Below are 72,089 nucleotides of genomic sequence, written 5' to 3'. Positions count from 1 at the left end.
TTCAATTAAGTCTGACTCTTTGTGACCCCATTTTGGTGTTTTCTTGGCAAAGATACTAGAATGATTTGTCATTTCCTTCTGTAGTTAACTCAGGCTTGAAGAAGAGACAAAGATAAGGTAAGACCCTGCCTTCAAGAAGCTTCCACTGTAGGGAAAATTGGGAAAATCATACATGTGCAAACAGACTGCTAGGTGACCTTTCTGATTATAAGTTGTTCCTATGATTCACCCTTAGTTCAGGTTAATTAAGGAGGAGCAGTTTGATGAATAAGGAAGTCATCACACCATCTTCTGGGAAGGGAACCAGCAAGAGAAATGCTAGCTTCATAGAATTGGTTTTGCTATTGAGAATGAAAGCCTAAACTAACTCAACAAGTTCCCTATTGGAATTGATGAGTACCTCATGACTCTATATCAAACTGGCAGAGAACCAATATGCCACAATCATCAGTATGTATGGCCTGACTCTGGATACTGCTTTCAAGACAAAGGAGGAATGTTATAGCAGACCAAAGACTCTGTCCTCTCTGATGTTCAGGGGCTGAGGAAAAAGAAGAGGTAGAGGCACAAACCTAGGCATCTGCATGATTTAACGTCAGAGGATGAAGGGATTTGAACCTTTGTAACATGGTCATTAGTAAGGAAGGAGAGGAAAAGTTAATTCCAATGACACATCCTTCTTGACAAATGAACAGATCAAGAATCAATCTCTAAGGTATAGAGGGGGAAAGCACCTCTCTCAGAGCCAGAAACAGTCTGGGTTTGAGTCCTAACTCTGACACTAACTCTGTGACTACATGCATTTCATTTAAATTTTGTTTCTTCATCTGTAAAATATGGATAATAATACAACTGCATAGGCAGCTAGAAGGGAGAGGATAGAGTGTCAGACCTCAAGTGTCAGACCTCAAGAACTCAGAGTGACTTGCTCAAGGCTGTGTCTTTGTCAAGGTCATGAGATAGCAGTAGGAGCAAAGTAATCATGTTCCAGACCTGGGGTTCAAATCTGGCCTTGGAAGGTAACTAGATATATGATCCTGAGTAGGTCACTTAACCCTGTTTAGCTCAGTTTCCTCAGGGAAGGAAATGGCAAACCATTGTACAGAAAATGGGGTTAGGGAGTGTCAGACATGACTGAAATGACCAAACAACAAAAACTTGCTTCATAGAGTTGTTGAGAAGATGAAATTATTTTTTAATGGGGGGGAGGGAGATAGGGTCCAGATCTGTGAATTCTGTTTCAGACACTTAGAAGCCGTGTCACCCTACTCCCTCACCCTCATTCAGTCAACTCCTGTGGTTTCCTATCACTTCTAGGATCAAAAAGATAATCCTCTGATTGGCATTCAAAGTCCTTTGCAACCCAGCACAGTTCTACCTTGCCAATCATCTTACACTTTATCTCTCTCTCTCCTCGCCCCCCCCATCCCCCATCCATGTACTCTATGATCCAGGGACATTGGCCTCTTTTCACTAGTTTCTTGCACAAACAATCCATTTCCAGACTGCAGGCATTTTCATTGGCTATGGTCTGGAATCCTCCCCTTCCTCCTCTCCCTCTCTGACTTCCTTCGAGTTCCAGCTACAATCTCTTCTTATACACGAAGTCTTTTCTGATCCCTCTTAATGCTAGTTCCTTACCTTTATATCTCCAACTTATCCTATTTTTATCTTGTCTCTGCAGTTGTTTAATTGTTGTTTCCCTCATTAGACTATGAGCTCTTTGAGGCTGACTTTTGCCTTTTTTCTATCTACAGCAGGTGCTTAATAAATGCTTACTAACTGACCCTAAGCAAGTCAATTGACATCTGTTTGCCTCAACTTCCTCTTCTGTAAAATGCGGATAATGACAGCATCTACTTCCAAGGTTGCTGTGAAATAAAAAACATACTTTACAAATCTTAAAATTTTAATTACTATTTTCATCATCAGTATCAAGAACTTCCAGTGTGGAAGCTCTTTCCACCAATATAGGTTGACTACTATGCTATAATTTAGTCTTAAAAGATTTTCTTGGGGCACTACGTGATTAAATGACTTTCCTGTGGTCACTCAACCAGTATAGATCTGAGGTCAAATTTGAATCTAGCTCTTCCTGACTTCAAGATAGCTTCTCTATCCATTTTGCCACTCTTCCTTTCTTTGCAAATTTCAGTGTTATCTAAATATCAGATCTTATTAATATTATGCCAAGTAAAAACATCATGAAGCCATTTGTGAGCTAAGCACTGGCATTTGGAATACACTGGACCAGACGTCGAGAGACAAAGTCAGAGTGATGACTACCATGGGGGAGCTAGGATGGGTTGTATTTCCTTTCTGCTGTCCCTTCAACTCATGGTTCTCCACTGGTACAAGTGACAGAGCTCTCCTTTCCCTTTTATTCCTTCTCTTCTAGGGTTTAGGGACCCTCAACTATGTCCAGGGACTTTCTAAGGGCACTGACTACCCTGACCCCTGGCATGTCTACACTCAGAGCAGACTGTCTTCTCACAACCTCCCCCCCACATCTCTCATTCCCTCACTCATCCCCCCACTCCACCTCATATTTTCCTCTGCTAAAAGTCATCTTAGCAAAGGAGCAAAATTATCATGCTGGAATGCCATGGGGATAAGGGCAACAGTTACAAGAAGGCTGTCTGGCACCCAGGAGAGATGGGAGGGATGAGATCCAGCTGCTATAATTAAAACTGAGAAAAAGATCTGGGTTCTGGTCTAAACTCTGCTGCTCACTGGGTATGTGATCTGAAGCAACTGATGCTCTCAGTTTCCTCATATGAAAAATTGGTATAATAACATATACCTTGCCTGACTCTCAGACTTATTATGAGATGAAGAATGATAATCGATGTGGGCAGACTTTGAAAATTGTAAAGTGCCATGCAAATGGAAGGCAATATTATATTAATGTCCATGCCTGGGGTTACAAATATCTCTGTTATATGAGCTATGCCAAGAACCTATATATATATATCATATATATATATATATGATATATATATACATATACACATATATATGTGTATATGTGTATATAAGATATGAGATTAATGACTCATTTGCTTAGTTATGTCTCTTAAAAGGAATCCTAAATGGTAGAGTCAGCTCCTTGCTGCGAGGTGATCTATCCCTGCGTCTATCCTCATAGCACTTTATATTTATCTTAAGCACTTTTCTTATTCTAATTTGTATACAGGTCTGAACTTCCCTACTGGATGGTCAGTGGGGGTAAGGTCTGAGGCTTAGAGGTAGCCTAAGTCCCCCCCCCATATTTAGCACAATGTTCTGCTTATAGTTGGCCCTTAGTAAATGGAATAAATGACCCTGGCAAAAAATTACCATGATTAAAAAGCAGTGTCAAAGGACTTAGGACCTGATTCAAGGCTCAGTCAAGTAAATTCAATCATATAATGGTATGGAAAATCCCCAGTTAAAGGAAGATTCATTTGGGGGGGGCAGAAATGTAGTATATAGGAAAGAGCACTGAATTTGGAATCAGAAAAACCTCAATCAAAATATTGGTCACTTACTAGGCAGTGTGACTCTCGACAAATGACAGATACTCCAAGCCTCAATTTTCTACCTATAAAATGGGGGTAATGTTACCACATAGGACAGCCAATGAAGATCAAATGAAATGATGGTGTGCAAAAATGCAATGTAAACCATAAAACTCCTCAGAAATGTCAACTATCGCCATCAGCATTTGGCAGGTATAGCAGGCAGGAAGAAGGCAATTGGCTTGCTCGCCATTGCGAATCCCTGAAAAATCCGACAGTACAAATCTGGAGACTTTCCCCAGTGACAGTTGCTGTAGCTGTCACTAGCAGATTCCCTGTTGTGAATATAGGGACATGGTACAAATTGAGGAGCAGAAAAGCTACCCTCCTCCCAATCCTGTGCTTTCCCAAAGCTCTTATCTTAAACACAATGTACAACACCACCCTCCTGGCTGCTATTTCACCTGTAGATCTTTGGTCATTACATGGTTTCCTCTACATTGCAGAGGTTTGTACCCATAGTGCTTTGAGATTGGACAAGTATCAGCTGGCATTGAATGGGACTTCTTTCATCAGTGTCTCATTAGAATTAATCAATTTGATTTTTTTTTTCTTAATTTACCAAAGCACTGTCCTGGACAAATCACTTGGATCTGGTCACTCAGCAACCATCTTAGAGCACATGCTTATATAAAACCTTGTAACTTTTACCAATTGCATACTCATATGTTTCTTTTGCACATACTTTCATATCTTCATTATATGTTCATGCTATCTCCCCCATTAGACTATAAGGCATCATGAAGTCAGGAACCCTTATCAACCACATTCTTTTGACTCCTTTAGACTCAAATGACCCTAACTTAGCCAGAAGTACTTTATAAGCTTTAAGACAATGGACAAAATAAGCTATTATTACTATTATCCCTTCATCAAATACTTTGCACATAAAGAATGCTCAATAAATGATGTTGAACTACCTGAACAACTCCATCAAAGCCACCATCATTACTGCCAAGGAAGAGGCTCCTCAGATTCACCACCAAGAAATACCACGACTGGGTTGATAGGAATAACGAAGAGATATCGGAATTTGATTGACCCCAAGGAGAAGGCTTTTAGCACCTGGCAAATTGACATCAACTAAAAGTGAAAGAAATTGAAGACTCTATTAACCAAGGCAGAGGCTCAATGAAAAACTCATAGCATGAACAGGATGACAAAATGCATGGTGATTATAATATACCAATAATACCTCTGACAGCCAAAGATGTAAGTGCCACACTGTCCATGGCCCAAGCCTTAGGGACTGATATCCTTGAGCTACGGTAATGGAGCACTACTAAGGGAAAAGCTGTCACTGAACTGTACATTTCAAAGACCCCTAGTTAAAACTCAATTGTAGAAGTGAGTGTTTTTAATCCTCTTTCTTGTAGACACCCAAGCAAAAGCATTCTCAGAACACCAGAGATTCTTGACAGGGTAAGGAAAGTGATCCAGAAGAGAAAACAAGGACATCTAGGATTATTGACATGTCTAAATCAAGGCAAGGGAAATGCATGTCATTTTTCTGTACCCTCTCAGTTTTCAGGACTTGGAGAGCTAGAGGATTCTGGTACCCTCCTAGATGTGAATCATTTTAAAAGAGAAAAGCACATTTACAGAAGCATGGAAAGGATTATATGAATTGATGCTGAGTGAAGAGAGTAGAACCAAGAACACATTGCCCCACATTAACAACAACATTATGAGTTGAACAACTATGATGGATGCAGCCTCCTCTCTGTAGTTCAGAGATCAAGGATAATTCTGGGAGACCTGTTATGGATAATGCCATCCACATCCAGAGAGGGGTAAAAACACACCACAGAATTTGAAATATACTATGTTCACTTTTTTAAAAATAAACTTCTCATATGTTTTATCTCATGGTTTTCTTTCTTTTCACTTAGTCCTAATTTCTCTTACACAAAATGACTAATACGCAAATATGGTAAACACAAATGTACATATACAACTTTTACCAGACTGTTTGCCAGCAAGGTGAGGGGGGTGGGAAGGGAGGCTGCTAGAAAAAATGTTTAACTTATAAATTTGCAAGTGGATGAATGTTGAAAAACTATCATAGCATATAATTGGAAAAGTAAAATAAAATGAAATGGCAATTAAAAAATAACTATCCAGTATGGAAATTTGAGGTAAGATATTATTTAAAAGTATCCTTAGGATAGCTAGATGGTACCATATGTAGAGTATTGAGTTTGGAGTCAGGCAGACTTGAGTACAGTCCTGCCTCAGATACTTGACAGGTGAATCTTAACTACAAAATAAACAGTTTGTATAGGGAGGGATGAAGTTAATGAGATAGAAGACCTTGTATGAACATTCAGAAACCTCATACATACTCTTGTATGTACCTTTTCCCTCCCTCCCTTGTATGAGCCTCCCAATGAGAGATAAGAAAAGAGAATGTAGATGGAACTAAGAGGAAAAAAATTCTACATTGGACTAAATTTGAATTTGGTCTTTGGGTCTTTTAGAGATAACAATCCGAATAGTAAATTGCTCAACCTCAGGTATAATAATAATAATAATAATAATAATAATAATAATAATAATAATAATAATAATAAGAAGAAGAAGAAGAAGAAGAAGAAGAGTGGTCTCAATGACCTCTGAGATTCCAGTTCTAAATCTATGATCCTATAGGGATTCTCCTTCAGCACTCAGCACCCAGGAGATCTTGTTCCAGATCTTCAGCATAGGACTGACTCCCTTTTACCTCCTGTTAGTTGCAAGAAGAATTAGGCAATAGGAAACCAATTTTGAGTTGACTTTCATTTAATCTAACAAAAATGTTGATTGACATTAATTAGCATAGTTCTGTTGACTATTAGCAGCTCCCCCCTTTACTTCAAGAAAAAACTATGTTAAATGCTTGTTTCATTGCTCTACTCATTCTTCTTATTAGAATATGATGGGGTGGGGATGTCTCACTTTTTTTTTGTCTTCCCAGTTGCTTAGCATAAATTCTTCATAATTGTTTTTTCATTCATTCCTCATTAGTATAGATTCCAACCAAACATGGTGATATGTACATCCTCCATGACTGTCAGTACACAGGATAACCTAGACAATGGGTGCATCTCCAACCCTTTGAGCTTAAAATGAGATTAAAACAAGTTTAGGTTTTTGCTTCAGGACTTTCCTGATATGGTTGAATGCTCTTCCTAAGTGTTCGTACTGTTATGGTCCATTAGCTCACCCACAAAAAAAGGTGAATCCAAATCACTCAATGGATAATAAATCTCAGTTGAATCTGGGTCTAGACAGAATATCAGGTCTAATCAAGTACCCAAGTTCCAGAATCCTGCTGATGCTGTGAAATCCAGGAGCGATTTTTCAGGTAAGTGTTGATATCTTTCCCAAAGACCTATAATAAAATGAAAGGAATCCACTTTGGATATCATGCCCCTCCCCAGTGAATTCTATCCATCCACACTTGACAATTAGACTGAGCAAAACTTTAGGAAATTCAGAAAGTTTCCGTACCATGGAAGCTATCTTCACAAGAAAACAACATCAGCCAGTCAATATGCATTTATTGTGCCAGACACTATATTAAGTGAGAAAGATAACAAATAAAAAAAAGCCAAAAGTAAAAAAACAGTCCCTGCCCTCAAGGAGTTCACAGTCAAATGGGGGTGATAATAGGAAAAATAATGAAATACAAATAAATTATATCTAGGGATATATTGAAGATAATCAACTGAGCGGGTGTCTGTAGCATGAAGGGGAGATCAGTAGAAGGTGTGTTATTAGCTGGATCTTGAAGGAAGCCAAGGAAGACAGGAGGCAGAGATGAGAAGGGAGAGATTTCCAAGAAAGCAACTTGAGTGTATAAATTTAGGTATTGGTTTATCTGAGAAAACAGATGTTCAAAGATCACAATATTCAATTTACAAAAAGGTTATGGTCTCACTTGGCATATTGAATAATGCTGTGACCCAGACAACAGAGGTAAGAGCTGATGGTTCTAGAGAAGTACCACCCACCTTTATCTGCTATAAAAGTCTCCAAAATCATTCATCATGCACTCACTTAAACATTACCATCCTTCTGTGGCTAGGGGGTCATGATCCTGATCAACCAGTGCTAATTCTGTTTGTTACATCATGCTGTTTGCACTCCCTAGTAGATAACTGAAATGAGTTTACTTTACTCAGCTTGATAAATTGAAGAGAATGGCAGAGAAAAGAACTTTAAGAAATAAAAAAAGCAAAAGGTATGGGGCTTATTATTCACCTCCATGAGCAAGGTCACCACCAGAGATTATTTCATTTGGAAGGGAATATATTATGAGGATACTTGCAAGTGCAATTCCCTAGAACAAGAGGAGAGAAACTAAATCTAGAAGAAATGAGATGAAACAATCAAGAACCAACTGTTTCTGATGGAAATTTGTCCCAGATATGGTAGAAACAGCGAGAAGGGGAGTCTAAAAGGTAATGTAAACTGATGTGAGTGCCCAGAACTTATGTATTCAAATGAATGTTCTTTCAAGTACAGCAATGGAAAGAATAATGGTTTGGGAGCCAAAGGACAACAGTGCAAGCTTCAAAACTCATGACTTTCTGTGTAACTTAACCTCCATTTGCCTCAGTTTCCTCATTGTAGAATGAGAAGATTGAACTAGATGGCCTTTGAAGCCTCTTTCAATTACAAAGCTATGAGCCTACACTATTCTTACTCCCATCATTTCTTGAACTTCCTTCTGGGAATAGCCCAATGTTCATTCTTTTAAGTAAGTACAATGGTGGCCAATCTTGTTCTTTTGAGAGTGGATTTGAATTTTGGAAATAAAGTCATTCAGAATTGAGGTAAGTAAAGGCTACCATACCAAGAAACATTGTTTGGGGTTAAAAATAAAATATTGTTATATGTTAATGAGCTGACTTTCTTGGATGGCTTTAAACTAGTTTTGAAGGCAATTCCAAAAGAAATTTTCCCAAAATGCTTTGGGAAATGGCAACATTGGAATAAATGCATGGCTTCACAGATGAATGCCTCACTTGGATATAGAATATTTCAAATGTTTGTTGTTTTTTTTTTTAAAAGATAGGTTTACCTGCAAAATTATGAGACTATATTTAGTTCAACATGGGGAGGGGGAAATCACCCAAAAGACACCATCTTTATCTAATAAGAGTTATTCCATCTTTTTCAGGCATCTCTGATCATCTCTTTGCTGACCCTTCTTTCCATTTCAACATGCAACTAATGATATAAACACATAAGATAAAAACCTATGAAAAGAGAGCTCACTTCTTCATCAATTTCTAACAAGTTGCATCTGGCAGCCCAACTGAATACACACTTTGCCCTAGTCATTGCAGCTAAACGTAGACAGTAATGAGAACATCTTCTGGTATGTTGAGGAATAGATTTAGTTTTGCAGAGTATTCTGCACTCACAGGGATGTCCATCTCCCCAACTCACACACAGAAGTAGATAAAGATATGTTTTTTAATCTTACATTCCTTTCACTCAGCAGCCCGCCAAACCATCCTGGACTATTCTCACCAAATTCAGATAGCATCTTGTATTAGAAAGCTCCAGTATACCCATTCCATCTCTGTACTGGTCACAGATGTGTGGGACTAAAGCACACAGTTGACTGCCTCCCCCTCTATCCTCTCCTGGCAACCTTTCTGAGCCAGCACACCAGAAGAGGGCTATAAAGGTCTGTCTCAGCCAATTAAATTTTTTAATGGCGTCACTGAATGTTCCCACTGCATCACTGCATGGGAGTCAGGGTTGAAGTCTGTAAAGAAAGCCTGAAAATATCCAGGAATGGTGGTCTAATCATAGTTATGAATAATGAATTCTTATATACCAAGCATGACCCTTCAGGGGCCAAGAATGAATAACATTAACATTCATCGAGGACTTTATGGTTACAAGATGCTTTACATTCTCATTTGAGCCTTATGACAACCTTTTGAGATTGGTAGTGTAATGTACACATGTAGGTGCACAGTCCAAACTTCATCCATACCTTGTCTTGGGTGACTTTTCCTTAGTACCCTTATTTTTTTTAAATCTTCATTTTACAGTGAGTAAAATGAAACTCTGAGAGGTTGAAAAATTTATCAAGATCATACAGCTAGGAGCTGGTGGAGATAAGGATCAAACCGAAGTCTTCTGGCTCCAAGTCCAGTGTTATTTTTACTCTATTGTATTCTTCTCAAAGGATAATAAAAACTGATGATGAAGAATAGCAACTAGACCAAAGAAGATATGGAAATGACCACCATGTTTTCAAGCCCTTAAGGGGAACAAAATCTGACAAAGGATACTCTTTATAAAGTATCTCATACATGGAGTACACTTTCTTTTCTTAATTCAGTACTATCCCAATAGTTTTGGGGTCTGTAGTTATCCAGGGAAGACTTTTTACCTTGATTAGAACTTTAGGGATATCTTCTTTCCCCTTTCCCTGAAACAATTTTTCAAACCTAACTGCTTTTGGTGCACATCAAAGTATGCATCTTAGAAATATAAAGTTTTATTTGCTTCTTTCCCTAGGGATAATATGGCACCCCCATAGCTTTTCCTAGTGGTAGAATTTGATGTATGCCTGTGTCTGAAAAGCAGTATAGGTGGCATAGGGGTGATGAGTTAAAAACCTGCCTCAGATATTCAAACTGTGAACCTGGAGAAGCTACTTAACCTCTTAGTTTCAGTTCTCCCATCTGTAAAATGAGGACAAGAATAGAATCTTGGACCTCCCAGGGTTATTGAGATCAAGTGAGATAACATATGCAAAGTGCTTTGTAAACTCTAAGGAGCTACATAGGTGTTTATTGTTGTTGTGGTTATTAAGTAAACACACTGTGCTAGGAATCAGGAGACCTAGTTGTGTGACCTCTGGCAAGTAGATTAGATTCTCTGAATACCAGGTTTCTCATCTGTAAAACAAGGATGATCTCACCTGACCTCCCTCCCTCATGGATTTTTTGGGAGTACCAGATAAATATACTGTATTTGGTATATTTAGCTAGACTTAAGCCGTACATCTTTCACTTGTGTAATGTTATAAGATTAAAAAAATGAGACACTGCCTCTTTCTTTTTTACTTCTCCCCTTCAAAAATAATTCAAACAAACCTTTTCTAAATGCTTATGATCTCAGGCACTGGGGAGACAAAGACAAAAATGAAAGTCACTAGCATCAAGGAATTTTTATGTTAAACATGGGACAAAATGGCTCCTACATTTTTTTCAGAATTGTTGCATTTCCACCTGTTCTTCCCCATCTTTGTACATGCTCAGTTCTTTAATGACATGAGCCTTCATACCTTGTTTTTTGCAGTGAGATCCTAATTATTCAGGTGCTAATTAGCTCCTGGATTATCCAGACCCTTTGCTCTTCTTTTCTTGTCATATTTTCGATCTCTGAATTCCTTGTTATCACTTTCACCAAGGAAGGGCAGCACCAGGAAGAAGTGGTGAATATAGTTGTAGGTTAGCAGCTCTGGTAAAAGGTTTGGTACAAGGGCAGGTGGAAGTTATTAGTAAGAACTAGATTTTCTTTAATAAACTGTGAATTTCAATTATCTAGTTTCCCCCTAAATCCAATTAGCAAAATAATCAAGAATCTACTGTAACTAGTAAGGGCTACAAACAAAAACACAAAAACAAGAAACTCAATAAATTTTGTCTAGGTAGGAGTAACAATCCATCCAAAAAAGGCACAGGTTAAAAAAGAAATTATGTTGAATTTTGGCAGCAACATATAAAAAGGCTCAGTTTATAGCATTTCAAGCAAAAAAAAAATATCCCAGGTAAGATGTAGCTAATAAAAACAAATAGCACAGTGTCTTAAACATAGTAGTAGCTGTTCAGTAAAGCCTTTTTGAATCCAAGTAAAATTGTACTCTGGTTTCATATTATGGACAATTATAGGAGGAAAGGAAGAAAACTATGCATTCTCTTGTGTTGTCAGTTAAAGTTCAAATTAACTCTAGACAGTAAATCTGGACAAGCAGTCAATATCCCTCTATCCTGAAGTGTTTTGCTCACCCACAATTGAGAAACAGACCTTTTGTTCACCAGGAAACAATGTGTCTGCTTTTGTCTTTGAATTTACAAATTTTTAAATTGACTCTTGAAATAAATGTTTCTTGTATCATGCAATTCTTAAGGTATATACTGAAATAGACTAGGTTTTTGAGGTCTGATAACTTAGTTGTTTTCAATAAGATTATTATCATTAGACTGTAAGCTCCTTAAGGACAGGGACTATCTTTTGCTTCTTTTTGTAACCCCAGTGCTTAACACAGAGCCTGTCACATTAGAAAATGCTTAATAACTTATTGACTGATAGATTTATTATTGCCTGAAAGTCCATTTAACATCCATGGATAGATTGTTCTACCTTTATTTGAATGATTTGGGCTACTTCATTATCTAAGTCTGAGGTTACATTTGAAACCAACATTTACAGAGACCTTTATTATCATCAAATCCTATCAAAAGGAAGTTTCTTTATGACAAAAAAAGACCATGTTAAAAATAAACCAGGAATCAAACAAAAGTCTTTACAATTTGTGGAAGCTGGACTTCCTGGGCGTGAAGAGAGGACATTTTAGTCAGCACTGGGTCAGTGGCTTTGGTGCTGTCCATTAGTAAAGTGCTGACAGGCCTTAAAAACCTGGCTGAGGGCCTTCTGGGATCACATAGCCTGGCCCACTAGGAAGGTACTTCAAAAGCTCTGGGCAACCTTAGGATAAATAGGCAAGGAACCATAGTCAAGAATCTTGGAAAACTAGGAACAGAACGAGATTAAAATATCCTGGATAAAAGAGGCAAAAATACAACTCAGCTCAAACATTTATTAAGACAATTTAACCCATTTAAATTCAATAAACATTTATTAATTACCTTCCATATGCAAGTCACTATGATGAGTACTTTGATTGTTAAGGTGAAAAGAGAACAGGGCCTATTCTCAGGCCATAAGGTCCTACAATCTAGTGATGGTGGTGGTGAATATATTATTGGTTTTTTGTGTATGCATATTAAAACATGTTAAAATATTATTTAAAAATAGAAATATTGGAATGGGAAAAACATTGAGCTCTGAATCAGAGAGTCTATGTCTAAGCTCTTGTTCTATCATTTCCCATGCTGTGACCTTGAACAAATCATTTAGTCTCATCCTCAGTTTCTTCATCTCTAAAATGAAGATGCTGCAACTTGCCAGTTTCCATCTCATGGGGTTGTGAGGAAAGCACTCTATTCATTACAAAGCATATAGAAATATGAGAGATGATGATAATGTGTAATAATAAATTGGGGAGATTTAAACAGAATGCCAGAAGGAAGTAATAACTAGCTGGAGAGACTCAAGTAAGACTACAAGGTATCTAACCAAAGATATCTGGTCTTTTTCATTCCTTCTACTTTTTCTCCTCCTTATATCCTCATTTTCTAGGGAGAGATTTTGCTGACTTTTGGAGGGGGGGTATATGTGCCAAAGGAAGCTGATGGTCAGAAATTTGCCAGAAAAATAACCACACTAGAGGTTATACAAGTGACCTTTGGCACATTTGGGAGAATTTTACCTTAGATTCTTAGATCATAAATTGGGAGAATTTTTAGACTTAGATATCTTTCTCTATAAACTGTCTCAATTCATCCTCTTCTTACTATTTATACATCTATCAGTTTAGGTTCAGGGCCCCATCACCTTTCACTTAAAAAGGCCTTCTAATTGTTCTTTTGCCTAAAGTCTCCCCATAATCCAATCTACTTTCTTTACAATTGGGCAAAGTGATTTCCCTTAAGCATACTTCTGACCATGTCACTCTTTACTCCATCTTAAATCCAATGATCCTTATTTTCACTAGAATCAAATATAATCTCTTCTATTTGTTTGTTAAAGCTGTTCACAACCTGGCCCTAGCTTTTCTGCCTATCTTTCTAGTTCCATCATATGTTGCTTCCATCCCTTACCCACAAAACACTCCATCTTTCATCCCCATGCCTTTGAGTTGTCCTTGTACCTGGAATGTTCTACTTCCTATCTCCATCTCATGGAATCCCTTATTTTCTTCAAACTTCAGCTAAAGCTCCATCTTATACATGAAGCTATTCCTAATCCTTCCAATGGTTAGTGCCCTCCCTTACTCTAAACTGCCTTGTGTCTATTTTGAATTTGGTCTATAAATATATATATATTTAGCATCTATTTATATCATCTTCCTCAATAGGACGTAAATTCCTTGAGAATAGGGATTGACTTTATTTTTTTTATTGCCAGTCCCTAGCCCCTAATAGTTGCTTAATAAACTCTTGCTGATTGATCTATTGATTATCTAGCCCAACCCTCATTTTACAGATGGAAAAACTGAGATTCGGGGAAATTAAATGATTTGCTCAAGGTCAGAAGGCTTACTAGCCGTGTCCTGGCTCCTAGGTCAGAACTCTTTCCTTCACATGAATCTGAAGCATTATGCAAGGGGACAGGCAATGCTAGCCAGTCAATAAATGATTATTTAAGTCACATCCAAAAAAGAAGTGAAGCCCTTGCATATAGTAGACACTTGGTAAATATCTGATTAATTGATGACCTCAACATTCAAGGCATTGAATATGTCACATCCTTATTTTAGTAAGTATTTAGTGATTTTTTTGTCCTAGACCCCCTCCTCTTTTAATATCCTGGAGTGCATCCCTATGCTTCCTATATTATTTCTTGTTCTGATGGCAGTAATTCTAACAACAAAATGTTTTGCTAGAGCATGATCTCTTTGTTGGTGGAGTAGCTATTGTATTTCTTTGTTTGAGGCCTTTTTATTTTTCCAAATCCAATCCAGGTTTTGTTCTAGTTTGGGCTTGGCCGGGATAATAGATAGTTTTTCCACACTCAGTGGAATAAATCAGTCAGTAAAATAATGAGTTAAACACTATTCACAGCCTTTATCAAACCTTCAAAGTCTCCTCTCTGAAAGGGATCACCTCGGCAGGGGGTGGGGAAGAGGAATTGTGGTCCAGCCTGCAATACTCTGGCTAGAATATGATCAACTTGCAGGGCAGCAATGGGGAGAAACTGCAAGGGAAGAGATTTGAACTTAATCTAAGGGAAAGCTTTCCTCAAAATCAAAACAGTTCAAAAGTGGTGTTGGGTGGTCTCAGGTGGTCATAGGTTCCTCCTCCCCCATAAGAGTGAGCAAAGGCTAAGTGATCACTAGTTATACATGTTGCAGGAGGGATTCAGGGCCAGGAATGGGTTGAACTAGATGATCTCTCCAGCTCAATTTTTGTGATAAGATCCTTGCTTTAGCTGGCTAAATGACTATAATTTTAAATTGGCCACCCCCTAGAAATAAAAGGTCTTTTAAAATGCTTGATGGTCATAATTGATAGTAAGTAAACCCAATAGGCATCCCAGTGACTGGAATATTTTAGACCAGCTCCTGATCTCATCACAGACATTGAGGAGCTAAGCACATGATTTGCCTCATGTACCAATAAAGACATAACCATGCTGAATCTTAGAATACCATTACCTCCTCAGCTCTAAAATTTCTTTTCAGGGCACTAAGTCTCAATTTTTTACATTTGAAACAGGGACAACTTCGGTACAAAAGGATTCTGAAGAATGCTCTGCTTCTGACATGGTCTTATGAGGTTAGTGCTTATAAAACATGTTTTTACCCCAATCCAATCTGTCCTCCACAAGGCTGCCATAGTGATTTTCCTAAAGTACGCATCTGACCATGACACTGATCTCCTTGGCACAGCCAAGTCAATAAACTCCAGTTGATTTCTATTACCTCCAAACTTGAATATAAACTTCTCTATTTGGCATTTAAGGTCCTTTACAACCTGACCCTAACCTACCTTTCCAGTTTTATTAAATATCACTCCCCTTCAAGCAGTCTATGGTCCTTCCAAACTGACTTTATTCTTCCTAATCCATAATCTCCCTTGTTCCATTTCTGTGCCTTGGCAATTCCTATGTCTGGAATATCATTTCATCCTCCTTATCTTTCCCTCTTAGCATCCCCAATTCCCTTCAAAACTCAGAATCAAGTGCCGCATTCTAATTGCTAGCATTTATAAGGGTTATATTTAAAAGATTTGCAAAATGTTTTACAAAAATTAACTCATTTGAATTTGCAACAACCTTGGGAGATGGATGCCATTATTATCTCCATTTTACAGATGAGAAGACTAAAGCAAAAAGAAGTTAAGAGATTTGTCCAGGATCACACAGGTATGGTCTAAGGTCAAATTTGAACTCAGGTTTTTAAGACCCCATACCAGAGCTCTATCTACTTGTACTACCTTATTTTCCTGATCTCCCTAGCAACTAGTTCCTTTTTTCCCCCCACCCTTGTATTTATTTTGCATGTACCTATATTTGGATATATCTCTCCAACTGAATGAAAACTCTTTTGAGAGTAGGATCTGTTTCATTTCAGGCTTTGTATCTATAGTATATACCTGGTCCAATGTAAGTGCTTAATAAATGTATGAGGAATAAATGATGATCAGCATTGATGGCTAAGGGAGGCAGAATATTTTTTTGCACTGTGGGTGTATATTTTCCTGGTCCATACACTGTCAAAGGCCCATGACCTTGGATGGGATTGTTCAAAGCTGGGGTCTCAAATCTTCAGTGCTCCTCTGCATGGAAGGCAATCACAAATGCATTTGTTCCAAGGCAGGCAGCTTTATGCACATACTTCTCTTTTCCCTTCCTTCTCATCCACACATCACTATCTCCACCCCTGCTCTTCGTGCCTATGACATGGCGGTATTTTGGCAAGATAACATTCTGCCATTACTAAGCAGCCAGGAAGAGAGCACTTCCTACACACAACATTCTCTCAAATCTTTGGCATGGCCACTAATACCTTCTTGTATATTTTTTTTATTTAAGCTGAAGACAAATACAAGTGAACAAGGCTAGATCTGGCAAAAATCTTAACTAGGGACTGCTAACCAGGGTTCAGGGACCCTCAAGAGACCCAGGGAGAGATTTTAAGGGAGTCCATGAACTGTGATTAGAAAAATGTTACATCTTTATTTTCACTAACCTCTAACTGAAATTTAGCATTTCCTACAATTATGAATTAAAGTAGAAAACCAACCCAAATCCAAAGACATTCTTCAGAGAAGGGGTCCCACCAGAATGCCAAAGTGACCCACAGAACAAAAAAGGTTAAGAACTCTTGAATAAAGTAATGTTTGTTTTTATCACTCATTTTTTCCATTCTTATTTATGTCTCCATCTTCCCCTCCTCCCCAATCTCCCTGACCAAAAGGTAAAATTGACCCAACATTGCTACGATAAAGCTGGTGAGTATTGATTCTTCTGTACCCAGGAAGCTGGTATCGGGTCAGGAAAAAAAAACACAACCCCACAGAATTGGGGTTCTTAACCTTATTTTGGGTCATGGGCCACCCCTTTTGGTAGTTTGGCCTATGGACCCCTTCTCAGAAGAATGTTTTAAAATGCTTAAAATATATAGGATCATAAAGGAAACCAATTATGTTGAAATATGGTTATCAATTTTTAAAAAAAAAGTTCACAGTCTCCAGTATAAGAACCTCTCTGCCTTAGAGGGATGATGAGGTTAGAGAGTGTATCACCCCAGAGCTAAAACATCTCTGGTGGTAGAAAAAGGCCTGAGAAAGGAGGCAAGGAAAGCTTTCTCTTTTCTCAAGCTTATTTTATTCAGGGAATGACCCTCTGATGACCTCAGGCTGTTAAAGATTCTAGCCACAGCCTACCCCCCCAAAATCCCTTTACTTCCTTCCTACCGAAGAGCTACCAGATTCAAAAGTCTCCCTCCCTGTTCCCCCAAATGAAGTGATTATACTGTCATCTCCTAGGCTGACCATTTCAGTCTATTAGAACTCACATTTTCTACTGACTCCACTCTTAACTATATGTATGACAGGGGTGTTTGAGAGTTTGTGAGAATGTGTGTGTGTGTGTGTGTGTGTGTGTGTGTGTGTGTGAGAGAGAGAGAGAGAGAGAGAGAGAGAGAGAGAGAACAAGAACCAAGGAGCAAGAAGGAATAGGCTACTGACCCTGACCTAATAAAGTTTGACAAATAGTCCCAATAGGGCATACTATAGTTCTCTTATTCTCAATATTCAGTCCCATAGTTAGCCAAAACAAGAATGGGCTATACCATAGGCATATAATAATATAATTAATGAATTAAAACCAATGATAATATATTTCAGGGAGAAGGGTATGCAGGTTACATTGTGTAAGAGAAAGAACTTTCCCTTAGGCACAAGAAAACAAAACTTCAACTCCTGGCTTTTCCATATACTGATATTGCAATGCTGAATAAGCCTCCTGATATCTCTGGTCTTCAATTCTTTCTGCTGCAAAATGAGGGGCTGCTTAACTTGTTTGTATGTAGATAGATTTCAGGGGATTCATGAACTTGTAAGGGGGAAAAGCCCACACATCTATATTTGCTTTATAATCCTGTTATTCTTGACCAACAAAGGGGTCCATAACATACCTGTTAAGAATTAGATCCCTTGACTAGATGATATTTCAAGTTTCTTCTGGCTGCAAAATTCTATAATACAGCATTTCTGAAATATATTTTTGAAGATGAAATTTCAAAGAAAGTCATCCTGGTGCAAGTTAACAAGTGCAAAGAGTCAAAACCAGTTTAAGTGTTGTAAGCCTGTTTTTAACATTATTAGCTTCCTCTGCAGAAGTAGAAATAATGTTTTCTTCCTTTAGATTAATTTATTCTAAATGGGAATTGTTTGGGCATTGAAAAAGCAAGAAAAAACTCATCTTTCTTTTCCAGTTCATGGATAAGTAGAAAAAATAGGTAAAGATTAAGCTAGCTACACAAAGCAATATTTTAAATTTATGTCAATGTGAATGAAATTAATATCTTTTAAAAACCCACATTTCTGACAAAGTTAAAAACTACAACTTCTTTTGTTCAAATGATTACATATCTCTGTGGTAGGGGGAAAATCCTTTCAGAATATATAAATGTGGCTTTACTTAAACAAACAAGAGACAAAACCAGGGTATCCAGCTCTGGATTTGGAGCTGGAGGTCTTGTATTTGTACAATACATACTGCTATTTACTAGCTGTGCGACCTTGGGTAAGTCTTTATTCTTCTGTGTCATCGTTTATTTGGCAAATAAGGGATTTGAGCTGGGTAGGATGTTTGAGATCCAGCTTCCATCAGCTAGCAAATGACTTTTAAATTTGCAGTGAGGTCATTTAAACCTTAGAAGCTACAAATCACGTCTTGATTTATTGTTTTGTTGACTGTCTAGACTTAAGAAAGTGAGGGAGAAAATATTAATGATGTAATTTAATCTTAAAAGTGCATCCATTGCATGTTTTTTTTTCTTTTGGAGAGCCTGTTGTTAAATGTTTAACAGCACATCCCTGACCTGTATTCCCTTCTTTCTCTTACATTTATGAGAATCTCATATATTTCTGATGGGGGAGATATCTTTCTAGGCAGTAGGGCTAAAGTATTCTCTAAATATTCATAAATAGTCTGTTGAATTGCAGAGGGTTCACCTCACAAGAAACTGAGTGGCTGCTTCAAATCATATTTGACATATAAAACCAGGATCAATTTTCCAATGCAACTATAAAATTAGACAGGAAGCATATCAAAAGAAGCTATTGTTTTAAAGCATGGCATTCCCCTTTAAAGTAAACCACTCCCTGAGCTATGAAGATGTCATGAAATTTTAGAGTTAGAAGACACCTTAGCAATAATGTTCAGTTCCATCTTTTCATTTTACAGATAAGGAAACTGAGGCCTTGAGAGATTAAAGTGAGTTGCCCAATAAGAGTTAAAACTTTATCAACAAGCACTTCATTGAGGGGTAGGGGTGGCATAAAGTGTGTGTGGGAGGATTAACTAGGGATTTAAATACTGATTTAATCCTATAGCTTCAAGTATTTATTAACTGTCTAAGGACTAAGCCAAGCACTGGGGTCCAGAGAAAATTGTCATTTTCCTGCCCCCCAAAACTTATATATTCCATTGTTAATTTGACTAGAGCTCCTATTGGTTGGCAGAAGATCACCTCAGACCTTTGGGAATATAAAGGAAGTAGCAGTTTCTACAGAAGACAAGAATGGCAAAACCAGATTTTTCTAGTCTGCTGATATGAGCCTCTGGAATGGGAGAAAGGGAAGCACCTGGCTTTCCAATGTACACATGGGGAATCAGGGAGCAAAATCTCCAGTGACCAGGAGGCATGTGTGTGTCTCTCTCCAAAATATAAGCCCAGCCTGCCCCATGAAACACATGGAAGAGACAATATGCCAAGAGAAATTTTGCACCTGCAGGTGAACAGATCTGCAGTCAGCATGCATAGGCACTCTCCCAGCAGAGGTTCTGAAAGCTGAGCCCAGACCATCCCCCCTGCCCCCCCCACTCCAGCTATGGTGATGGAGACCCAAAGGAGAAAAAAAAATAACCCAGCACAAAAAAAGAGTGGTCAGTTTCTGTTCCTCCGTGAGTCAGACACATGCACACTCCCTCCATCACAATTAACAGGAGAATCTGAAACACAACAAACTCACCGGCAACATGCTCAAAATCAATGGCATCGATACCCAGAACTGAGACACCAAAAAAACCTATTTGAAGAGCAAACACTCAGAGCAGCAGTCCTCTGTGTGTTGCAGAGAACACATCACACAGCCTCCTAACAAATCCACCACAAGGTCAATGGACCCAACATGAGTTGAAATGCAGGTGCTTTCCAAAGGCCAAGTATCTTGCTTCCATTCTATGTCTAAACCCTCCACTTCATCAAATATAGGCTCAGCAATCAAACTGAGGAGGAGCAGAGGATTTAGAGCTAGAAGAGATCTTGGCCAAATCTCTTATTTTATGGACAATAAAACTGAGACTGAAAGAGGAAAGATTTGTCTAAGATCACACAGCAAAATCCAAACAAGGACTAGATCCAGGTTCACTGACTCCAAGTATTTCCACACTCCCGTGATGCCTATAGGAATCATACCCCTGCTAAAACCAAGTGATTCAAGTCAATGATGAGAAGCAGAAAAAAGAAGAGGAGGAGGAGGGAGAGGAAGAAGGGGAGGGTGAGGGCAAGGGTAAAGAGAGACAGAGGGAGAGGAAAAGAAGGAGGAGAGGGAGGAAGTGGTGGTAAAGGAAGAGATGAAAGAGAAAGAAGAGGAAGAGGAGGGGAGGGGGAGAAGAAAAAGGAAGAGAAGGAGAAGATGACTTGAATGGAAAGCAAATTGAATTAGGAGGGAGGACAGCTTGGCTTCAAATTGTATGTCAGTTGTATGTCCTTAAACTTAACTTTTCTGAACCTCAGTTGCTATGTATAAAACCAATCCCTTTAGTTTACCTAAAGGAAAAGGTTGGGATCAAATCCATTGAGGCTTCTTTTACCTCTAAGATTATTCATTCTATAAAGTAAAAGTATGATCATACTTGAAATTATCACCAGTGGACCAGATTCTGTATGAAGGACAAAGTCACTGTCAATGTATCTTACTTAATTCTAGTCCTCCCAGATTAGTCAATAAGTCAATTTGCATTTATTAGGCACATATTATATGCCTAAAGAGGCAACTAGATGATTCGGTGGATGGAATAGTGGGTCCGGAGTCAGGAAGACCTGAATTCAAATCCAGATTCAGATACTGTGTGACCCTGGGCAAGTCACTTTAACCTCTTTTGTCTTAATTCACTAAATCAAGAAATGGCAAACCACTACAGTATTTTTGCCAAGAAAACTCCATGAAATGGTCAGAAAGAATAGGACATAAATGAACAACCAACCAATAACAATTGTGCTAGGCACTCTATCAAGCATTAGAAATACAAATATAAATAAAAAGAAAGGTCCCTGCCCTCAGGGAGCTTACATTTCAATGGGAGAATATGACACATAAAAGGGCACTGAAAAAGAGGGAGAAAAGATACCTGCCCTTTCCCAAAATGAGGGTCCTGTGAAGAATTCATTTATGAAAGAAGAGACTGCAGGGATGGAAGGAGGAGGTAGCTAAAATGGTGGGAAAGTTTGGGAATGCAGCATCAGCAATTTTGACTTGTTTCCCCCCCTTCCTCCCCATCTCAGTTCCTGAAAGCTATAGTAACTATACCTTGGAATGACTTACAGGAACTCTAGAATGTTTCCCTCTAAATATTGAAGACTGGAAAATGGTTTAGATGTGATTTTATTTCAAAGCAATGGGTAGGCTAGATAATCTCATGGTGATCAGTGGATCTTTACATTGAAAGACATCCAAGAGATCATCTAGTCTAACCTTCATCTGCTGGATGAACTGGCTTCTACACCAGCTTGGGTAAGTGACTATCCATCCTCTACTTTATAACTTTATATTCTAAGCATTTCTAGGTATCCAACTCTTGGTTATCCAGTCCATAGGAAGGGAAACGATGACAAATCATTCTTAACAAGATTCAATAGAAAAAACATTTTGATAACACAAAAAGTTATTTTTACCATTGGAGTTCATTTTTGTACTTAAATGAGCATGAATGTGTCTAATGCTCTGAGAATTTACCACACTTCAAACCAGATAATGAAGCCACAATGAAAACCTGACCCAGGAACTAAGAAAGCTGCCCAGTTTGATCAGTCTAAACTCTGATTAACTCCTTCCCTGCCTCCCATTCCTTGCTGGGGAGAGAGAGCATCACCTCTCAGATGGATAACTGTCAAACATGAGTGTCTCTAAGATTTATCTGAATGGCTCATACAATCTTTTCTCGGGGAAAAAGGTGGGATGGGGGTTAAGTATTTTTTTTTGAAAGAATGTCTCAAGGAACTGAACCAAAACCAGGAAAGATGAAATTCTGTTTCGTGTAGGATAGTTCCAAGATGGCAATCAGAGAAAGAAGTGATAGACACACACAAAATGGACTTCCAACTTTGCTGTAGATAATCCACAAAATAGATACCACACAACAACTTGCTTCTCAACTGTTTGGGACATTGAGTAACTATTTCTTGAGCTCCCAGGGAGAAAAAAATCTCTATTGAAAAGAGACATTTTCTTTATATAAGGGGAAAACATCCAATTGATCAAACAAGGAAGGTGAGCTGGTCATGAGCCAAAGTGATGGAATTCATTTGGAGAGTACTATACTGGTAACTAACCACAAAATGTTAAAGACCTAGAAGACTGGTCAGATCCACTATAAAGGAATTTTAGGAAGATGTAGCCATGAATTGGGTAGGATAATGTGTTGTGAATGGGTTGTATCTTTGATGGAGTACTTTGATGTGTCTTACATTGATGAAATTATAAAGCAATTGAAAAATAAGAAGGGAAAAAGACAAAAATGAATCATTAGCATTTGGAAAGAGAAAAAAGCAGTTTCTTGACACATGACAAAAATGCCTTCATATCCAATGAATAAGAATCTGGGAAGGTAAATGGGAGAAGGAATGGATATTTGATATGGAAAGCCCATGTATGCTCAGATAAGTGTCCTGGCTGTACTGGTCTCAGTAAACTAGTGTACTTGCTATGGTGGTCAACCAACCATCTTTCAAATTTAAGGGATAAAAAAGACTAAAAGGTCCTCAGTAAAATTCATTCCCAGAGAAAGGGAGGACAGGGGAAGGTCTTTGGAAGAGGACTTCTGGGTTTTGTTTTTTCTTTATTTTTATTCTTTGCACCTGAAAGACGAGTTGTGAGAGGTATAATATGGCCCGTGACTTTGCTATTTCAGTTTGCCTTTGAGGTAGCTGCCAAGGGGCTATAAATCAAAAGAGAAAAAAAAGCAAGCAAGCAGCACCAGGCTGTCTTTGCTTCTTCCCTTGAAGCTTAGATAAAGTCTATTCAACTGTGCAAACCCCAGGCTCTCTCTATGGTATGCTGGGAGTGGGACTTTACTGGTTCCTGAAAACTGAATAGGGAAAAATAAACTGAGTTCAACTAAGTGGTCAGGACAGAAGGTCTAAGGAGCATTCCCCATGCAGCATGTGAGCTGGCTATATGGTTGGGAGAGAAACACAAATGCAGTCTGCAGTGAAAAAAACTTTTTGGGTAGAGGGAGTCTCAAGAGCATGACATGGGAGAACCATTTATTTATTGTTTGAAAAATGGCTTTCTTTTCCTGAGCTTAGAATTCATCAAATAAAACTAGCACTTCCATACATGGAGTAGGAGAGACAGAGAGACAGAGAGAGAGAGAGAGAGAGAGAGAGAGAGAGGCTCAGAGACAGAGACAGACATCTTATCAAGAATAGCATGCCTCTCTTATGTACAACTTGCTTTTAAGATAGTAATAGTAAACACTTAGAGTTTTAAAATTTGTATAACATGTTATAGATAATTATAACTGTATATTATAATATATAATTATATTATGTATTCTGTATTATATATAATAAAAATATATTATTTCAGTTAATCCTCACAACAAGATAGTGCTAACAAGGTGGTGCTATTATTATTCCCATTTTACAGATGAGTAAGTTGAGGCTGAGAGAGGTTATGTAACTTGTTCAGAGCCACTAAGCTAGTAATTATCTGAATCAGGATTTGAACTGAGGTCTTCTTGACTGCAAGTCCAACACTCCATCTATTGAATCACCTACATAATACATTAAACATGTAACTTTAAAAGCTGTCCTATTTATATATGATTCTTTTTCTCCTTTCTATTTTCTTCTATACATTAAATTTTTTTCAATAACTATTTTATTTTTGCTATCTGACTGTGATTCATTTAGTCTTCCTTTCCAGAGCTCCCCAATTAAAGTCATTTAAGGACTTTTAAAACACAGCTCTCTCTCCTCTGGAGTTATTACTCTTCCTTGTTCATTAACTCAGAAACTTTTTTCTTAGTCTTCTGCCTCACTTTTGGGGACCCAAACCCTTTCTCACAGGAGTCAATTTAATTTAGTAAACATTTATTAAATGATTATTATGAGCAAAGCACTGTGTGAGCTGCTGAGACACATGGACAAAAAGAAAACTGACAAATTAAAAAGTCCCAGTCATTGAGAAGTCAATGTTCTACTGGGAGATCCAAAATGAAAACAGATAAGTTGGAGCTAGTTGGAGGAGAGTGAGAGTGCTAATGACTAAGGGGAATCAGCAAAGACTTTCTGGAAGAAGTGGCACCTGATCCGAGGCCAAGAAATTTAAGAGAAAGGGAGGATGACTTTCCAGATCTGAGAGATAGTCTGTGTGAAGTCAATCAGAAGTTAAGTGACTTAGCCAGAGTCACACAGCTGAGGCCAAATAATCCTTAGGCAAAACCATTTTATTTCTCTCTACCTCAGTTTCCTAAACTATAAAATGTAGGGAAATTATAACATCTCTCTCCCACATTTGTTGTGAGGATCAAATGAAATAATATTTGTCAAGTGTTTGGCACATAGTAGGTACTAAAGAAATGGTTATTCCCCTCCTTTGCAACTTCAAGCCTTAGAGAGTTGTCTAAGGGTAACCCAAAGGTTAAGCAGGTTTCCCAGACTCCACAGCTAGATTGCTTACAAAGCCGGATTTAAGACCGGGTCTTCCTACCTCAGAGGCTGGGTCTCTATCCACTGTACCACTCACCTCTCTGAGTTTTGTGTGTGTGTGTGTGTGTGTGTGTGTGTGTCTATGTACACACTCTCTTCCTTCTTCTCCCGCTTTTCCCTTCTCTTTTTCCCTCTCCCTCTCCTTTTTCTTCTTTTACTCTCCCTTCCCTAAAGCATCCCCCTCCCACCTCTACATCTTTGTTCTCACTTATTAGAATGCTTCTTACAAAAATGCAAATGATCATTTTCTATGCCTGCCCATTCTGTGCAACTCTTAATCTGTGTCCAAACATATATGTACAACTCAGAGTAATGCTTATACACAGTCCCATAACTGTCAAATTAGGAGCCTCTGCCCTCTTTTCTGTTACTTTGCCACTATTATTGTAGAAGTAGAAGGTCCCACACATGTATATTTGTGGACATATAAACACACAGAATGACATGCACATACATGTAGACTATATACATGGCACATACTACACTCCTATACACGGAACATGGGTGGGTAGAAGACCTGACTTTCCAACCCATCCAGAATAAACATAATGCTGTCTTTTTTTTTGGTGATGGGCCTAGAATCAGAAAGACTCATCTTTCTGAGTTCAAATCTGGCCTTAGACACCTATAAGCAGTGTGACCCCAGGGAAGTCATTTCGCCACATTTACCTCAGTTTTCTCATTTGTATAATGAACTGGAGAAGGAAATAGCAAACCACTCCAGTATCTCTGCCAAGAAAATTTCAATGAAGTCTCAAAGAATCAGATATGACCAAAATGACTCAACAACATTTGCTACCCATGTGACACTGAGTGAATCATTTCATTTTTAAGGGCTTTAGCTTCCTCACCTTTAAAATGAAGGGATAGGATTAGTTTCCTTTCATATTTACACATAGCAAAGATACTGGAGTAGTTTGGGACTCTCTATTTATCCCATAAACAGAAGCTAAACTGAGCTTGTTATTGCTAGCAAGAGTCACCAAGAGCCATTTGTTTGATCTTGATTTCTTCATTAGAGTTTGGAGAGGCTGGGCTCATGAAGGAGAAATAATGCCAGAGTGATCCTGATCCAGAAAGGTTTTGCTTGCCCAGAGTGCTGAAGGATACTCAAACTTATTACCAGGTCTCATTCCTCAGTTGACCCTGCCCTTGAGGATGAAGTAATGAAAAGGGGTTTTGGACTCTTAGCCCACATCTTCATTGAGAGTCCACAAGTTAAGTTTACCTTTTTCTTATTGGGGAGGCCCAAATAATGTGTTATCAAAAAGCGCAAGTATTTAAGCTAACCCAAGACCCCATTTCTTAGTCTTTGGTATTGAGACAAACAATTGCCTATCAATTTCTTAATTATTGACTAGCCTAATTAATAAATCCATCTTTAATACCTAGAAACTTTGTCTCCTGGAATTTTGTTTGAGATGCCAAGAAAACTCTAAATGTGATCATGAAGAATTGGACATGACTGAAATGACAGAACAGCAACAACCATCTTCCTTGTTCCCCATACAATTCAAAAATTCCAGGAATCTGTAGAGTCAGTATTAGAAAGGATAAAGTCACGTCTGCTGCCTCCATACCTGGGAAAGTTCCCTGAGCCAGGGCACTGAACTTTGTAATGGCCTGGCTGTTTCTACAGGGTTATCCCTGCAAGAGTAAATAGAGGAATCTTGGTAGGAGGTGACAAGAAAATGGTACCTACCCTGCCACTACGATCTCAAAGTCCCCGTCATGGTCCACATCGGTGACAGCCACACCATAGTTGAGCTGGGTAGGGTTGCTGTCATAGTCGGGCGGCAGAACAGAGTTGGTGACTGCAGTAAACATGGGTTCAGCTCTCTGAGACCCCTCACCAGGAGACAGGAACCATCCCAGCAACAGTAACAGCAGAAGCATCCTCAGCAGCATCTGAAACCAAGGCCAACAAGTTTCAAGGGGTAGTCATTGTTTTTGGGAATGATGGGGACCAAGCAGGTCTGAGTTTTTTCATAGAAATATGATGGGATTAAAATATGTCCAACCACTACACAGGAGGCTTAATCATCAACCAGGTGGTTCAAAACCAAGCAATGAAAGGAGACAAAGGAAAATAGATCATAAGAACAGAAATCAGAAGTTGGAAAGCACCTAAGAGGTCATCTAGTCCAAATCTTTCTTTTTATAGATGAGGAAAATGGGGCCCAGAGAGTTAAGTGACTTGACTAGGGTCACACAGGGAATAAACAGCAGAGCATGAATTTGAAGCCAGATCCCCGATTTGAAATCCCATAGCATCATGCTGTCTTAGTCTCCTAGAGGTTCAGGTAAAGGCAATCAAAGTCATTAGGGGTAAGCTGTGGTGAAGAATTTCTTAGATGGTATTTATTCTAACAATGAGAAGCTAGATGGCACAATGAATAGAGAGCCAGACCCGGAGTTAAGAAAATCTGAGTTCAAATCTAGTCTCAAGACACTAGGCTGTGTGACCTTGAAGGAATGAGTCACTAAATCCTATTTGCCTCAGTTTCCTCATATGTAAAATGAGCTGGAGAAGGAAATAGCAAACCTCCATAGCATCTTTGCCAAGGAAACCCCAAATGAGACCATAGACAGGCACAATTGAAAAGAACTAAACAACAACATTCTAACAAGCAGCCAAGAAGGAATTAGTATTTGATACCTCTCTGAGCCAACTTCCACCTCCTGCCCAGGGCCCTGCCTTTAAAACCAGGAAACAAAGTCATTGCAGCCAGGGCAGACATACCAGCAGAATCTAGCTGGCACTGCATCAGTCACTTGGAGAAATTAAACCATCTTATGCGTGTTTTATTATAAATTAATTATGTATAATACATTGTATAATTCATTATTATATCTCTAACATAACTCACAGTGTTGCCAAGCTGCCTGGGGCCATGGGAAAGGATGGCACACACCCAAGAGACAGATGCAAAGGGCCAAAGTAGGAACTCCCTCCCATTCTACGGTACAGCAAGGGAGACACTTAAGTTCCTATAGATAGCATCAACCTGACTATTCTTGTAGTCTTGTAGAAACCACACTGAGGGGGCTAAAGGCTCAGCTGGAACCCATCCTACAACTACTGCCCGGACCAAATCCTCTGAAGGGGATGTTGTGGCTGCTTGCTTCCAGAGGCACCTCACCTCTTGTTGATGGAACAAATCCTGCTGGCGTGTCAGAGCATTTGGGAAAAATCAGCCAGCAAGATCTGGGTCTGAGTGAGGCTGATGTCTTAATGAAGGGGAATACAAATGAAGATGGTTCTCACGTGGGAAAGACAGACACACACACACACACACACACACAGGCCTTTAACTAGGCAGGAGTCGTTAATAACCCATGGAATAAGCAGGGACTCATGAGGGTCTAGAGGATGACACTGCTTTACTAGAGCAAAGAGAACAGGCTCTGAATCCTGGCTCAAGCACCTAATAATTATATGACCATGGGCAAGTCTTGGGATTGCAGATTTATAACTAAAATTGCCAACTAGGACAACCTCCTCATTTTTGTAAGATGAGAAATTCAGAGGTCCCAGGGAGGTTACTGACTCACCTAAAGTTAAATGTTGGAGATGGGATTTGAACCCAGGTCCCCCGACTCCCTCTGGAGCCATTCATCTTTCCACTATTGTTCATCCTTCATTTTCAAAGAGAACCAATGACATCACAGGGTAATGTCTTGACTTTGGGCATGAACTGGATTTAAATGAAGCTGAGCTGTACAGAGCTGCACAAAGCTGCCAGCCAAACTCTCTTCCTGAGTCATCTAGTGCCAAGACAAAACTCATGACAAACTGCTGTGGATCCAGGATGTATATTATTTAGCCTCTTTGAGGACCATATTCCCTATCCATAAAATGAGACAGGTTGGATTAGATGATAATAATAACTAGAATTAATTGAGTAATGTATGGTTTGTAAAGTTCTTTATATTCATTTTCATTTGATCCTCACAATAACCTTGTGAGTTGATTCTGACAGATATCACCCCTATTTTACAGATAAGAAAACTGAGAGGTTGGGTGACCTGCCCATAGTCCCATGATCCAATGATCATAAGAAAAGACATTTCCTAAAAGGAAAAGGAAAAGCACAGTTTTGCCACTTGGGCCTCAGTTTCCTCATCCATAAAAATGAAGGAGTCATACAAGATGACCTCTAAGGTCCCTTAAAGCTGTAAATCTTTCAAACTTCAATTACTGGTCAGAAAATTGCTTCTAAGATGACTCTTAGGAAAGAAGATTCTAATCTCATCTTCAAAAGGAAAGTAATGGATGTTCCACTGAGTGAGGTGCCCCAAATTACTAGGAAATCTATAAAGAATAACAGCTTTCACTTTGTTGCTTTAGGGGATCATAGAACTGGTGTTAGAAGATTTCTTAGAGGTCATCTAATTCAACTGTCTCTCTTTTTACACATGAAGAAACTGAGGTTCAGAGAGATTAAATCCAGTAAGGAATAATGGTTGGCATTGGACTTGGATTCAGTTAGACCAAGGTTTGAATTCTAACTTTGACACATATTGTCTATATGACCATGGGGATATCACATAACCTTTCTTAAACTCAGTTTCCTCATCTGTGAAAAGGGATCAACTCACAGAACTGTTGTGAGGCTCACATGAGATAATGCATATAAAGTGCCTTGAAAATTTTAAAGTGCTATGTAAATCAATAATAATGATGATGATGATGATGATACCATTGTCCAAAGTTATTCAGAATCAGGATTTAAACCCAGATCCTTTTAACACCAAGTTCAAGATCATTTCGAATACACCACAAAGGCTGTGAAATGAATCTATTCAAGGACTTTACAACTCAATGATATAGTTTTAATTTTGTGATAGATCGTATTTTTGAATCTGTCCATTCATTAAATGAATTGATACTGCGGTTAAGTTAGTTATATAATTATGGAATCATTGATTGGAAGTTGGAAGAAACCATTTAGCAATCCAAACTCTCTCCTTAATTTTATAGATAAGAAATCTAAGACTTTGCTTCTCTGCAGTATAAAGTGGATACATTGATCCTTCCTATGCCTTCCAATTCTGTTCACCCCATGTCACTCTCAAACTCAGACTGAGCTTCTCCCCCCCCACTCTGATCTCAACATTTTTCAGAACTCTTCACCTTGATATGTTTTTTAAAGCACTATTTCATGCAATTTTTAAAACAAGTCAGTGAGGTAGATTCTGTTGTTATCCCCATTTTACAGATGATAAAACCAAAGCTGAGAGACCACTACACTGCCCAGAAGGTTATACTACCCAACAAATACAAGCTTCTAAGGTCAAATTTGAACTCAAGTCTTCTTGCTTTTAAGTCAAGCATTCTAGCTCTCTAGCATAGTTACTTGCTTCTTGAAGTTATTTAAATATAGTTTCAGTTATTTCTTCACATGTAATAAGAAAGTCATTGATAATAGGAGTGTACTATTTTCTGCAATCCTTGATTAGCCTGAGCTTGTTTGCTAGGTAGTGTGATAGGTAGAGTGCTGGATTTGGGAGTGAAGAAGATCTGAGTTCAAATTCTGCCTTGGACCTTGGGGAAGTCATATAACCTTTCCTCAGCCTCAGTTTCCTTACCTCTCATATGGGTACAATAATAGTTACAATGTCTCAAAGATGTTATCTCCTAATTGAGCACTATTGTAACATCCAAAAGACAATACATATATACACACATATGTAAATACAAAGTGCTTTGCAAATCTAAAAGTATACAGTTGCCAGCTATTAGGGAATGGATTACGTATTATCAGAGAACAAGTCATTTTTGCCAGTCCCCTCCTTTGCTTTGAATTGCCACATTTCTCTTTCTCCATATATGTTGACCTGCTTCACAGGCGAATAGATGAGAGGGAAAGAAAACTCCCATGTCCTACGTATGGTAGGGAAAATGGGGTGTTCTAGAGCTGGAAGACTTGCTGTTGGTATCACACACTGTGCATAATATCTGGAGATAGCTCTACAAGTATGGGAAGTGAAGAATAGCTATTTAAAAAGAAACAGACAGTAGGAAGGGGGCTGGTATCGCTTGCTCCAAGCAACTTATGGCAGTAAGAAAGAGTGTTTGGTGAGCATTCTCATAGATACTAACTCCATTTTACAGATAAGAAAACCATGAGAGGGTGAATTGGGACTATGAAGGCAAGGGAATCAGTTGAAGCTGGGAACAGTGGGAGCTGTGTTTGACCTTGGGAGTTTTCCCTTCCTCACCATCACCATAGTGCGTAAAATCACAAGTATCTAAAGCTGCATATGGGCTATGCGTTGTTCAACAACCAGGTCTTCAAAAATATGGCACACAATTTCAAGTTTAATCTTTATTATCATAAAGATTATTTTTGCTTATTTACTCAATAATAAAGATTACTAATATTTTCTCCATCATTTTCTTAGGTCAACAAGACACTAAATCAAGCCCTAATTTGTAGCATTTGCTAATTCCCAAAGTGTAAATGATCACAGTGAAAATTTAACAATTGGCTCTTGTGAGCTGGTATGAGTTGGTTTTAGCACACTCCTGTTTGCATTACTGTGTTTCCATAAGGTATGTGCCAGAATTGGAAAAAGTAAGCTATATTGAGAGTCATGCTCCAGATCCAGCTGAAGGCCGCCTCTCTGAATTGCACCAGCTGAACTTACTCCCTAATGCTCATTCTCTAGAAAGGATGCCCAGTGGGTACTCCCTAACTATCAGGAATTTCTTGCATTCTGGCCAAATGATTCAAGTGGAACATGAACAAGGAAATAAGAGGACAAAGCAACAAGGCAAGAAAGAAAAGGGAAGGACTGTATCAATCAAATTTTACCAGAAACTACTTCTTTAATCCAAAACAAACCAGACTTGTCCTCAAAAGTGAGGGTTGGGTCCTCAATAAGAAACAAGGAAAGGAAGAATAGGGAGTCATGGGTCCTATTCACTGAGAAGAGTAAAGTAGAACCGAGTTAATAGAGGACACTTCATCCTGAGACCCAAGGTGTAAAAAGGGCCCAGGATGTGAGGAGACCAGAAGTGAGTAGCTATAATTGGCCATATGAAGTGGAGATAGACTCTAGACATCTCAAGAGTTAGGAAATGGAGGGTGGTAGTGGAGAAGAACAGGTATAAGAACTCTTTCCTTCCTCTATAATAGGGGAATAGACAAAAGGAGAGAGCTTCAGGGCCAGCATAGGACAAGACAGGAAAACACTGTTAATAAATGTCATCCTTCTTTCCCTAGTGCTGATGTTACCAAGGATACAGTGAAGGAAGGTGAAATTCACCTATCTACCTGTATCCTCATATTATGTACATGTGTATGTCAACATTAATTCTTTAGCTTCCAAATAGTAGAGTTTTAATAACATTGTTCACTCATAAAGAAGAATTAGGATCTGAGACCATACTAAATCACTTAAATTATTTAAGTAATAATTTTTAAAAAATGGTTCATGCTTATAGAGCTTTATAGCTTATAGAAGTACTAGGTAACAAGAATAAATCATGTTAGATTAACCCTATCATAACCTTATTACTTTTGGGGGGGATGAGGTCATTAGATCAATAGATCAGGAAAATTGTATAAATATAACTTAACTAGATTAAGCAAAGCATTTGACAAAGTTTTTCCTGTTATTCTTATGGACAAACTGGATATATGTGAAGTAAATGATAGAATAATTAGATGACCTGAATGGCTGGCTTGTTGACTTGTTTTGGACCTGGTGCCAACTTGGAAAAAGGTCTCCAGTGGAATGCTCCAGGGATCTTTGTCCATTGGCCCTGTGTTATTTATCATTTCAACCATTGTCTTAGGTAAAGTCATAGAGAATATGATTATCAAATATGCAGATGATATGGTATTGGAAAGGAGAAGAAGACAAAGTCAGGATTCACAAAAATCCTTGACAAAGTAGATAAAATGTACTTAATTCAGTCAATGAATATTTTTTAAGGACCTACCATGTGCAGGTCACTGGAGATGCATTTATAAAAATTGAGCTTTCCTTGCCCTCAAGGAATTTCTACTTTCCTGGAGAGACTATAATATATGCACAGATAAATTTGAAGGAAAAAATAACTGGAACCTTGGAAGTGGCAATTACTTAATGTAGTTCTATGGATAGGGAGTTCTATCACAATTGGTAAAGAAGTAAATTAGGGATGAGGAAGTAAAGAACATGATCATAGATGGCTTTTCTAGGAGATTTAAAGGGAATAGAGAAAGATAATGATTATCTGAGGGCACAGGAAGATTAAATTAGCGTTTAAGAATGAAGGAAATCTGAGCATGTTTGTGGACATTAAGGAAGGAACCAGTAGACAGAGAGAATGATTAAAGCAGAGAGAAGGGGATGTGATCAATGGCATGAGTAGTGGGGGAAGCCTGGGCAACCTCTTCCTCTAAGAGCAAAGTAGACGAGAAAGTGGATGATGTAAAGGGTATTTGAAGTGAAGAATTGAGTTAGAAACATATTTTTTCCATAAAATATTAGGTAAGATCCTCTGCTGAAAGGACAAGGTAGAAGGTGCAGGTAGCTTGATGAGAAAGAACATTTAGAATTGCCACTTTAGGGAATGCAAGAGCCCATATAGAAACAACAAAAGAATTGTTGCATTATAATAAATGTCCAATTGAGATTAAACAACATAAAATTAGTGATTCCAGTAAGCACTATTGAATGACTTCCTCCGATAGTGTTAAGTGTACAGGGAACAGGAACAGAAGAGGTCAAAAGTAGAGATAATCTAAGGCTGAAGTTTGGAAAGACATTAGCAATGATAGGACAAAAGAACAAGGAGTTCAAATGTAGAGAGTGGTGTTAACTGGTTAATTCTAAAGGAGGTAAATGAGGTCAGAGCAGGGTACATGAAGTGACTGAAGGTATTGGCTCAAATGAGAGTAGACTTAGGAGAAGTGAGGTACAAAGAGAGAGACACAAGGACAGTCAGAAGCATTTCAGAATTCTGAACTGCAGAAAGAGAGTATGTATGTTTGATAAAATAAACAGCATAGCTGCCCCATATGTGACTGAGGCCAGATCATGGGAGTTGAACAAACTGATATATCGAATCCAGGATGTGTGAAAGGACTCAAATACATGAGCAAGGATTGGAGAGGAAGCCTGAGCCAAGTACTATCTTCTATGGAGCCAGGTTTTCATAAATACAAGGATGAAAGGAGAGAGGGAGAGGTCTATTAAGAAGGACAATTTGTTAACAAATAAAACAAAGTTTCCATAGGGGAATGGAGAGGAATCCCCAGAATGCCAGGGAAGTCAAAAAAACACAGAATCTCATGAAAGACTGGGTTGAGGTAGGAAAGAATGAATAGAGAGTAGTGGAAGGAGAAGGAAAATTTTACCTAGACAGTTTTTAACTTTGAACCACTGGAATTAAAACAGAAGGAAGAGGAGAGTTTGGTAGCTAGTAAGCAAAAGTAGCTCTATCAATAATAGCCTGATAGGGAGAAGTTTAGTGTCTGGGGGCCCATCTAGAATCGAAGCCATACTAGACCCTGGTTGTAATTTCTAAGGATGGGGTTGGGACTCAGGTGTGTAGGTGGAAATCAAGGACAAGACTGTGATCATGGGCTGGATCCCAATAACCATATAGAGAGTGACCTGGTATCCGCTTTCTCAGTGGTTAAGGGGAGCTGAGGTCTTGTTAATTTACTCACCCTGGGGGGGGGGGGGCGGAGCCAAGATGGTGACATGAAGGGATCGAGTCTTAGGAGCTCTCTGATAAAAACTCATAAACTAAGGACTCTAACTAAACTTTCGAGAGACAGAACCCACAAAGGGACCCAGGGAGGCAGTTCTCCTACTCAAGGTAACCTGGAAAAGAGCAGAAAGGCTCTGCTCCCCGGGGTTGGAGGAGCAGCCCGGAAGAGGGGTGGCCAGCCAGAGCCAAAGAACCTCAGCCTCCCGGAGGCAGCCCCAGGGCGCTGAGAGCTGCAGCTCACAGCAGCGGGGGAGTCTCCTGGGCTGCACCCCGGGGAGCACTGGGCACAAAGTGGGAGAACAGGGGGGGCCTCTGCCAGAGCAAGCATGTGGAGCCCAGCCCTCAGGGCACACAGCCAGTAGCCTGGTCTTTCGGCAGCCTAGACCCGGAAACAGGAGCAGGTGGAGCCTGTAAGCAGGAGCCCCCAGGGCATGAGCCCACTGAGCTGAGGGAGGGGAGTGAAGAGAGAGACTGCAGAGCTCTGTCCTCTGCCTCTGGAACAGGACTCTGGAGCTCTGACCACATTCAGATACTGATCGCAGTCTAGGCCCCCCCATAGAACAGCAGGGCCCCCCCACCTCAGCCCCGTGGCAGAGGGGGGCGCTTATGGTCATTCACAGACCAGGAGGGAGGACAGAGCCTCACACACTGAGACCCTTGTGGGAGTGTCCCAAAAGCTCAGGAAGCACCCCAAACCAGGCCCAGGCTGGGAAAATGAGCAAGCAGAGAAACAAAAGGAAGACTATTGAGAAATATTTTGCAAATGAGCCCAAGAAGGATCAAAATACTCAGTCTGAAGATGAGGAAGCACAAGCTCCTGCATCTAAAGACTCCAAGAAAAATAGAAATTGGGCTCAGGCTATGACAGAGCTCAAAAAAGACTTTGAAAATCAAATGAGGGAGTTAGAAAAAAAACTGGGAAAAGAAAGGACAGAGATGCAGGAAAAACATGAAAATGAAGTCAGCAGCTTAGTCAAGGAAATCCAAAAAAATGCTGAAGAGAATAGCATGCTAAAAACCAGCTTAGGTCAAATGGATACAACAGTTCAAAAAGTTATTGAGGAGAAGAATGCTTTAAAAAGCAAAATTGGCCAGATGGAAAAAGAGATAAGAAAACTCTCTGAGGAGAACAAATCCTTCAGACAAAGAATAGAATTCAGGGAGATTGATGAATTTAACAGAAATCAGGAATCAATACTTCAAAACCAAAAAAATGAAAAATTAGAAGAAAATGTGAAATATCTCATTGAAAAAACAACTGATATAGAAAACAGACTTAGGAAAGATAATTTGAAAATTATTGGAATACCTGAAAGTCATGATTAGGAAAAGAGCCTTGACATCATTTTCAAAGAATTACTACAGGAAAATTGCCCTGATGTTCTAGAAGCAGAGGGCAAAATAGAAATGGAGAGAATCCACCAATCCCCCCGAGAAAGAGATCCCAAAAAACCAACCCCTAGGAATATTATAGCCAAGTTCCAGAACTCCCAAGTCAAAGAGAAAATATTACAAGTAGCCAGAAGGACACAGTTCAAATATCGTGGAGCTGCAGTCAGGATCACACAGGACTTAGCAGCAGCTACATTGGAAGTTCGTAGGGCTTGGAATACAATATACTGGAAGGCAAAAGAGCTTAGAATGCAGCCAAGAATGAACTACCCAGCAAGGCTGAATGTCCTCTTCCAGGGAAAAAGATGGACTTTCAGTGAACCAGGGGAATTTCAAAGGTTCCTTTTGGAATGGCCAGAGCTGAACAGAAGGTTTGATCTTTAGATACAGGACTCAGGTGAAGCATGGAGATTGGAGGAGAGGGGGGAAATATGAGGGACTTAATGAGGATGAACTGCATGTATAGAAAAATGATACTGATAATATTCATATGAACCATCTCAGTTAATAGAGCAGGTAGAGGGAGCTTTTATAGTTGAAGCACAGGAGAAAGCTGAATTCGAAGATAAAAATATGGTGTAAAAATGGAGTCAATAAGAAAAAAAGGGAAATGGAATGGGAGAAAGAAAAAGGAGAGGGGGAATAGTCCAAGCTATTTCACATAATAAGATTTTTTTTATTACATTGAGCTATTGCAATGATATGGAAGGGGGGAGGCAAGGGGGAATGAGGGAACATTTGCTCTCATCAGAGATGGCTAGGAGAGGAAACAGCAAATATACTCAATGGGGTATAGACAACTGGAGTAAGAAGGAGGGGGGGAGCAGGGGGAAGGGGTGGGGATGTAAATAAAGGAGGAGAGGATGGACCATGGGGGGACAGTGGTCAGATATAACACATTTTCTTTTTTTACTTCTTGCAAGGGGCTGGGATTGGATGGCCTGCCCAGGACCATAGGGCCTGGTGGATTCTGGGCCTAAGGGGTGGTATGGGGCCTCAGGGCTTCTTGGCCCCAGGGCCAGGGATTTGTCTGCTGTGCCACTCAGTGACCCTACAGCAGAGTCAGAGTGAAAGGAGAGAAAAAATATAGTACATGGTAGTGGAGAAATAAGAAAGGAGGGAGTTGCAATCAGCAATGGCAATGTTGGAAAAATATGGAAGTAACTTTTGTGATGGACTTATCATAAAGAATGTGATCCACTCACGACAGAGTTGATGGTGTTGGAACAAAGGCTGAAACACATTTTTTATTATTATTATTTGGGGGAGGGTGCAGGGCAAGTGGGGCTGGGTGGTCTGCCTGGGGCCACATAGCAGGGTGATCATTGGGTGTCTGGGGCCAGATTCGGACCCAGGTGCTCCTGGCTCAAGGGCCAATGCTCTGTCTGCCACCCAGCCACCCCTACTATTATTACTATTTTATTTTATTTTGGGTCTTTTTTTCCCCTTCTTTTTGCTTTTTGCAGGGCAGTGGGGATCGGGTGGCTTGCATGTCACATGGCTGGGTGATTATTGGGTTTACGAGGCTGGATGTGGACTCAGGTGCTCATGGCTCTAGGGCTGATGCTTCATCCATTGCACCACCTGGCCATACCTACAATTATTACTATTATTTTTTTAATTTTAATTTTTTTCTCCCCCTTTTTTGCCCAAGCAAGTCTATCTATATTCAATGGGGGAGGGGTATTTTGTTTACTTGTAAACAAGTATATCTTATTAATGTAAAGAAAAACATTTGTACAAAATGAGAATAAAAAATAAATTTAAAAAAATAAATTCATTAATTTACTCACCCTCTCCCATCAGCAATAAATGTATGGTTTTACATGTGGGTTCAAAACTTTCACCAGTTGAAAGATGGGAATCTATAACTAAACAACAATTTCTAAAAGATCTAGGAATTTTAGTGGATTACAAGCATTAGTTCAACAAGACTTGCATCCCTTCATCCCTCCTGTCCCTCAAATGTACTATTGGATTGCGTTGGGAGAGGCAGCCAAGATCAGAGAGTGATTGTTGTTATTTGTCCTTCATTTTCTTTTTTTTAATTATATAAATATTTTATTTGTTTTTCCAATTCCTTACAGTGGCAGTTTCTACCAATCATTATTTTTGGCAAAGTTTTGAGTTTTACAGTTTTTCTCCCTCCCTCCCTTCCCTCCCCCTCAACAGAAGGCAATCTAATACAGGCTTTACATTTGCAACCATTATAAGCATAGATTGAAATTGAATGTGTTGGGAGAGAAGAATCAGATCCAAAAAGAAGAAAGAAAACATTTGAGATAACAAAATTACATTATACATAAGACAACTTTTAAAAATTGAAGATAATAAGTTTTGGTCTTCATTTAAACTTGTCCTTCACTTTCAAAGAAGACCATGTCATCAGGGAGGTGATGCCATGATAAGCACAAGAATTGGATTTGAGTGAGGCAGGGCTATGCTGTCACCAGTTTCACTTTCTTCTCCAGAGCCATCAGGGTCCAGTGGACTGGTTATGAATCAGGATGACTGGAGATGGCCCTGGATTTGAGGCAATAAGGGTTAAGTGACTTGCTGAAGGTAACACAGCTAGTAAGTGTCAAGTGTCTAAGACTGGATTTGAACTCGGGTCCTCTTGACTTCAGGGATAGTACTCCAACCACTGGGCCACCTAGCTACCCCTCAGAGAGATGGTAAGCTTGCTATACTCTGACCATACCAGATTACATCTGGAGTATTTTGTGTCCAGTTTTGGGAACCAAATTCTAGGAAGGACACTGATAAGTAGAAAACCTTCCAACCTAGGAACAACAAGCCTTGTGAATGAGTTCCTGTCTTACAGGCAACACCTGAGGGAACTAGAGGTATGTAACCCAAAAGGGAAGATGTGATAAGCTATCTTAAAATATTTGAATACTTAATTGAATGATTAAATTTGTCCTGCTAGGCTGATGACTAAACTAATAGCAATGGTTAGAAGACATGAGGCAAATATAGGCCTTGGGCAGGAAAACCAAAGTAAAATCAAATCCTTTTTAGAAGGAACTCTCAAAATGGATTATCTTGCACCAGAGGCAAGGGTGTGCTGGAGTCAGCTCTAACTGCCTCTCAGAGTTAATTGTCTTTCAACACGAGTCTCATGCTTTGGAAATCAGTCGATTTACAGTAGATTACAAATCTGGACATGATTTATTATTTTGTTGATTGTCTAGACTTTAGAAAGTGGTGGAGAAAATGTAAAAAAATAAACTTTTTAAGTGGATCAAACAGATTAAACTGTAAAGTGTGTCTTGGTTACATTTCCCCTCCCCCTATGCAAAACTGATTGTCAAACATTTAGCAACATACCATGGGCTGGAGATATTCAAAGAGAAGTTGGATGACTACTTGTTGGATAAGTTATAGAAAGGATTCTTGTTCAGGCATGTGTTGGACTAAATGTTCTCTAAAGTCATTTCCAAATTAGAGAGTTTATGAAATAACATCAATAAGACAGTAAAACCAAACATCTGCCCATGATAAAGTTTCAGGATACCGAACATATATTTCCTTCTCCATCCCTATCCCCCAGAAGAATCCGTCAGTACACAATATTTGCACTGCTTTGAACTCTGACATTTGCAAAGTTCAAAAATAATGGTTCACATTTATATAGAATTTTAATGTTTACAAAGCACTTTTCTTTAGAGCAACCTAGCTTATGAAGACAAGTAGTGTAAATATTGTTAACCTCATTTTCAGATAAGGAAACTAAGGTTCACAGAGGTTATGTGAGCTCCCCCAAAATCACACATCTAGGACAGAAGTCCAGATCTGATCCCAGGTGGTCAGGCTAAACCCCAAACTCTTCCTACTGCCTGCTGTCAATTGGAGTAGAGAATGGGACTGAGTGAAGGAAAAGCAGAGCACTTATGTGCCAGTCACTGTGTTAATCACCAAGGATACAAATACAGAAAGTCAGAATCTGCCCTCAGGAAGCTTTATTCTAATAGAGGAAGGCAACATATATAAGAGAGAAGTGGTCTTTTATTGAAATATCTGGAGATTCAGATCCAAATGGTGATCTATACAATAGTCAACTGACATAGCCTTTCCAGAAGTAACAACACTATTGATATGATGGGATTCAGAGAAAAAATGGGATGTGATGGAATACAAAGTTCTAATGCTTTGAAAAAAGTACTAATTATAATAACAGCAGTCATATAGATCATTGAGGTTTGCAAAATGCTGTACATATTTTATCTCTTAATCCTCACAACTCTAAGAAGTAAGTACTATCATTATTTCCATTTACAAAAGAGGAAACTGGGGTAAATATAAGTTAAGTGCCTTGCCTGGGACCATGGAAATATTTGAGGCTGGATTTGAACTCAAGTCTTTCTGCCTCCAGGTCCAACATCCTTTCCATTGGACCACATAGATACCTCATACACAGAAACATTATACAAACATTATACTATACAAACAAACACACACATACATTTATATATATATATATATATATATGCATATATATGTATGTATAGGCACATACCTATACTTATACATATACATCTTTATATAGATACAAACTATTATAATATACATTATTTAATTATATAAGATTATGTATATTACACATAACTTGCTTCATTATTGGGCTTCTTAACCTGGGTTCTTGAGATTTTAAAATAAGTATTGTAATAACTGTATTTCAAAAAAATTGTCTTCCTTTGTAACTATTTTTTTTTGCTTTATGCATTTAAAACCATTATCCTGAGAATGAGTCTAGTAGCTTCACCAGACTGCCCAGAGTCCATGACTCCAAAAGTTTAAGGGTCCCTGTTTTAGAGTGCAAGAACTTTCAGGAAAGTTTTGTTTTTGTTTTCTGACTCCAAATAGCCAGCCATGACCTCTCAAGGGGGTTGGTAACAAATAAGTACTGGTTAGTAGTTAATGTATAGGATGAAGACCTGGGTTGCATTACCCTTGGCAGATCATACTTCTCTAGGTGAGAACCGAATCCTCTGAGTAACTCTCAGTCATTTCCAAGAATACAAATGGCAGAGAAGGTGCCAACCTACACTGGCAGAGGAAGTTTGCTTGCTAAGGAGTTTCTTATGCCAATGAAATCCTAAGTCCTTTCTATGCCTAATTATTGATGGAGAAGTGGCCAATTTGTAGGTACATTTTCTAGGGATAAATCTTTAGAGGTATACAAAATTGTCTTCTTCCTCCACTGGGGAAAATTCAGTTCCAAATTCACTCCCAGAACTTTTTACTAGTATGGACCTGTTCCCAAACATCCTCTGAATTGGTCAGTTTAGAAACTAGATTGTATGGGGCTGAGGAATGGAAACAAATTCTACATAAACCTTGGGACTAAAAAAAAAACCCAAAGCTATCTAGGGCTGAGTCTACAACTCCTGGGATTGACCCTCAATGCAACTGGACACCAAGAATAGAGAGATAAAATTTCATTTACTTTTATAGAGAGTAAGGAGGTGAGAAGGAGATTAAAGGAAAAGTGGATAGGAAAATAATTTTCTCTATCCCTTCTTCCAAAGAATGGCTACAGTTCTGGATTACAGGTAACACATTCATCTGTTTTATGAAGAGAGGGAATATCAAACATACCAGGGTTATTTAGAAAGCAAATTTATGAGGTTAATTCTCAACTCACATTACATATGAAACAATAAAACAATAATTAATTTCTTTGCTAAAATATAAAATAGATCAGCCACAGTCATTTGTGACTTGGTGGGCCTTTGGCTTAAAATGACTGATCTCTTGGATATGTGGTTCTTTAAACAAAATGTGTGGGTCCTCAGACAAAAAAATAATTGGTTTTATGGCAGATATTTCTGGCTAACCTGGCTGGTTTTATGGAAAGAATGTTTTCAGTCAGCACATTATAACAAAGCTACCTGCAAAGTTTTAGAGAAGGAAGGAAGGGTTCCAATGATATTGACCTTAGAGGAAAATCACATTTTATTGAACTAGCATCAGAAAACTAATTCCAAGTGACAATAAATGGTTGAATATGTTGGGTTATAGAGAAAGTTTCTCTCTGAAACAAAGACCCCTATTTTAAGACTAATATTCTACTAGCATTGCTATAATACTGTGAGTTGTGGAAGTCTACAGTCTCTGAAAAATTGAAAATAGCTATCATCTAGAGGGTAATGGAGAGGTACATGGTGGGCGGGAACTGGCTGCAGTACACTCTAAATAAGGGATTATGAAGTGCAACCACAGTCAAAGGATCACCAAAGAAAGGGATGAGTGAAAGAAGATGAACCAGTCATGAGGCAAGAGAAAGGAATAACTATGTTCTTCAGGAGTATCCCCATGATATCAAGGGAAATTGAGGAAGATTCAAGCTACTCAACTGTGTTGGATAGATCACCTATGATAACACTATGGAATGATATGAATAAGAGTTGCACAGGATGGGCAGGGATGAGTAGACTATAATCTGTATTGTTGGAGGATAGACTCATCTCAATAAAATCATGAACCCATTAGGATGTTTAAGCATGTAGAAAAGTAGAAGATTATGTCAGCAGAGTATGAGCTCCACATAGTCTTACCAATAAAAAAACTTAGCAAATGTTTGATGGTGATGGCCAAGGCAAGCTAATTTTTGAAAAACTCTGAAAACTTCCATATACTGAAGCATGAAGGATTTGCAATCTATGCTGGTGAAAGAAGCCCCTATATTGACAAAATGTGAAGACTGAAGTAAAGAAAATAATCAATTTATTAAAAATACCATATATACACTTTGTACAGTACATCATTAAACCCACTAGCATCTTTAACCATCAGAAGGTTACTGGCATCCAAATTTAATGCCTCAGGGATAGGATACTGTAGGGCAGAGGGAAGGCTGTTGGGTTGGGACCCTGAATGACCTAGGTTTGAATACTGAGTCTAATACTATCCATGTGGCTTAGAAATATGTTACGCTATATCCCCTGGTTTTAGTTTTTTGGCCTGCAAAATGAGAATGTTGGATTAGATTTGTGATTTATGACTTTGATAAACTAGGCCAATGAACCTGAAGTCAATGACCCAGACCTCTTGAGTTTCATGTTGAGAACTCATATTGAGGCAGTGAGAATAGAAAGGTAGATTCAGAATCAGGAAAATCTGAATCTGAATCCTTATCTCAGACAAGCAGGGTAAACCTGGAAAAGTCACAGCCTCTGTGAACCCTGGTCTCTTCATCAGCAAAATGCAAATAATAATAGCCATGTTTCAGGGTCATTATTATCAAATTATATAATGCATGATTAGTAAACCTTAAAGCACTGTGTAAAGCATTGTAGTAGTAGTAGTAATCATAGGAAAGGAGGAACAGGCAGAGGAGAAAAAGAAGAAACAGGAGGAGGCAGAAAAAAGATAGAGAAGGAGAAGGAGGAGACAGAAGAAAGTGAATAGGAAATGATAAGAAAGCAGAGACAAGAGAAAGAAGAGAAGGAAAAAGAGAAAACTGGAGGAGGGAGACCATGAAAAAAGGAAGAGAAAGAAATAGAAAAGGAAAAGGCAGAGAAAAAGAAAGGATAAGGAGAAGAAAGAGGAGGAAAAGGAAAAAGAAAAGGAGTTTCTTGGACTGGGAATCAGAAATAATCTAAGTTCACCCTGGCCCTGTGACTTACTAGTCAAGTGACATTGAACAAGTCATTTTATCCCTTTGCCTCAGTTCCCTCATTTGTAAAATATGAATACTATTGGCACTCCTTATCTCATAGGGATATTGTAAAGAATTCTTGTACATCTGGAATTGCTATAGAAAAAAATAAGCCACCATCAATAGTCAGCCTTTTAGGGCAATGTCTAAGCCAAACAATTGTTTGGTGATGACTGAAAGCTGTCAATATTACTGCAGCATTGGTGCTTGCTTACATGTGAAAGGAAGAGCTGGGAAATATTGCAACCATTTCTAAAACTTCTTTGGAAGGACTCTAGAGCTCAGGCAGATTCTTCCTAGACACATGCAAGAAGAGCAGAAGAAGAATACAATAGATCCTAGACTGGGAACTTTAAGAACCATAAGAGTAGGCTCAGTCACTGGATAGCCATCCAAATGAGCAAAAATCTCAAAGCTGAACAGAGCAACAAGGAAAAGAGAAGAGTCAACCTACAGAATATTAATGCCCTCAGTTTCTATTGCCTGTTTATTTTGACAAGTTCAAAGAGCTACAAAGAGCCATTCAAAGTGAGAAAATCAGGAAGAACATAAAGTAAAAGGTTGTTCAACAAATCTTGCTGTGCTCATCATCTGTCCTTTTTATCTCATTTTCTTCCTTTCCTCCTTTATCAGAGGAAGAGGGGCCCCAACTCCTTTCTGAGATTACTCTCTGCTTCTGCATTGGATTCTCCTTTGTCATCTTCTAATTGCTCTTTTCCTTTCAATTTGAAGTATGCATGGTTTTCCTCTCTCTCTTCATGAAAATAAAAGAAATGAGGCTTTGTAGACACATGTAGCTACTGTCTTATTTTTTGCTCTCCTTTCTCAGATCAAGGAATTTGGTTATAGCCATTGTCTTCACTAAACACCACATAATCTTTGAGTTTGACAGAACACTAGGAATCAATTAAGCGAACCTCCCACCTATTGAAGGAATCTTCTTAATAATATCCCCGACAGGGGGCAGCTAGGTGGCACAGTCGATAGAGCACTGACCTTGGAGTCAGGAGTACCTGAATTCAAATCTGACCTCAGACACTTAATAATTACCTAGCTGTGTGACACTGGGCAAGTCACTTAACCCCATTGCCTTGCAACAAAAATAAAACAAAATAATATCCCAGACAGACAGTCATTTGTCAACACTTTTAAGTGATCAAGAAACCACTAGGTCACAAGGCAGTTAATTTCATTTTTAGATAGCTCTTACAGAAAGCTCTTGTTTTAATGTTGAAGTGAAACCTATTTCTAATCCCAGAGGACAGAACCAGGACCAAATGGAATAAATCTATTCTCTTTTTCTCATCTTACAATTATTTCTATCACCCACTCTCCTATTAATCTCCTTGTATGCTGGCATCTGTCCCCATATGACTAAGAGAGTCACCAGTGACCTCCTAATTGCTAATACAAAGGCCTTTTTTCAGTCCTAATTTTCCTTAACCTCTGTCATTTTTGATACTGCTGACCATTCTCTTCTGTTTGAAGTTAATATCTTTCCTCCCAAATCTGCTGCTTCTCTGATTTCACTATTTCTGTTTGTGGTACCATCTTTCAACCACTGTCTCTATCCCCAACCTTACTATTTTCTGTGACTTCTTTCTCCTTTACCTTTCCAGTTATTCCCCCTCCTATTGAATCTAACTTTGACAAGCTCTCACATTTGTCCCTTCCTCTCTATACCTGCTATTGTAACTGGGAGGAAAAAGTGAGGCTAGTGACTTTGCACAGCCTTCCCTCACTCAAATCCAATTCGTGCGCATGTCATGGCATCTGATATCATGACCTCAAGAATGAAAGACAAACAATAGCAACCTATTCCAACTATAATACAAGCTTTTATTACTACCAGCTCCAAACCTTTGTTACCTCTACTCTGGCCATCATCCTCACCTTCTTCCCATTAGAACCCTAGACTCTGCCCCTAGAACTACCCTAGACTAGGACAGGTAAGCTTTTTCTTTATTTTTCCTGAAACAAGTCCTCAACCTCACTTCCCAGCCACCAACACCAAAATCATGTCTCGAATTTCTCACCTTTGTACATTCTCTTCACCCAATGGAATGTAAGCTTCTTGAGGGCAGGGATTTTCTCACTAGCTTGTATTTGGATCCCTAGCATGTAGCACAGTGCATGATAGGTAATGAGCATTTAATAAATTTTAATAAATTCTCTCTCTCTGTCTCTCTCTTGGTCTCTCTATCTGTCTCTCCAGACAACTACATTAACATCAGTTAATTCTACAAATATTTAAGTACTTAATTATATACAAGGAACTGTGCTGTGTATTAGAGCTATAAAGTTAAAAATAAAAATAGCCCCTGCCTTCAGGGAGCTTCATATTCTCTTTTTAGGTCTTCCAGCTTTGACTCTCTCCTGCCCTCTCTAAATCTCAGAGTTAGAATAGTCTTCAAAGACCAACATGTGCCTGACATGTTCAGTACGTGACTATATCATTGTCAAACTATATGACAGTACAACTATGGCTTGAAGACAGTTATTATAGGGTAATGTACTTCCTCCCAAAGTTCTATATTTTACTGACACTAAATCTGCATCTACTATTTCAATGGTTGGTTCCTCCTTCTAATAATAACTAACATTTATATAGCATCTACTATGTCATAACTCTATTATTAACTCATTTTATTCTTGCAACAATCCTGGGAGGTAGGTATTGTTATTATTCCTATTTTACAGAGGAAGAAACTGAGGCAGATAGCAGCTAAATGACTTGTTTAGTTTTACGCATCTAGGAAGTATCTGAGATCAAATTTGAACTTGTATTTTCCTGACCCTAGACTTGGTGCTCTATCCTCTGAGCCACCTACTTGCCTTGGTTCTCTGCTTTCTAGAACCAAGAATAAGTCTAATCTTCCTTACACATGAGGATCCTTCAAGTATTTAAGGATAGCCTTATTATAATTATAATAAAATTAAAAATATTTATTTTGTCCTCCTTTTGCCTTTCTCGTCCCTCCTAAAGATCCTTAGAGATTTTGAATCACTCAACAAATGACATGGTCTCCAAACCCTTCATTATACTAGTTGCCTTCTAGTTTTTCACTGGCTTTTTAATGTCTTTCTAAGACAGGGCACTGAGAACTGAATAAAATAGTCTAGATGTGACCTGATTGAGGTACAATTATCCTATCCCTTTCTCTGGTCAGTCAGTCAATCAGTCAGTTAGTAAGCATTTATTAAGCACCTACTGTATGCGGAACACTGTGCTAAGCCCAAGAGATACAAAAAGATGTGGTTGACAATCCCTTCCCTCTACACAGTCTCCATGTAGCCTGGGATCTAATAGACTTTTTTTTTAATCTCTTACTGGCAACTCTTCCTCTAGTTTGGATTCACTAAAATCCTCAGATTTTTAACATATGAACTACTTCATAGTCAGGTTCTCCCCTCTCCCCAGTCCTTTACTTTTGTTCCAAAGAATCAACTTTGCAAGTTCAAAGTTTTACATTTATCCCTATTAAATGTAACTTTATTAGATTTGGCCCATCAATCTAGCCTGGTGAGATCTCTTTAGTAATTGTAATCCTACATATTAACTATCCCTCCTAGCACAGTGTCCAACTGGAAATTTGAAAGTATGCCTTTTTCACAAGTCATTGATAAAAATGCTGAATTACACAAGACTAAGAACATATCCCTGGGGCACTCAATAACAGATCTCCATCCAATTTGACTCTAATCCATCACTGATGCCATTTCCAAAATAATATTTTTAAAGCATAAGAACCAGTCATGTCTTCTACTCAAAAATTCAGGAGCTCCCTATTGGCCCTTAATAAATTTCGAATTCTATTGCCTTTTTACTGACATCAAGATCTGCATTTCTAATCACCTGCTGTACATATCCATCTCAATGTTCTATCATCACTTGCAATTCAACATAGTCTAAAGCAGCAGTTTACAAACATTCTGGTGTCAGAACACTTTATACTCTTACAAATGATTAAGGATTGCACAAAGAACTTTTGATTTTGTGGATTATATAATTGATATTACCATATTAAACATATTTTTAGTATTATTAAGAAAATTTTTTTGGCCTTACAGATCCTCAAAAAGGGTCTCAGAGGTTCCCAGGAGTTCCCAGATCACACTTTGAGAATAGCTGGTCTGCAGAGAAATCATCTTTTCCCCAAGCCAGTCCCCAACTTTCCCACCTCTGCTAACTTTACCACTCTTTTACCCTATAACTCAGTCTTAAATCTTTACTCTTCCTTTTCCTTTATTTCCTATATCCAATCAGTCATCAAAGTCTTTGAATTTGTCATTAGATACAACCTTCTGTTCTATGGTAAGATCTCACTAACAATCGATATTGGAACATTATCAGTGGGCAGATCACTGGTTTTAAGAGTCAGAAGACCTGAGTTCCAATCCTGACTCTGCTACTTATTACTCATGTGTTATTATTTAAGTCACTTTAGCTCCCTGAACCTCAGTTTCCTCATCTGTAAAACAAGAGAGTTGAGTTGGGTGATCTCTAGTATTCCTTGTAGATCTAACTCTTACATGAAATTGAATCCTTTCCCGCTTTCACTCACCCTTTTCTAACATTTGCTCTATGGAGTTAACTTTTCACATCATTCTGTCCAATATCATGTAAGCTCCCAAAGGACAGAGATTGACTTGCTTTTTTCTTTGAGTTTGCATCCTTTAGCACAGTGCCCTGGACTTAATAGGCAATTCACAAAACCCAGTTGAATTGAACTGAACTTTCATAGAATCAATTAAAACTTCTGGATCTTCCAATAATTTTTGGAAGTGGTTCAGTAATTCTAGTTGTTCATTTTGGGGCAGATATCATAGACCAGATGACATCTGAAAAAGTAAACCATAGAGGGCATGGAACTTTCATTGGGTCCCAGAAAAAAGGAAAAATGCAAGATTGCTTGTTACCAAGAGTTTTCCCAGTCCAACTGTTGACTACAATTTACATTCAACAAATATTTATGGACTTTGATTTACACAAAATATAAACAAGAGAGTGATTCATTACTTTACCAAAAGATTCATGAGTAGATACCTTTAGCAAAATCTCCTGGTGCATTTTAAATGATCAGTTTATAAAAATTTGAGTGTATCTGGCAAATGGCATCTCTATATTACTCTATTCCCCATTTTGGCTATTTGGCTTGCTTCCACTACAGATTTTTCACACACCCTGGGGGAAACTTACTCTCTTACAACTCAGTTGCCCAAACTCTGAAATAGAGATTGCATACAAGTCCAAAATGTTATTTTATCCTCCTTGCTGAAAGCTAGGTCCACCCACATAGTTATCTTTCCGGGAGGGTTGTGAGAATGGAAAGGCAGAATACAGAAGCTGCCAAGAGGCATTAGATATAGGTAAGATGAAAAAAATATTCTCAGCCCAAAAGAACACTAGATTTGGAAGTAAAAGACCTGAGTGTAATATACCTTCTCTGAGACTCATTGTTAAAATGACAAAGGTCGGGCTAAGGTCCTTTCCAAAATCTATGAACCAATTCCTACTTAGGGCCCAGGAATAGAGATACTTGAGACTGGGGCTCAAATAGTTGTGAATTTATTGGTGGAGTGCCCATGGATGCCAAGAAGATGCTATGAATTACATGGTATTTAGACTATCTACAAACATTAATTTAATTGTTAATGCTCAAGACTCATAATCTCCAACCAACAAAGAGCAAGATGATAGACCATGGCAAAAACTGAACTGCCTCCACTGAATATTGGAAGACCCAGAAGAAGATGTTTGATACTATAGAAGGAATAATAGGAAGACATGGAAAGAAATGATACAAGACAAGGTTTGGAGGTGTAGGATCTCTACTTATGGAGGGAATCCCTACATAGAAGACATTAATGCAACCATCAAAGAATTTGATGGGGACTGCATGACTATAAAGAAACACTAACTTGGAAAGTATAAGAAGAAAATGGGTATTCAACTTAAGATGGGAAAGGGATGAGAGAAGAAAGAATATGAAATCTACAGATGCCAAGAGGGTCCACTGACCTATTGCATAAAGCCTTTCTTTTCTCTGGGTCTCAATTTCCTTGTATGTAATGATAAGATGAAAAAAATCTAATATAAAAATGCTCAATCCAGTTTGGGTGGAAGTCCTAGAAGCCAGAGAAAAGAAATATTAGAAAACTTGAGGGGAGGGGTTTAAGAAAGTGGGGGTGGTAAGAGAAAGAAAAAGAGAAAATTATCAAGTAACCAATAAGCATTTCTAAGTACCTATCTTGTGCCTATACTGTGGATATAAGTTCAAAGAATGGAACAATCCCTGTTCACAAGGAAATTACATCCTAACATGGGAGACAATGTGTGTGTGTGTGTGTGTGTGTGTGTGTGTGTGTCTGTGTGTGTATGGTATTTTGTATTAAATACAAGATAACTTAAATACAAAGTAGTTCAGAAGAAAGGGTACTAGCAATTCTGTGTGTAGGGAAAGGGTCATGATTCATATAGAACAGAGATATCAAACACACCAGGCAATAAGGCTGCCTGCAATACTCCCCAGTAGGCTAGAAAAATTAAAATGAAATTGGTAAATATTTAATAAAATTTAATTGATAAATATTTAATAAAATAAATAAAAATGTAACAAAACACAAATAATGTTAATATGTGATTTTCTAAGTCAACACGTAACCTGTAGAGATCTTAAGGCCCAGTTACTATTTGAGTTTGATACCACAGATGTAGAAGGTAGGACTTAAGCAGCATCTTGAAGACTAGAGAGTTTCTATGAGGTGGTGGTAGTGGTTAGAAGACAGGGTATGGGAAATGGAGTGTTGTATGTGAGGAACAATGAAACCAATTTGATTGGACTTCAGAGTATAGAAGGAAGAATAATATCCAGTGAGGTTGAAGATAGATCAGTGCCAGGTTATGAAGGGCTTTATAAGCTAATCAGAGGTGTTTATATATGATTCTAGGTACAACAGGGAACTAATGGAATTGTCTAAGTAGGGGAGTAACATGGTAAGATCTATGCTTAAGACAAATCACTTTGACAGCATTGTGGAGAATTTATTGGAGAAGGGAGAGAGAGAGACTTGCCACACTTTAAACAAGAAGGGATGAAGGCGTAAAACTGTAACTATATGAATAGAAAGAACTGGACACTTGCAAGACATAGAAACAAAATATGGCCACTGATTGGATATGTGGAGTAAGGGAAAGTGAAGAGTCAAGGAAGTTGCCAAGAGAGATTGTCAGCATAGTGCTACCCTCAAAAAAATCAGGATAGTTTAGAGGGAAAGGCTTGGAGGGAAACAAAATGATTTCAGTTTTGGTCATGAGTTTGAGAGATTTCTGAGATATCCAGTTTACAACTGGTCATGTCGAACTGAAGCTCAGAAGAGAGACTATGACTGAATATATCTATCTGTGAGTCATCTACATAAAGATGATAATTAAACTCAAAGGGGCTGATGGGGTAACCAAAGAAAAGTATAAAGAAAGAAAGAAAACATTTAAGTCAAAACAATGAAGAAAACCTTCTGTTAAGGGAAATGATAAGGATGATGTGCCAGTAAAGGAGATGGAGATGGAGAAAGAGCATCCAACAGGTAGGATAAGAATCAGGAGATAATGTCTACCCTCCAGAGAGAGTAGAGCATCCAAGAACAGATGTTGGTTACTAAAGTCTAATGTATCAGATAGGTTTAGAAGGATGAGGACTGAGCAAAGACCTTCAGATATGATTATTAACATGGTTTCTAATTCTAGGGAGAACAGTTTCAAAGTTTTTGTGAACTGTGCCTCCATTTAGTCCATTTACAGTAGACCACACCATCACATTTCCAGAAAGCACCAGAGGCCAACTCCACAAAAAGTCTTAGCAGGGAGATATGTAGGCATGTCATTTGAATAATATCTTGACTCAGCAGCCCTTTGGTTTAATATAGCTGTCAAAGGAAGCTCAGACACTTTTTCTACCTATCAAAGAGGTGAATCTCAAGTCTCTTACTATTTCCCTATAGCTATGACAGGATTCAATTGAAAATGAGCTGATCTCTCATCATCCCTCCCCTACCACCACATTTAAGCCAGATGAAGAGTGGCAGTACAGATGCTTCAATCACCTCTTCATACCAGAACTTCCCTCAACATCTAGGTCCTTCTAATCCTGGAATATCCCTCCAATGGTCCCCTTCTGCTATTGGTGAGTTTCTTTCAGGGTCTTCATTTTGGGGAGGGCCCAAGCAAGCATCCTTCATTCCCTCCCAGCTCTGCCTCTACTTCTGCCACTGATTTTTGTCTCCATTCCCTTCCTCTTTATCAACTTCCTTGTATATGTTGCCAACCACCATAAGACTAGAAGCTACTTGAGGGTAAGAACTCTTTCTTTTTGCTTCTATCTGTATCCCCAACACTTTGTATAGTGCTTTGTACATAATAAGCACTTAATAAATACTTGCTATTTATCTGCTTGCCAATGAGGAAGTAGTGGACCCAACCCAATTCTCCTCAAATTCTGTGTCCTAAATGAAGTCTTCCTTGATCATCCCAGACAGGAGAGATCTCTTCATTTTAACTCATTATATATTATTTGTAATTTTCTTATGTACTTATATTCTAATTTGGATGCAGATTTTTCTATGCACCCCCCAGGGCAGGAGATTGGTCTTATTTATCTTAGTAATTTACCCCACACCAGTGATATCTTGTTAATACTCCACATAGAATAGATGTTTAATAAATTATTAGAAACCGAATGAATGACTTCCAGAAGCCTAGGTGGTGTAGTTGAAAGAGCCCAGAAATGAGGTCAAGGTCAAAAGTATGGGGGCTCTAACCCAAGCTGAATTACTATGGAATCTTGGACTAGAGTCCATTTCAGTTTCTTCAACATGCAAAATGAAAGATTTGGCCTAGTTCTTTAAGGTCTTGTCTTGATCTAAAATTCAATTAAACAAACTTCATTAAGTATCTGCCATGCATAAGGCAGAGTGCTCAAGGCTGGACTGCATGCTCATTATGAGTCAGGTATATTATGTGGGAGCCAAAAATGCTAATGGATCATGGGGCTCGGCTTCCAGAAACAAAGAGTTGATAGTCCCTTTGTCCTTGGCCCTGGTCAGATCCCATCTGGAGTTCTGGGTACCAAAGTTTAAGGAAGATATTTAAAAGGAAAATTTTTAAAATATTTTATTTTTTTTCAACTACATGCAAAGATAGTTTTCAACAATCACTTTTTTTTTCAAGGTTCTGAGCTTCACATTTTTCTTCCTTCCTCCCTTCCCTCCTCCTCCTTCTGAGAGAAAACAATCTAATATAGTTTATACACGTATAACTATTTCAAAACATATCTACATTAATCATGTTGTGAAAGAAGAATCAAATTGAAATGGGAAAAAACGTTAGAGAGAAAAAATATAATACATAAAACAACTTTTAAAAATTGAAGATAGTAAGCTTTGGTTTGCATAAAAGGAAGATATTTAAAAATGAGGAAGCATCCAGAAGAGGATAACCAGTATGGTGAATGTCCTTTATTCAAATCATATAAGTATTGGATGGATGATGTAGAGATGTGTTTGCCTGGAGAAAGCTCATGGATGGTAAGAAAGATGTCTTCAGGTTTTTAAAGGGTTATAATAAGAAAGAGGGATCAATGCTTGTTCATTTGGCCCTTCAAAACAGAATCAGAAAAGTGGAATTTGCAAAGAGGCACATTTGGGCTTGGTGTTAAGAAAAATCTCCTAGTGTTTAGGAACAAGGGTAGAATGAACTGACTCAGAGGGGGTGAGTTCCCTGTCCCTGGAAAGTCTTTAAGCAGAGGTTATATGCCTGTTTGAAAGGTATGTTATTGTGAGAATTCCATTCATGGATAAGTTAGACTAGGTGGCTACTGAGATCTCTTCCAAGTTGAAAATTCTGTGATTCTGTGAATATAATGAATATAAATGAAATTGCTGCAACCCCGATTCCATGATTAATTTAGGAATGAGTGGATTATGTGGTACAGTAGAAAGAACTCAGAGCCAGAAACCTGGGTTCAAGTTTGGAACCCACAACCTATATAATCTAGGTTAAATTTCTATGAGGAAACTGGGCCCAGAAGGTTTAAATGAATTGCCTAAAATCACATATGTTAGAAATATAAGATATTTATATATTTTCATTTGTGAACATTTTGGTTGTTGAAAGGGGCAGAAAAAGAACTTTTGTGCATGAAAAACTGATAAAAATCTATGTATAAAGAAACATTTTCTGAAAATGTGAAGAAGTGACACGGACTGTTCAGAAGGTTGGCAAGAAAACTAACACTCAAATGAATGTACTGGGAGGATCTATTGCAGGCAGAGAAATAACTGAAGCTGCAGGGTATTGTGGTCCCTCAACTCATTTGCATGTGACTGTTTTTAGAGTCTGAGGTTAACTGACAAAAGGGCAAATCAAAGAACTATTTAGAGTCTATGGGAAGACTAAATAAGGATTACTGGGTTCCTAGATGACAAAAAGGTGAATTTCTTAAGTATTACATCATAGGGGAAAGGTGAGTTCACTGGTCACCAAGAGATTCTAATTGCAGGCATTGAAAATATTGGGAAATTCCAATTGTAAAGGAGAAGAGTATAAAGAAACCAGTATAAGAGGCAGAGTCTGTTGATTGGAAGATAGGTTTTACTTTGATGACTGGCTGAAGGGAAAAAAGCATACAATTTTTGGAAATCTCATTGGAAAAGAACTGAACTTGGGGGGTAGTTGAGCTATTGCCCTATATCCCATCAACAGACCAAGAAAGGTGAAATCTGTCAGAGGTGCCAGATTCTTCTTTACTGACCAAAGGTGGGTTTTGTACCTTTTTTTGCTGTTAACTCTGCTTTATTTAATTATTTATTTGGGGGAGATGAACAAAATAAGCTTCAATCTGTTGCACTCAGAGTTCACCAGTTCTCTCTTTGGAGATAAATAGCATTTTGTAACACACTGTTCTTTACTCTTCAAGACCTCAGTTGGAATGGAATGGTTTGCCATTTCCTACTTCAAATCATTTTACAGATGAAGAAACTCAGGCAAACAGGCTTAAGTGATTCCCCAGGACCCCACAACCAATAAGTATCTAGGGGTCAGATCTGAACTCCATTCTTGCTGACTCCATTTCTAGCACTCTATCCACTGCACCACCTAGCTGCCCTTTTTCATCATAAATCCTTCGGAACTGCCTTGGATCTTGGTCTTGATGAAACTAATAATAGTTCTTTTTTTAAAGAAGAGGCTTGTTGCTAATGAAGTGTACTATATTTTGGTTCTTCTAGCATCAGGGATAGAATTGGAACTCAGGTCTTCTGACTCCAGGACTAGTCCCCTTTCCATAAGAAGATGTCGCTCCCAACCTACCCATCCCATTTAGTTTTTTTTTACCTATAAAATAGATATAATCTTTAATATCATCTCTACAATGTTGGATTGCTATAGCAGCAAATAAGCTAATTCAGTTAAACTCTGGTTCAATTCAACAAACATTTATTGAGCACCTATTATATGCAGAGCTAACTTCTAAGTTCTTGGGGGCAGACATGATTCCTGACCACTTGAACTTACACAAGTTTGGCAGTAGAAGACAGCAAATACACTAATCAATAGCCAAAACCTAATTAAGGAAAAGCACATTATAGGTGCAACATACTACTCACATGTTTAGAAGGCATAGTAACTTGTAGTTATCAAATAAAGTGAATTACTTTGAAGACACAAAATGAATGGGATTTTACTGATAATTTCTAAATTCTCTTTCAATTCTAAATCCTAAAATCTTGAAGTATAAATTTCTGTTACAATTCCTTGCTCTGGAATTAAAAAATAGTGGGTAAATCTCCTTGGCCAACATGCCAGTATTACCAGTAATGTGATTTCAGGCGAGTCACTTCAACTCACTGGCTTTCCTCACCTGTAAAATGAAAACATTGGACTGGATGAACTCCAAGGTTCTGCTCAGCTCCAAATTTCATGAACCTCAGATTCAATGCAGTATTTATTATCTACTGTGTGGGAAATACTGTATTAAAAGCTTGAGAAACAAAGATTAAAACGGTGACACAATCCCTACCCTCAAGCAGTTTATAATTTTTAGAGCATATATAGTAGTTGTTATTTGTTCAGTCATGACTGACTCTCCATGATCCTATAGGCCATAGTACACCAATGCTATCCATGGAGTTTGGTGGGGTTGTTTTTTGGCAAAGATACTGGAATGGTTTTGCCATTTCCTTCTCCAGATTTTTTTTCAGATGAGGGAGCTGAGACAGAGTTAAGTAACTTTTTCCAGCTAGTAAGAGTCTGAAACTGGATTTGAACTTAGGTCTTCTTGACTCCAAGCTCAACACTCTATCCTCTGAGCAACCCACTCGCCTCCAGAGTATATATAATTTCAAAACAATTAGGTGCAATCTAAGTTAGAATGTAATAACAGTAAATGATCAGTTCAAAACAAAGATTTTTATTGGAAAATTTGAGGAGAGATCACTTTCAACTGGAAGGGCTGGTAAAAATCAAGGGAAACCATAGAGAAAAGAGAAGTTGAGCTTTAAAGAAAGAAAAGGAATTTCTTAGTAAGAATTGGAAGGAAAGTGCATTCTAACCAGGGGGAATAGCCTGTGTAATAACAGAGAGGGAGAAAAGGACAGGACAAGCTCAGAGAACAGCTAGTAGTTCCATTTGGCCAGAATATACCGTACATAAAGAATATTGCAAAAATCAGACCAGGAAGTTAAAGTCAGATCACAACAGACCTCACATGTCAGGTTGAAAATTTTATTTTAGCCTGAAGACAATGGGGAGCTACTGAAGGTTTGTTGATGTTGTTTTTAAAGCAGAAAAATGTCAAGGCAAATCAGACTTTTGTATTAGGAAGATTTTGGCAGCTATGAGAAGACTGGGAGAGGTGGGAAATGGAGTTAGTTAAAATACTATTTCAAACAACATACACACTTAATAGGGTATAGAAATCTATCTTAACCTAGAGGAAAAAGGAGAGGAAGGGGATGGGAGAATAGGGATAGGGGGAGGGGAAGAGGAAGGGGCTGTAGGTGATAGAGAAGAGTGGAAGATCATGGGAGAGAATAGTCAGATACAACACACTTTTTGCAAAGTGGTGGGGTTGGGTGGCTTACCCAGGACCACCCAGCTGGGTTGTTGGGTGTCTGGGGCAGGATTTGGACTCTGGTCCTCCTGACTCCTGGGTTGGTGCTCTATCTGCTTCACCACTCCATTGCCCCATAATACACTTTTGAGAAGGGACAAAGTGAAAGGAGAGAGAATAGAATAAATGGAAGTGGGAAGGAATAGGTGGAGGGAAATACAATTAGCAATAGCAACTGAGAGAAAAAAATAAGGAAGCACCTTTTCTGATGGACTTATGATAAAGAATAAGATCCATTCCAAAGACAAAGCTGATGATATCTGAATACAGACTGAAGTACAATTTTTTTCTTTTTCTCTCACTTTAAATTTCATGAAGCTTTTCTATTGGGGAGGGAGGGGGATTATATTTACTATTAAAGACTATTTTAGTAATGTGTAAATAAATAAATAAAAATACTATTTCAAGGTCCTTAGAATCTCCTGTTTATATATATATATATATATATATATATGTATGTATATATGTATGTATATGTATATATTTGTGTGTTTGTGTGTGTAGTGGAGGAAATAGATGCAAAGGATTGTGGAGTTAGAATTCATTGGCAAACGTTATATGCTGGGGTTTATAAATAGGGAAGAATAAATAAAAAATAATTTTGAACTTGGTGACAAAGAGGATGATGGTAGTAGAATCAATATAAGTAGAGAAGTTGGGAGAAAGAGTAGGTTGGGAAGGACAAGGAGTCAGTTTGGGAATATGTTGAGTTTGAGGCATCCCAATGGATGGGTCCAAGCAGTCAACAATACAGAGATGGGATTAAGGGAAAAGAATAAGGCTAAATATACTTACTATGATATATACTTATTATGATGAAGTCAGTGTGGTGGATGGAATATACTTTGTAATGGTAAATCACCATCCAAATGTGATTATTAGAATTCTCTTGCAGTCCCACCTACAGCCAATAGGCTGCACCATCCCAGCTCTGTGACAGATTCCTCTGACCTTGTCACCATGCTTGTCAAGAGCAAACAAAGATAACAGTAACTGGAAACAACAGGAAGGGTCATTTTATACTCTCTACACTTAGGATTCTTCTGAGGCTAATTAAAGTAATATGTCAAAATGTCCCTTGAAAGAGATCTTTAAGAATACGCCTGTTCAGTAAACAAGGTTTTTACTAATTAATAACTCCCTTCCCCATTCTTCACTGAAGTTCCATGCAAGACTGTCTCTCTTACAGAGATGGCTGAGGAGGTAGAGGATGAAGGAGTTGCCATCTCCCTTTCTCAGTGGGGACAAATCCAGTCATTTGTCATCGGTGTAGCTATCACTTTCTCCTCCGGATGTTGATCAAATTTCCTGGGTTGGAACCAACATGCAGGGCCAAGGAACTGGAATATCTCCAAGAATGAAATGCTTTACTTCTTATGAAGTCAACATGATTTCTTTCAAGGAAAAAATCCCTTATGTATATAAAAAAGGTGTCTACTTAGGGTTTCTGAAGGACAAATCTTTTGACTTTTCTTATTAGAAACATCAACTATATTTATTCTTTGACCATCAGCATGAAGACACCCACAGCCAAGCAAAGCAGAGAGTAGATACACTATACAAAGAAACAGGAGCCTGATGGGGAGAAATGATTTGCCTAAGATTACATACAATGATTCAGTGGCAAAGACAGGAATAGAACCCTCCAGACTGCTGTTAGTAAAACCATTTGGATGTCCTTCTGTAGGCCCAGAGCCATAATGGGAAAATTTACTCCAGAGCCAGAGAATGCTCGGGTGGGAAACTGTCCTACAAGAAACAATGGCATACAATACCATCCCTCTTCTCCTTACCCCCACTTAGGTAGAGAAAAGATCATGTCTCTAGGTCACATCTTTTCACCACTTACTCTTTCATTTCCAATTTATTTCACCCCCTATTTTAAAAAAAGTTATACTTGATACAGCCTCCCATTTATACATAGACTTCTCATTTTATGTATGCATCAGTGTTTATGACCTCAGTAGTAGTGACTGATAATGTTTTTCCATAGAAAAGTATCTGGACCTATCTATATCCCCTATACAACCAATAAGACCCTTCATGGGATGAGAAGGCCACTGGCTGGACACATAAAGCCATCAGGAGACATAGAATGCCTAGATGCTGTCAGTACTCTTAAATCATTGTGCCCTTAGGAAGACTTCTTTCAACAGAAAGATCCTTCCCTAAGAATCAATAGTTCAACGACATCCATCACAACCTGAGTTATAACTATAAAATTTCACTTTCAAAGGAAGGCTATACTCACAATGAAAATTCCAGGAGTGAACATGGTTGAGAGATTAAGGAGCCCTAGTGAATGCCCCTTCCACATAGAGCCATAACTTCTAGTTTTTGTGCTTGGGGCAAGCAGCACAAAACAGTTGAATCTATTTTTAAAGACAAATTCAGTTGGAGAGAGAGATGTTGTTCTTATTAAATCAATTTCAATAATGTCCAACTCTTCATGATACCATTTGGGATTTTCTTGGCAAAGGTACTAGAATGGTCTGCCATTTCCTTCTCCAGATCATTTTACAGATAAAGAAATTGAGGCAAATAGGGTAAAGTGACTTGCCCGGGCTCACACAGTGAGTATATGAAATCATATTTGAACTCAGGAAGATGTCTTCCGGATTCCATGTCTGGCACTATCCACTGTGGAACGTAGCTGCTGGAGAGTGGGTACAGTAACCTTGAAATTCCAATCCCTTTGGGTAAAGACCTTGGGAAACTTTGAAGATTCTGCTAAAGAGCTTTCCTCGAGGAGGTTTAGGGAAGGTACAACAAGAAAAAGATTATCTGGGGTGTAACAGTAAGGGGTAAGGGAGGAAGTTCACCAGTAGCTTCAGGTTTTAACTAATTATCCTTGTTAACCCCAGTTGTTTCTAGCTGCAAAAGAGACTCAAGCACAATTGGCACCTCAAGCTAATTCCAAATTGGCTTAACCCAGTTACAGCTCAGTGTCCATATGAATTCTAAAGTTTAAATACAAGTAGAGACCACTATTCATATTCTTAGACTTCTGGCTTTACCTGTTGGGAAGAAGGAAAAAAAAGGAGGAAGGAAGGAAGGAAGAAAGGAAAGAAGGGAGGGAGCATTTTTAAAGTGTCATTCTGCTGACAGTTTTAGAAATATTTTCTCATTTGATTCTCGGAACAATCTTGGGAGGTAGGTATGGTTATTATCTCCATATTATGTTTGAGGAAACTGAGACAAATAGAGATTGAGTAACTTGCCCAGGTGAAAACAGCAGTGAGTCCACAAAGAATGGCATCACTGTGAGGTAGCCCCATTTGTGGAGAAACTGATGGTCCCTTATGAAACTTCAGGTTTGATGAAAAAATATAACCTCAAAATCTCAATACCAAAATTCTATTTTCCCAGGTTACACATCAAGTCATCACTTATCTCTTAGGTCAAAATTTGAGAATGCAGGCCTAGATTCTTTATAATGTCATTATGGCTGAGGACCCCTGGGAATATCCCTAGTCATATGCTTCCTAAGCCCCACTTTGAATTAAAGTAAAGGATAACCCTGGCTCTGTTTTCTAACCTTAGAATCTGCTAAGAAGGCTAAGAGTTTACATTAGCAACCTTCAGGTATGCCAAGAAACCTTAACTCCCATACTCATAACATAAATCCCTAGCTAGGATAAAGAGGATGTAAAGGCAAAACAAGAGCTGTTCATTTCAGATGCTGAGATTAGAGAGTTCTTATTTCCCTTCCAGTAGAAGCAGTTGCTGTTGTTTGTCCTTTGTTCATGAAGAAGAATCAGGGAGATGATGCCAAGACAAGCACATGAACTGGATTTCTGTGGGGGGGGGTGGTGCTTGGGAAAAGTTATCAGCCTCAGTTTCTCCTTCAGAGCCATATAGATCAGGACAACTGGAATTGACCCTGGATGCCATGGGAGATCTTGATTTTTTTAAAGCTAGGTCTTTTCCAGGTCACACTTTCACTGAGACAATGCCCAGAAGTAAGAAGGAAGGAGAGTGTCCTCAATCTTGACAAAGGACCTTAGGGCAATCCAGAGGAAATCTGCATTTTGTGAGATTCCCTCTGCAGTAGCTCAATTCTTACTGCCACATTTTAAGTCAAGACTCTAGTTACATCTTGAAAGGATTCATCATTATCCTTCAAGTTCTGAAAAATTATTCTTCTTCTAATCCTAAAAGCAAACAGCTCTGACCCTATCTTTCTTCTGCTCTAAAACTTTTAGTGGCTCCCTACTGAATACTCCAAATTCCTTCATCTGGTATTTAAAGCACTTTATGATCAACCTTTCCTTCATTATCCAGTCATTGACTAGTCGTGTGACCTTGGATAAGCCACTTGACCTCTGTGATCTCTCTCCATTTCTTTGTTGTTGTTTTTTGGTAAGGCAGTGGGGTTAAGTGACTTGCACAATTATTAAGTGTCTGAGGACAGATTTGAACTCAGGACCTCCTGACTCCAGGGCCAGTTCGTAGCACCACCTAGCTGCCCCCTCTCTCAGTTTCTTGATGTATAAAATGAGATTGGAATAAATGACCTCTAAAATTCCCCCTAGAGCTAACATTCTATAATTCTACTCTTTCCCTTTCCTGAAACTGGATTACAAATATACATTGTCCTAACATGCTCTGTGATTTCCTGATTCTTCGACTTTGCTCACACTGTCCCTTTCTCATGGATTGTTCTATGTGTTTCATTCTTCAAGGGCATCTGCACTAGGTAGGTAGAGCATCCCTGAAGCTTACTCAGACCCATTCAGTCAGGAATCTCTTCTTCCCCAAAATGTCATAGTACTGGGTACTTTTTGCTCTTTCCTAACCTATCTTGTATTGAACTTGTCTTATTTCACAAAAAAGACTATAAGCTCTTGAAGGATAGACAATATCTCCATTTTGTTTCCTTATTTATTGAAGGATCAAACCAAGAGGAACCAATGGTTTGTTGCATGGTTCACAGTTGTCCACGCTGCTTCCCATAAGCCATACAGAATATTTTTTCCCCCAGTTAACCGCAGCTTAGGTTGGATGGCATAATTTACAAAATGGAAACAGGAAACATTAGGTCATTCTAACAATAAGCACAACAGTGGTAAGGAATGGGTTAAACTGGCAAGGGTCGGCAGTTATTGCCCCCACCCCCCATCTTTAAAGGAATTACATTTCTAGGAAAATTCTATTAACATGCTATCTTCCGACTGACATTGTCCTGTGGAACCCACAAGACATCTCTCAGTGGGTTCCTTCCTATTTCAGCAGACCTCTCTATTCAAGAGTTGGGGAAGAATTCTCTTAGACTGATCTCAGACAGACCAATATTAAGGAAAGGGTAAGACATTTCCTATTTTTGTCCAAATACTTAGGGGGAGAAGAGGACAAATTGTTTGTCCACCAAAGACTTTTCTCAAAAATGAATTGAGACAATTTGAAAGATGGAAAAAAGAAACAACCAAGGATAGAGAGAAAAGATGCAATGAGAAAGCACAAGATCAGGAGTTGGAAGTCATGGGTTTGACTACTGGTTCTGCTATTTACTACTTTCCTGTATGACCTTGGACCAATTACTTATAAATTTAGGGCCTTGGTTTCTTTTATTCTAAAAAGAGGATGCTGAATTAGACAAATCCTATGACCCTCTCTAGCTCTAAATCTATGATCCTATGAAAAGCACATAAAGGCACAAATAGGATCTTCTGTATGAGTTATGGGAATAGTCCCTCATTCAATTTACGTAATCAAAGCATGGGGGTGCAGGAAGTGCTCCTTTCTCCAACTAAACAAAAACATCATCAAACTCTGTTCATCTTTACTGAATTCTGGCTATGTTTGGAATACTGAAGAAAGATGTGTCTCCTGCTCTTGACTAGTTAAAAAAGGAAAAATCTGGAGTCCCATTGAACACAAAGGAATGATCACAGCAAGGGGGCAGAGCTGAGTCAATACAGTTTCTGCATCTTTTGCAGAATGGTGATGGTAGGGCACTCCCCACATCTGTCTCATCATACACGAAACCACCATTTAGCAAGGTTCAGGGTGCATGTGGTCACTTGTGAGTACAATGAATAAGAGAAAGAATGGAGAAGTCATAAGTCACCATTACCTTTGCGGGGAAAGGAAAGAAATAGTAGAAGTCAATTGCCCTTGAGGGTCCGGGCTCCCTCAAGTTGCCTGGCCCACACTGAACCTAAGGGAGCTCTACCTTCACTGAAAATAACCTACATTTATTTCATGTTTAAAGGATTTACAAAGCACATGCCTCACTACAATTCTTTAACAGTAGCTAGTATAAATGGGCTCATCCCCCTTCTACAGATAAGGAAATAGATCTTCAATCAATCAAAAAGTATTTAAACACCTGCTACATGCCAGAGAGGCTGTCCATGGCCACAATGCCAGCGAGTTGGAAGCCAGGATTTGAAATCCCACTGGATTCTAGATCCAGGGAGCTCTTCATTATGATACGCTGTCTCTCCACAGGTATGTATGTAGGTGTGTGTGTGTGTGTGTGTGTGTGTGTGTGTGTGTATGTATATATGTTAGATCCGATGGCTTGTCTTCTGAAAAGTTAGTGGAAGAAAAAACAATATTGGAACTCTCACCTTAAAAATACCAAGACAGTCAGGCCGCATAGTCAATAACAATAAATGATAGATATCATTTTACATAGCATTTAACATAGAGCACATCATCTGAATGAGTTCTAAGGTATTCTTTCCCCTGTTGTACACATGAAGAAACAGGGGGTCAGAGAGGTTAAGGGATTTGCTCAAGATCACTAGCTGATAAACCCTAGATGGGATAGAGGGAGCATGGGCAGGATTTGCTTCTGGGTTTTCTGACTCTCAGTCCATTGTTCTTTTTGTTATACCACATTATCTCTTTAAAGGCATGCCCCAGGGATAGTCTCCCTGATCTTCACAATCAAACATCAGTCCCCAAAAATAAACATCAGGTACAACCTAGATGTAGACAGTAAGAGAACCCCAATTAAGCAGGGATTTAGCTGCACTAATTCCCAGTAGTGTGATAGTCCTGGGAAACAGAACAGGAAGGTGTCAACTTGCAGGTTCAAGGATGATAGAGTTAGTTTTGGGGGAGTATAGAGGGCGTACTCACTCGGCCTCCAGACTGAAATAGCCATACTAAGAACATATGACAACCGTCAATGTCCAGGGTTAGGGCAAAAGCAATAAGATATATTCAAAAGCAAGTTATGATTGAGTTTCAGTAAAAATTCAGAGCAGGCAACCCTTCTTCTTCTATTACAGGTGTGAACCTTCCCCCCAAAGTTCCTGATTTTCAACTGGTGGTAATGAAATTGGGTACATCTTAGGGATGAAGTCGCTATTTCCTCTCTGCTGCCTTGATCGACTCATTTTAGAACCTGTTGTTTGAAAAAAAGAGATTTTCTTTACTAAGAAAAGAGATTAACTCTCCCTTGAGAGCCATGTTGGAAATGACTGGATGATGCCAGCCTTCCATCCTCTCCAAAGATTGGTGTATATAGCAATGTTGTTCCTTATATCAGGTTTAATTAAGGATTTACCAGCCCTGGTCCTAACCCATCATGGCATCCAGTGCCAGGTCTCCCAATGATGTCTCTTCTTTTTTTCCCAGACATTGTTCTGCCAAGTGACTAGTCCCTCATCTTCCCTTTTAGTTCCCTTTGGGCCTGGCTCCAGTTCTGGAAGTCTTGCAGCTTGGCCCAAAAGAAACCTCAATTAGGACTCAAGAACATGCCTTCCCCCATATTCATCCCCAAGCTTCTGGATCTTTCCTTGCTTAAGATTTGGGATCCCCGCATTGCCAGAGGGGAGATAGATACTAGGGCCATCAAAATCTATGAGTTCGGGTTATATGGCCATTTACACCTTGGATACCTGAGTCTCTTCTGCACCCCCCCCCCCCCCCAGGTCTGCCAGGAGCTCCTGATCACTACTGGCAGGATCCCATCCAGGGGGCGATGACTTAGGATTCCTGAGTTGTGCTCTGCAGAAAGAGGACTCTTCCAGGACTCTTCAACTCATCCCCAGCCCAGGGAGTCCTCTGCATTGCCGGGCATGCCCCCAAAATCCAGCTTCTTTGTCCCCACCCCCTGCACTCAGCCCCCCCCCCCCCCCCCCCCCCCCCGGAGAGGCAACTTAGTTTCCTGTAGTAAGCCAGTCATCTGGCTCGGCAGAGGCAGGCTCAGCTAGACCACACCTCAGTCCAAGCAGAAGAGCCTGGCTGGGGGAGCTCGTGCAGCAACACTGTGGAAGCTGGGGCTCAGCGGCCGTACATCACCCAGCTCCGAGCCTGAGGGAGCGTGGCTTCCCAAGGGAGGGCTCCAGCCCCCCGTGGGGGAGGGGGCGCGGGGCGGGGGGGACGCCAGGGACTGGAGACATCCTGGGCAGAGCCTCGGGCTTCCAGAGCAGGGGACGAGCCCGCCCTGATCACTCACTCCCCGACCCCCCGGCTCGGTCCTCCTCGCCCGCTCCCCTCCCCGGCAGCTCCCCCTCCCCAGGCATCTGACCTCCAACAATCCCCCCTCACCTTCCCTCCGAATCCGTCCCCGTCTCATCACCTCTCTTCTCCTTGCCTTTCTCCCCATTCCGGAGCTGCCCCTTTCTCCGGGGGGCTTCCCCTCCCACCCCCCCCCCCCCGCACGGCTTGTCTCTAGCCAAGAAATAAGGGTTCAAGACCCCCGCGCCCTTCTCAAGTTGGGAGAGGGGGACGCCGCCGCCGCCTCCTCCTCCTCCTCCTCCTCCTCCTCCTCCTCCTCCGCCCCCCCCCCCCCCAGCTACCGTCCCTGCTGCCCAGCTTGGGGGATCGCCGGGGGGCGGGAAGGGTGAAGGGATGGGAGAAACTTTCTCCCTCCCAAGGGGTGGGGGGAGAGGGCCCGCGGGCCCGCCGGCTACTTACGGGGCCGTCCGCGCCGGGCGCCATGGTCAGTGCCCCCTCCGGCCCGGCAGCCTGGGGGCGACGGTGGCGGGCACAGGCGGCCGCTCGCTGCTCCCGGCTCCCGTCCCGGCCCCGGGCTCGCCTCCAGCCCCGGCCGCCGCCGCTCCGCTTTATACAACTCCACTCGAGCGCGCCCGGGCTTATGTAAAGGCTGGCGGAGACGGGCAGCCAATGGCCGCAGAGCCGGGGGGTGGGGAGCGGGGGGCGCGGGGGGGGCCTCGGCCAATGGCGGCAGAGGGGGCTCGGGGAGGGGGCCCGGCGGAGGGGGGCGGGGGCCGCCTCCCCGCGCTGATTTAGGAGCCGGGATTGCGGCGGCGGCGGCGGCGGCCGGGCCGGGCCGGGGCGGGAGCGGCGCGGCCTCGGGGCGGGGGGCGCCCCCGCAGCCGCGCCTCGTCACCTTCGGGGGGCAGCGGGGCCCGGCGAGCGGAGGGGCGGGGGCCGGGGGGCGCGGGCGGAGGGGCGGCCCGGGGCCTCCCCCGCGGCGGGGGCAGGACCCCTGGGGCCGGGCCCCGTCCGCGGGGCGGCCGGAGCGGGCTGCGGAGCCCGAGAGCCGAGCCGTGCCCGGGGCCCTCCCGGGAGCTGTTTAGTATGGAGGGCAGGCCGCCACCGACGGCTCGGGGGGCGGGGGGCGAGCAGGGCGGCAGGAGGCGGGGGGCTGCCGGAGCGCGGAGTCCGGCCGGCCGGTCCCGAGAGCGCGCCCCTAAGCCCAGCCTCCGGGCCCGGGCGCCAAGACCCCAGCAGGCCCCCCGGGGTGGTGCGCCCCGGGAATTCTGTCCCCAGAGCCTCCACTGCAGAGGGCCAGGGAGGCTTCCGTCTACCCCTGAAGCCTGAGGGGACTGGGGTGGGCATGGCCAGAGAAGGACGTTCTTGGGCATTCCTGCCAAACAGCACCATTCCCAGAGCTGGGAACGGGCCCAGGTAAACGTCCAGAACCAATGGGCCTAATCACTGGGTCTGACAAGAGCAAACTAAACTGGGCAAGGCCTAGGGTTTTTTGACATATAAGGGCTGGGGATTTGGACGCCGAGAGGACCAAAATAAATGTACACGCAGATGACACGGGACAGATCTCACAGCTTTCGTTTTCCCAAGAAGCCATCCCCCATTAGGGTAGACTTCCATAGTCCACCTGAAACTTAGCTCCTTTCAACTGCTCAGGCAAGAAGGGGTCGCTACATTCCAGAGTCTGAATGGGTCGCTAATAGAGACTAGACCTATTAGCCCCAGTCCCTAGGAGGGTATAAGAAATAAAACTATAAAAGCTCTGGGGACCTTTGGATCCAAGGACAGCTTTGGGGTTTGTCTTGCATCTTACACCTTGCCCCTTGCCCCTTTCACTGATGCATTAGTTGAAGTAAATGTCTGTTGAACCTGAGAAGGCAATCGGTTCCACTGTCATCTCATGATCATCAGTCCATTTTTCAGTTCTGAAGACAGATGACTGAGAGAGCACAAAAACATGGATGGTACAGGTGTCCTGATTTGGGGGAGAGTGTCTTTGGCCAGACCTACAATTTCATTGTTTCGGGGAACTTCCAGTCTGAAAATTCTATCCACCATTGCAGGTCAGCAACTGATAATACTGGCTAACATACCCATGGTGCTTTATATACAGAGTCTCCCAAAAGACTTAGTGCAGTTTTTAAGTTTTAATACACTGTATTTATTATCTCATTTGATGCAAATCAGCTTTTAGTCTTAGGTTGCCTGGGTTCCTGAGGTTAAGTGACTTGCTAAAGGAGACACAGCTAGCATGCAATAGAAATGGGATTTGAATGTGGGTTTCTTTTTAATTATAATTATTCCAAAGCTAATCCTCTATCCACTATTTAATGCTGGCTTTCCTCCATTCTGATGGTCAACCTGAAATGCATCTTGGTCCTTGTCTGCATCTCTGTGAGGTGACTTGCATACATCCTGTTGATGTTTGATCTTAGGCAGAGTTCTTTGGACAGGAACAGCCTCAGCATTCTCAACTCAGAGAGTCAGAAAGTAACTGATAATGAGCTTATTTCATTCAGTCCTGGAGCACTAATGTACACACACACACACACACACACACACACACACACACACACACACACAGAGACACAACCTCTTTCTTGTTTTTCTTCTCACTTCTCCCTCTGGTGTGCCAAGCTGTGAGTAGCAACCACAGCATCAGACCTTCCCCTTTTCTTGGCTTGTCTGACTTAGGAACCAGCTCAGTAATTATCAGCAAGACCTAGCCAGATGTGACTACAGTCTCTGCACAAAACGCTCCATAATGATGTTGCACCTCTCTGAAACCAACCAGGTACAAATACAACAAACCAAGGGTGTTAGAGAAAAGGAGGGGGTCAGAGGTGGAGGTTAAGATAGAAGAACAGGCTAAAACATCAGTCCAACATACTCTCCAGGGATCAATCTGGATTCATTACACATACTCAACGAGGACTGAACACAGTAATGTAAACAGAATTGGCCCTATCTACCTGAAAACCATTTCTAAATAGACCCTAAAGATCAGTCCCTGCCTGGCCCTTTAGCAAACATCTTGCCAGTACTCCTCAGCACCCAGGATCTCCCTCATCAAGGGAGATGCAATTATCTATGTAATCACAAGTTCCCTTTTTAAAAAAATATAATGGATAGAGCTCCAGGCTGAAAGAAGATGTAGACCAATAATCCTAGCTCTGACCCTGCAAAGGTTATGACCTTTGGCAAGTAACTTCTATGTGGATCTTAGTTTCCTCATTTCTCAAATGATTATTAGATAATCTCTGAGCCATCCCCCCCCCAAGTCGATTCCATCTAATTTCATTACCTTCTATTCTCTAACAGGAATTAGCCTTTCCATTAGTCTCCGTAATGCTTCTCAATGATACATTGCTCTTTCTTGCTAGAGCTTGCTTATTTGCTTATTTGCTATGTCCTTCTCTTCACTACTTCAAATACTAACCATTGCTCAAGGCACCAATTAGATTATACCTTCTCCAAGAAGCCTCCCCAACTTGGGTCCTGAGATTAAGTGACTTGCTCAAGAAGACACAGCTAGCATGCAATAGGAATGGATCCTCAATGCAGGTTTTTTTTTTTAATCCAAGTTAGTCCTCTATCCACTATTTCATGCTGGCTCTCCTCCATTCTGATAGTCAACCTGAAATGCATCTTGCTCCAAAGTCTCCATCACTGTGTGGCAACTTGCATGTGTCCTGGATGTTTGATCTAAACCCAACTGGCTCTCTCCCTTTAATCTTTCTCATCATTGGTACAGGTCTTATTTTTCTCTGTCTCTTAGTCATAATGTTCTTTTTTCCAATAAGATTGTGAACTCCTTGAACCAAGGAGTTGCTTCTTGCCGCTTGCACCTTTCACTGATGCATTAGTTGAAGTAAATGTCTGTTGAACCTGAGAAGGTAATCGGTTCCACTGTCATTTCATGACCATCAGTCAATTTTTCAGTTCTGAAGGCAGATGAATGAGAGAATACAAAACACGGATGGTACAGGTGTTCTGATTTGGGGGAGAGTGTCTTTGGCCAGATCTATGATCTTTAGAATTTCTGCCAATTATATTTTGCTTTAAGATTTGTGAAGCACTTTGAGTAAATCATTTCATTTGAACCTCACCACAACCTATGATGAGGTAAGTACAGATGAGGGAAACAATGTTTGGAGAAGTAAAGTGATTTGTCTAGTCACACAACTAGTAAGCATCAGAAGAAGGAGTCAAACTCTTGTCTGCCTAAATTCACAATCATCATTCTTTAGATCCTGATTGCTCTTATCCCTCTAGCCATAGAGTGGTGCAAAAATTCTGCATGGATAGTTATTCCCTCATTTTTATTGCATATGGTTGCTTCTAAATTCTAATGAAAATGAAAGCTTTGGTGTACAACTTCTAAAAATTCAAAGATCCTTTACTGTTTATGATAGTCACCCTCATAGTACCTTAGAGGACTTCAGCTACTATCCAGAAACATCCCCAGGGATGTTTCATGACACCCACAGTCAGTAAGCAAAGAGAATGGAAGCAACTGTTACACAGTGGAAAGAGTATTTCCTACCTACCACTGATACCAACTGCGTGACCATGGGTAGGTCACTTAAACTCTCTGAGATTTGGTTTCATCATCTGTAAAATGAGAAAGTTGGACTAGACTAAGCCCATGATCAGACAGCTAGATGATTCAATGGAAAGAGTACATTGGATTCAGGAAGACCTGAGTTCAAATCAGACCTCAGATACTCTTTAACTGTGTGATTGAATAGTAATTCTGTATAAGTCACTTAACCTTTGATACACTGGAGAAAGAAATGACAAAGTATTCCAATTTCTTTGCCAAGAAAACCTCCTGAACAATATGGTCCATGTGATCATGAAGAGAAAGAAATGACTGAGCAACAACAGTTTTATGTTCAAGTTAGTGGCAGATTAGAGATGAGAACTTTCCAGTTTAAACACAGGCATAGAAAGTAAGTCCTTGGTGTAAGCCTCTACTTTGAAGAAAGAGAAATCTTTTTCTCTAAATCTGGAGTTTTAATAATTGCTAGTCAAGGTCCCAGGAGGAAAAAAATCTTTGTGATCCTCACAATTTACCTTACTGTTTTCTCACTCATCATACTTTCTGAGTTTTAAGGTATTAACTATTGAATCTCATATCTTCCTGTGGTGTATGAAAACGTCAGATGGGAACACCTTTGGGTCTGGAGGAGAATGGAGTCCTATGTTCCAAGTCCGTGATTTCACTGATAATCAGAGTTCTTGGTAAGAAAATTCCTTCTGCCCATGCAGATGGGTACATATTCTGTAGAGTCTTAAAGAGTTACCTGGGGGGGGGGGGGCAGCTAGGTGGCGTAGTGGATAAAGCACCGGCCTTGGAGTCAGGAGTACCTGGGTTCAAATCTGGTCTCAGACATTTAATAATTACGTAGCCATGTGGCCTTGGGCAAGCCACTTAACCCCATTTGCCTTGCAAAAAAAAAAAACCAAAAAAGAGTTACCTGGGGACATTGAGAATCTAAGTAACAGTAGCTGCAATTTATATAGCACCAACAATGTGCCAAACACTTTACACATTATATCTTATTTGATCCTCACAATTACCCTGAGGTAGGTGTTATTATTGACTTTATTTTATAGTTGAGGAAACTGAGGCAAACAACTTTGTGCCTTATCTGTTTGTCCCAATGAATTGAAGATTTGGTCAAGGATGTAAGGACATAGTGAAGAGCAATAAAGGAGTCCATTAGCTTGCCAAAAGGAGGTCACTCCGGAGTGGATTGAAAGGACAAGAAATCATGGGGGGGGGGGGGAACTTCCCTAGACAGAAGGGGCTTAGAGAAGAGAGCCTTGATAGAGGGACTGACTGAAATCCAGGGGAACCAGCAGATTGGTACACTTGAAGCCCAACAAGAAAAAACAGAGTGGCTCAGGTGAAGGATAATCCAGGCAGTCATTCTTCCCCATGATGAAATTAAGAGGTAACTAAGAAAACCCAATTCATTGGCAGGGTCAAATGCCTATACTTGTCCCTGTGTGTAGTCTGTGCCCACAAATTCCTCCACTTTGTATTAAAGTAGATTTTCAGTGTAAAATGGTTGATTGAGCATCTGATTGCTGAAGACACATCATGGAGAAGGGCAATATTAGAAGGAAGAAAAGGAAGAAAATGTCACCATTTCATAGGCCAAGAGAAAAGACCCATTAAACTTTAGGATAGTTTAGAGGCAGAAAGTTACCAGGGATAAATAGCAAGGGCTCTTCTGTTTGAAGGCAACCCTGCCCAGTTTCTTCATTGGGAAAGAAAGAGAAAAGAAAGGGAAAAATAAATGAGATAGAAGGGAAAGGAAAAACTAAAAAAGGAAGGAGGGACAAAGTAAAAGAAAAAAAATTATGGATATAGTGTTAGGCCTGGAATCAGTAAGACCTGAATTCAAATTTGACCTCAGATACTTACTAGCTGTTTGATGTTGGGCAAGGTGCTTTACCTCAGTTTCCTTATCTAGAAAATGGGAATAGTAATTACAACTACCTTCTAGAGTTGTTGTTAGGATCAAATGGAATATAAAGTACTTAGCATACTGCCTGACCCATAATAAGTACTACACAAATGTTGTTATTATTATTATTATTATTATTATTATTATTGAAAAAAAGGAAGATTGAA

The 72,089-nt window shown here is 39.7% G+C and overlaps 1 protein-coding gene across 1 annotated transcript; it reads right to left on the bottom strand.

Moving 5' to 3' along the window:
* Positions 1-25,295: 25,295 nt before the first annotated feature.
* LOC141519920 (cartilage acidic protein 1-like) lies at positions 25,296-65,980 on the bottom strand. The gene is made up of 2 exons (XM_074231875.1): positions 65,900-65,980; positions 25,296-26,994 (listed from the first exon to the last, which is right to left on the bottom strand). The coding sequence occupies exons 1-2, from the start codon at positions 65,921-65,923 to the stop codon at positions 26,785-26,787; spliced, it is 234 nt and encodes a 77-aa protein (XP_074087976.1). The 5' UTR covers positions 65,924-65,980; the 3' UTR covers positions 25,296-26,784.
* Positions 65,981-72,089: the final 6,109 nt, after the last annotated feature.

This window comes from Macrotis lagotis, chromosome 4, assembly GCF_037893015.1.
Source record: "Macrotis lagotis isolate mMagLag1 chromosome 4, bilby.v1.9.chrom.fasta, whole genome shotgun sequence".
NCBI classification, from domain to species: Eukaryota; Metazoa; Chordata; class Mammalia; order Peramelemorphia; family Peramelidae; genus Macrotis; species Macrotis lagotis.
Note: the sequence above shows the minus strand (reverse complement) of the source record. Positions and strands in the feature narration are given on the sequence as shown.

Coding starts and splice junctions, on each gene's coding strand:
- LOC141519920 (XM_074231875.1), bottom strand. CDS start 65,923: ATGGCGCCCGGCGCGGACGGCCCC. Junction 26,995..65,899: donor CGCCCGGCGCGGACGGCCCC/GTAAGTAGCCGG, acceptor CCTTGGTTTCAG/ATGCTGCTGAGGATGCTTCT.